Source organism: Vitis vinifera, chromosome 17 (assembly GCF_030704535.1).
Source record: "Vitis vinifera cultivar Pinot Noir 40024 chromosome 17, ASM3070453v1".
Taxonomy (NCBI): Eukaryota; Viridiplantae; Streptophyta; class Magnoliopsida; order Vitales; family Vitaceae; genus Vitis; species Vitis vinifera.
In genome coordinates this window covers 13,155,743-13,227,831 of record NC_081821.1, presented here as the reverse complement: position 1 = coordinate 13,227,831, position 72,089 = coordinate 13,155,743, and the positions used below count along the sequence as shown (strand labels likewise).

At 34.2% G+C, this 72,089-nt stretch overlaps 2 protein-coding genes across 2 annotated transcripts; both read right to left on the bottom strand.

Annotated features, from left to right (window-relative positions):
• Window positions 1–27,433: 27,433 nt before the first annotated feature.
• Window positions 27,434–32,654, bottom strand: LOC100233024 (glyceraldehyde-3-phosphate dehydrogenase, cytosolic). The gene is made up of 12 exons (XM_002263109.4): window positions 32,232–32,654; window positions 32,084–32,107; window positions 31,774–31,874; window positions 31,231–31,346; window positions 31,042–31,141; window positions 30,173–30,319; window positions 30,022–30,082; window positions 29,834–29,931; window positions 28,865–29,007; window positions 28,517–28,600; window positions 28,021–28,110; window positions 27,434–27,738 (listed from the first exon to the last, which is right to left on the bottom strand). The coding sequence occupies exons 1-12, from the start codon at window positions 32,233–32,235 to the stop codon at window positions 27,693–27,695; spliced, it is 1,014 nt and encodes a 337-aa protein (XP_002263145.2). The 5' UTR covers window positions 32,236–32,654; the 3' UTR covers window positions 27,434–27,692.
• A 517-nt stretch (window positions 32,655–33,171) lies between these two features.
• LOC100265024 (trihelix transcription factor GT-1) lies at window positions 33,172–43,019 on the bottom strand. Its single transcript, XM_010664728.3, is given in 5 exon segments — window positions 33,172–33,555; window positions 33,557–33,687; window positions 33,776–34,003; window positions 34,712–34,843; window positions 42,154–43,019. Coding segments are annotated over 5 exon segments (1,098 nt in total). The 5' UTR covers window positions 42,674–43,019; the 3' UTR covers window positions 33,172–33,468.
• Window positions 43,020–72,089: the final 29,070 nt, after the last annotated feature.

Sequence of the window (72,089 nt, the reverse complement as noted above, 5' to 3'; positions counted from 1 at the left end):
TTATGGTCGTGAAAACATCATTGTACAACAAATAAAACCAACAATTAATAATTAATATAAATTAAAACAATAAATAAAAATTAATATATGAATAATCTTACTCATGAAATGCTCGTGGATCCCTTAAAACATTAATAAGCAATCTGAAATCATTAGTTTGATTCATTTCGAGCCCATAACAGTAATTCAAAAAGTCGTGCAAGACACGTGCAATATTATTATGGATAAACTGAAGATCTAGTCCCATATTGTCATCACTTAACCTTGTGATTTTCTCTCTACCGTTCACCACTAGTACATTATCCATACCAAGTCCATCTTCCAGCTTCTTCGATGAAACCAAGTATTGAATAGCTTCAAACATGTCACCCGATAGGAAATCTTAACTAAATAAAAATATATAAAATAAAAAAGCATTAAGAAGTAAATAAAATATTTATTACAAAAATACCGTAGAATTGATATAAATTCTAGCTTAAGCCTATGTCCGATTACAAGTTTGTGTTGTCGTATCCAATCTTGTAGGCTGATGTGGAGTTAAAAAATAATTATATATTGTCCAGATTTTACAAAACTCTGATAGCCAGCTAACACATACTACTTATCCAAAGTTCTCACAATATCATACGAACGAAATTCTCTATCGTTTGGATGCACTGTTTTCAAAGTCACCAACCTAAACTAGTTTGCTTTTGTTTTTGCTTCATATATATTGTGTTTAATATGTCAAGCATTATAGTAGCTCATAGTGCTACAGACGTTGAACCTGTCATTTATAGCAATCATTTGTAAAAAAATATATACTAATTTTTTTCACAATCTATCCACTACACACTGAGACTCTCAATGTGTTAGAAAAGTTAATAAAAAAAAATGGCATAAGTATGTCGAAGGCAACACTTTCTATTAATCTAATTTATGTGAAATGATAGTACCATCCCAAAAAAACCAAGCAAAAGAAGGTTTAACTCTTCGTCTCAAACTTGAGCATTTCCCTACTTTACATAAACTCATATATCTTTTAGATTTATAAATAAAAAAAAATGTATAAACAAAACAAAAATAAATTAGACTTGCCACGGCATCATGAGCTACAAGATTTCCCATGAAAACTTAAAATGACCAAGGGTAATGTGAATAATGAGCACTTGGCCATGCCAAAACCCTTTTCATTTCTTGGCTATAATATGGTCTATTTTTATTTTTAACCCATTGGGTCCATGAAAAACTAATACATGGATATCCTACAGAAATATTTGTCAAAGTCCTCCTAAATGCAAACACGTTTGATGATCTGCTATATTTAAGTAGAGATACGTGGGCGAGCAAACGAAAAGTAGTACGACAAGAAGGGGTCATAAATAAGGGATGCTTATGTATGGTCGTGAAAACATCATTGTACAACAAATAAAACAACACAATTAATAATTAATATAAATTAAAATAATAAATAAAAATTAATATATGAATAATCTTGCTCGTGGATCCCTTAAAACATCAATAAGCAATCTGAAATCATTAGTTTGATTCATTTCGAGCCCATAGCAATCGTTCAAAAAGTCGTGCAAGACACATGCAATATTATTATGGATAAACTGAAGATCTAGCCCCATATGGTCATCAAATGACCTTGTGATTTTCCCTTTACCGTTCACCATTGCTATATTATCCATACCAAATCCATCTTCCAGCTTCTTTGTTAATGCCAAGTATTGAATAGCTTCAAACATGTCACCGGATAGGAAATCTTAACTAAAGAAAAATATATAAAATACAAAAACATTAAAAAGTAAATAAAATATTTATTACAAAAATACCAGAGAATTGATATCAATTCTAGCTAAAGTCTATGTCCGATTACAAGTTTGTGTTGTCGTATCCAATCTTGTAGGCTGATGTGGAGTTAAAAAACAATTATATATTGTCCAAATTTTACAAAACAATGATAGCCAGCTAACACATACTGCTTATTCAAAGTTCGCGCAATATCATAGAAACTAAATTCTCTGTAGTTTGGATGCACTGTTTTCAAAGTCACCAACCTAAAATAGTTTCCTTTTGCTTCTGCTTCATATATATTGTCTTTAATAAGTCTGACATTATAGTAGCTGATAGTGCTATAGACGTTAAACTTGTCATTAGTATCAATCATTCGTAAAAAAATATATACTAATTTTTTTTTCATAATCTATCCACTACACAATGAGACTCTCAAGGTGTTAGAAAAATTAATTAAAAAAAATGGAATAAGTATGTTGAATGCAACACTTTCTATTAATCAAATTTATGTGAAATGATAGTACCATATGGAAAACCATCCCAAAAAAACCAAGCAAAAGAAGGTTTAACTCTTCGTCTAAAACTTGAGCATTTCCCTACATTACATAAACACATATATCTTTTAGATTTATAAAAAAAAAAAAAATAATAATAATGCATAAATAAAACAAAAATAAATTAAACTTGCCACAACATCATCAGTTACAAGATTTCCCATGAAAACAAAAAATGACCAAGGGTAATTTGAATAATGAGAACTTGGCCATGCCAAAACCCTTTTCAATTCTTGACTATAATATGGTATATTATTATTTTTAACCCAATAGGTCCATGAAAATTTAATACATGGATATCCTGCAGAATTATTTGCCAAAGTCCTTCCAAAGGCGAACACAATTGATGATCTGCCATATTAAAGTAGAGATACGTGGGCGAGCAAACGACAAGTAGTATGACAAGAAGGGGTCATAAATAAGGGATGCTTATATATGGTCGTGAAAACATCATTGTACAACAAATAAAACCAACAATTAATAATTAATATAAATTAAAAAAATAAATAAAAAATAATATATGAATAATCTTACTCATGAAATGCTTGTGGATCCCTTAAAACATCAACAATTATGCCAATAGTAGTCGTTCAAAAAGTCGTGCAAGACACGTGCAATATTATTATGGTTAAACTGAAGATCTAGTCCCATATTGTCATAACATGACTGTAGACCCCCATTTAGGCATGGATCACCTTTCCTTTGTCATTTCTGCAGATCCCATTTTTTTTAGCCAGATGCCACTACCCCCAACGAACCACGTGTCACATCCTAAGTGGCCATAAGAGAATCAGCCTTGCCTTTTGGGAGGCAAATACGAGGGTGACACGTGGAGGAACATTCTGGAAGGTGGTCCTGCAGGCCGTTATCAGGAGCGGATGAGAGAGAAAAGGGAGGTTGCAGAGTAGTGGTGCTGGAAGGTGGGTGTTTCTGCAGATATGGTTAGGGGGGCAAATCTGGAAGAGATGGGAGAAAGTATTCGCTATTAGAGGGGTTTTTGATTTGAGAAAAGGTAGAGAGAAAGGGAGAGAAGATATTCTGGCAGAGGTGAGGTGTTTTTCGAGGGTGGGTTGCTTTTTTAGGAGATCGGCGGTGATATTTTGAGAATGAGCTTTCTTTCTGAAGGGGAAGCTAGGAAAAATAGGAAAAGGAGAAACGGAGTAAGCCTGCTGGGTAACAGGGGTTGGAAAGATATTGGTAGGGGGTTACAAAGAGGTTTTTGGGAGTTGAAGAAAATAAGAGGAGGTTCTGGAACTTGAGGAGGGGTATTTCTTTAGCTTTGGAGGGCAAGAACTTGGGAAAGAGTATCTTCTAGTACGTTTGGGACAACTTATTGAACTATGCTTACTCACCCCCCCTGTTTTCCTTCTATCTTATGTCTTCTCTAATCGTCTTTGTTTTTCTTCTGATCATTGGTTGATTGTTTGGGTATGAATGTGATGCTACATTACTCTCCTCTCGTATTTGTTTATTTGAATATGGTTTACTCCCATTTTGATATTTGTTTTAAACTCTCCTGATGCACTACTAGTCTGAGAACCCCTGGATTCCAATGTGAAAGGGGATCTCACATGAAACTTTGCTCACTCTGTTTACCCTATTCAGGGTACGCTATCTTATTTTTTTTCCCTTTATTTCTGATATCTCAATCTATATCCCTGTTTTGGCTCCTATTTCTGGATTTTCTTTGGACTATTGGTTCGACGTTTTGACCCGCGCTTGAGGAGAGAAACATTTCTTATGATATTTTGGAGGGCAAGAACTTTGAAAGAGCATCTCTAAGGTTATTTTTAGTGTATTCAGAGACGATCTGGAGAAGTCGTTGCACCTTCCTTTCTGAAGCTTCACTTGCTATTCCTGGGTTTATCAGTTTCGTCTCTCTGTTCTCTTCAATGGCAAATTTGACCCACTAGGCAACGTCAATTCCTCCCTTGTCGTTGCTGAAATGCTGGGAGGGGAGTTTCCCAGTAATGATTTCAAGAATGACGATTCCCAGACAGTAGATGTCACGCTTGGAGGGAAAACATGTTGGTTTTGAACCTTGTATTCGAACATGGCTTGTAGTCTTCATTGAGAAAAATGTTGTTGGAATTTAAAGCGTAGAAAGCCTATATTTCGCAAAGGAGCTCATGGTGTTGTATTTGCCTAAGGACTCAAGTCATCGTGTTATGCATTGAGATTTAAAATCTAGCAGCATCTTGTTTGAAAATGGCTTTACAACTGAAGTTCTGATTTCGGGTTGGTAAGAATAACACTTGATAGAAAGAACAAACATATACTAGCATGCGTGGGGAAAATTTCTTGTTACTCGGCATCAGAATCCGCATGCATGGCCTCCTTGGCGCACGTGCCGCTAGCTTTGGCTAGTTCCTCGCCTTCACACCATTACTTGCATCATCTGTGAAGGAACTCTATTCCATGATAATCAGGCCGACGTGAACTGCAAATCTACATGCTAGGAATGAAGGTCCCAAAAGTTCTTCCTCATCGAAGTGGTGGCTTCATGGGAGTCCAGGCCATAGCACAAAAGGGTTAAACATTTTTTTTTGGCCTTGAGAATGTTCTTCAGTAGCTAGCTGTATGTGATGATCACTATTTAGCCCAAAGCAAGATGCATGGGACTGAAATGGACTGACATGAAATCCTCCAAGTACAACAAGCAGTTCCCTGGGTCCACGCCGCAGTGGCTACCAATTTGTCATCCTTCAGTGTATTTAGTCTACGTTAGTCCTTGAAGAACTAAGGCAAACGCTAAGTAGCTCGGAGCAGCAGGCTGTGTTTAGAGAAGACAAGTTCCGCAGAGACATTGAGGATCTTCAAAAGCGTTATCAAGCCCACTCTCTCTCATCACTTTCCCTATGTCACATGCATGAACCTTGCATGCATTGTTACCCACCGGACCCTATGCATGGCCATTTCTATTCCTCACCACCCTACCTTTATTATTTCATACCCAGTTCCCTCATCAATTTCACCCGCTGCACTCATACCCATTTCCTATCTTTCATAACCATCTCCATTTCTATTCTTCATGCCCCTATTCACTTCCATTTTCTAAAAATCCACTTGAGAGACAAGCTTCACGTGCATGGCACATTCTTCCCCACAAAATCTCTATCATTACTTAATATGGGATTGATCCGAGTTTGAAGACGAGCTTCAGAAAACGCTGGCAGAAGCGAATGCACTTCGTCCAGCTCAGAGCACTGTGCGTCATACCCTTACCATTCGGTATAGCCATACACCCTGGACACCAAACTGGTACTCTTACATTCATCAAGCACGAGCCAAATGCTCCCTCATGAACCCTTCAGAAATGCACTGTCAGTCCGAGAATAAATTGTCTGGGTTAATCTTGAAGAATAAATGGTTTTCTTTTTCCACACTCAATCCTCATAGGGATGGAAGTTTATCTTGTGCTCAGTGGGGGTCCATGTGTTTCTTTGTTGTGATCATTAGGAATGATGCCATTGAAGATGAGATTTGTCTTCATAGCCTTGGTATTACCTTTGTCTTCATTCTCGTGCACAGTTTGATTCGTAAGGAGAAAGATGCAGAAAATGCCAATTGTGGTGATTCTGATAATAAAAATAGTGGGATTCCCTGGGTTCTTCTGGGTGGTTGCCCTACGTCACTTCATCATGAGGAAGAAGACACCAAAACATAGCTACTCGGCTTGAGACTCATGCTAATTATCATCCATCTAGTGGGTCACTTGAGATGATGGGTCAATCTCCTCCTCATAGCCCTAGGGCTACCTAGTCACCCCTGATGTTCACTCCTCATATTCCATTCATTTTGCTACAAAAACCTGATGAGATGCTCCTCACAAACCATTCGTTGATGCAAGCTTCTTCAGGATATGAAGACATGTGCAACGAGCAAGGATTCCCGACTGTGTTTACATGGACCTATAGTGACAAGGAAATAGCTTTGGAGGGATCATGGGATAATTGGAATACAAGAAAACCTTTGCAGAGGTTAGGGAAAAAGTTCACCATTATGAGAGTGCTCCTCTCGGGTGTCTATCAGTACAGATTTATTGTTGATGGACAATGGAGGATTCTGTCCCTGAAGACTTGAAAGCATTTCTGGTTTTGAATCTTCACAGTCTGCCAGAGAGGCGAGCATGTATAAGTGTGTGCAGTCAGAGTGTATAAGAAGACTAGAGAGAAGCGGTCTTGATATCTCATGTCAATCCTGTAGCAGACAATTGATTATCTTCTGAATTTGCTATATGAGCCTCATGATGACAGGTTCCTTGGCATGCCCCCTTTGGGCCATGCGTCACCTCTTATTTCTTCCTTTTGGGTTTTGAGAATAACTTTCTAAATCCCTTTCTTTAAATAATTTTCAAGATTCTAACTTTTTTTTTTTAAATGATCTCAACTCCAAAATTTTCATCCTTAGAGTTTTAGGTACCAAAAATCCCATTTTTAATAAAACTTTGCCGCTATTTTCTTTTCTAGCGAGCAATACTCACGTCTCCTCTGTTTTTTAAAATGATTTTAAATAAGCATGAATTAAATTCTGTAATTCCGAGTGATGGAATTTACGGAATTAATTCATGCAAAAATAAACGGGCTTTGGTGGGGGCCCTACATAAGTAATTTTATGATTGATTGATTGATTGATTGATTTGATTATCACACATGATTGATTCATTCTCCTCTATGACATGCTTGAGATTATTCTTTAATTGTGCACTAACCCCCTCTCTTGATAGCGCATGATGGCTCGTTGCCCAAGTACGCACTCATTCTTATTATGGTCTCGCTATATGCATGTTTTGATACTCATATGTGCATGATTGATTTGAGTATTCATTGATTTTCTCATCAATTGTCATGACCACTTCATCTTATTAGTAGAGATCCGACTTTAGGGACTTAGAGGGGTGCTACGGTCTTTACTGTACCTTCCCGATAAGTAACCTGACCCCCGAACCCGATCCGGTTTTTCATAGACCACCTTTTCCAAAATAAGGAGTCACACTTAGGGCTTTCTTTCTTATTTTGTTTACCCTTTAAAAATAAAACAAAAATAAGTGGCGACTCCAAGTCATTTTCTTAATCAATAAATTTATATTTCAAATAAAAATCGAGTTCGCCATCGAGTGGGAAACTCATGAGCCGAAATGCGGGGTTCATAATGACCTTGTCATTTTCCCCCTACCATTTACCACTGCTATATTATCCATACCAAATCCATCTTCCAGCTTCTTTGATGATACCAACTATTGAATAGCTTCAAACATGTCACCGGATAGGAAATCTTAACTAAAGAAAAATATATAAAATAAAAAAACATTAAAAAGTAAATAAAATATTTATTACAAAAATACCAGAGAATTGATATCAATTCTAGCTAAAGTCTATGTCCGATTACAAGTTTGTGTTGTTGTATCCAATCTTGTAAGCTGATGTGGAGTTAAAAAACAATTATATATTGTCCAAATTTTACAAAACAATGATAGTCAGCTAACACATATTGCTTATTCAAAGTTCGCGCAATATCATAGAAACTAAATTCTCTGTCGTTTGGATGCACTGTTTTCAAAGTCACCAACCTAAAATAGTTTCATTTTGCTTCTGCTTCACATGTATATTGTCTTTAATATGCCTAGCATTATAGTACCTGATAGTGCTACAGACGTTGAACATGTCATTAATATCAATCATTCATAAAAAAATATATTCTAATTTTTTTCACAATCTATCCATTGCACATTGATACTGTCTAGGTGTTAGAAAAGTCAATAAAAAAATGGCATAAGTATGTTGAATGCAACACTTTCTATTAATCAAATTTATGTGAAATGATAGTACCATATGGAATACCATTCCAAAAAAACCTTGCAAAAGAAGGTTTCACTCTTTGTCTAAAACTTGAGCATTTCCCTACATTACATAAAAATATATATCTTTTAGATTTATAAAAAAAAATGTATAAATAAAACAGAAATAAATTAAACTTGCCACGCCATCATGGGCTACAAGATTTCGCATGAAAACAAAAAATGACCAAGGGTAATTTGAATAATGAGAACTTGGCCATGCCAAAACCCTTTTCAATTCTTGGCTATAATATGATCTATTATTATTTTTATCCCATTGGGTCCATGAAAAAAAAATACATGGATATCCTGCAGAAATATTTGCCAAAGTCCTCCTAAAGGCCAACACGTTTAATGATCTACTATACATGAGACATCGAGTACATTATGGATGGTAATATACCTTACCCTAAACCAAAGAAAGGTGTTACATCATCCTCATCATAATGATACCTTTAGCACACTTAAATTGTATTTTTTTGTAAATGAGTGATGTCTTATTTTTCAAGGGTTATGTCAACAGTTGTTATTATGCTAAAACTTGCACGCATTTCACATTTGGTGTTGAGCATATAATGGGCAGTAACATACCTTACCTTAAACCAAAGAAGGGTGGTGCATCCTTCCCACCATAATGATACTTTTAGCACACACTAATAGTATTTGTTTCATAAAGGAGTGGTACCCTTTAAATAAGCAATGATTCACAATTTGAATATAGAAGGGGAGTGCATTTTAAGTTGGTATGGTGCACAATTTGAGTAGTATGCAACTTCTAAGGTGTGTAATAAAGAGTCTTTAAGCCATTACTTTGATTTGCACTTAATGTTAAGAAAATTTGGATCACCCCTAGATCATTTTAAGGTGCATGATACTAGTCCTATGGCTCTATAGGTCTAATCACAATGAAAAACCATGGTAATAAAAAACCATAAACAATATAGATCTAGGGAAAATAAAAGTGCCATACCTCATATCTAAATGTTCCCATATCAATTCTAATAGGTCTTATGTACTGAAAATGAAATGAATCTCATAAGCACAATAGCCTTTTGCCCAATGGCTTATTTTTGGATCTTAATTCGAAGAGGATGGAATCCTTTGGGAGGGTTGGTGACTAGTGTTATTTTCTTTATGGAGAATGAATAACTATATGACATAAGTCTAAAACCCTAACCCCCAAAGGAGTTTATATAGACTTCCCATTGGCTTAAGTAACTTGAGTCCATCATGGGCTTAAGTTACTTGATCTAAACTACTTAGACCCCAATTGATTAATTAACTATATTGGAATTTAATTCATCAATTAGCCTAATATAAAGAAACCATTCACAAGCTCTTATGCAACCTTGCATTCTTACCAAAACGCCTTTATGCGCACAAATGAATAAATAACATAACCAAACCTCATAAATTGTGTCTTCATGAATACTAAGTTCGAACATAGACCAGTAGGACCTATAGGAAAATATTAACTCTTTTATAATCCAATTTTGAAGTTGACTTAACATTTCACTACAAAGAATCAATTGCGCTCTAGTATCCTATATATATATATATATATATATATATATATATATATATATATATATATATATATATATATATATATATATATATATATATTGTAGCAAAATACAAGAACTCGAGTTTGTAACCCTATTATTAATCGTATGCAGACTCCCCATGAACTAATGTTCATAATCTAATGAGGTTTGTGCTATCATCCTCTCAAGATTACCCCTCAAATCCTTAAATTACAAATTCTTCAGTTATGTGATCAACTAACATACTTTAACTCACAAAGAGCATATGTGAAATTCCTCTAAAGGAATTACTATAGCCACAAATTTCATAATCACATGTCCTTATAATCACCAAAGAAGACACTTTATCTCAATGCTATGAAATATCATGATGCATATCTTAAGTATACTTATTGTCATCAACCTCTGTCAACAATGAACCAATCTATAGGGAATATTTGACCACCATAGAGAAGAATCCATAGGTCAAAGTCACTTATGACTTTAGCAGAAACTCAATATCCTCTTAAGGTTGAGAATCTATATAATATAATAGTTTTGTGAGGTCATGAAAACCCAATAACTAATGTTATGACCCACCCATAAGTTATGTCCAATGTGTAACCATATACATTAGTACACTTTTTGTGGAAACCCTATCCCGATGACCAAGACCGGTAATCCATTCAATTAAGAGGTAGTGTAGTACAACCTCAAATGGATTACTTTAGTCCATGAAACAGTTGTGAACAAATCATCTACTTGTAAAAACCTTATGATTTTGATATTTTATGCAACTCATAATACATGCAAATCATATACAATGCAAGAGATGTCAGACCTAAATGCTAAAAATATATAATGCATAATAAAGAAATGAGAAACAAAATAATTCATTTATTGTAATATCATATTATGTTTTTAAGGGCTCTATCTCAACACTTAGTACATTAGTAGAATGCATTATTTTTTCCTAACGCACTTGAGAGTGATATTTTTACCTAGAAAAAAAAGTTAAACATAAGCAAGCGTTTGACTTTGATTTTAATATAAAAATTAAAGATATTTTTTAAATATAAATGATAAAATAATATGAGAAAAAATATTTTTATTTAATCTCTATATGATAATATTTATAAATAAATAAATATTTTATTTAGCATGAATATATAAAATTTTGTTTCCTAGACCTCTAAATTTGTTCATTATGTATTTATTTTTACATTAATTTTTTCTCATTAATTATTTATTATGTATTTTTATTTTGTATTTAAAGTGTCTATAAATAATTAAAATTAATTAATATGAAATAATACATTTTTATTTATATTTTATTTTATAAATAAAAATTAAAATCATAGTCAAATTAGAATTATAAGCAAAAAACTAAAACTGTAATAATTGATTTTGAGTTTCACATGAAAATTATAAATTTAAATAATATGACAAAGATAGTTTTATTTAATCTATATTTGATAAGATTTATGATTTATGACAACCCATACTCAACCATATAAATGTTGTTTGCTTTGAATACAAAGAGGCCCTAACGGCTTTAAAACGTGTCTACATAGTTAAGAAAGGCTCATATTTATATAACGTTAAGAACTTTCTCCTCTATTTGATGTGAGACATCATAATAAATATTTTATTTTAACAAGAATATAAAAAATGTATGTTCTAAATTTTTAAATTTGTTCATTATATATTTATGTTTATATCAAATTTGCTCTTATTAATTGTTTATTATATATTATTATTATTTTGTGTCTAAAGTACTCATAAATAATTAAAATCAATAAATATGAAAATATAAAAGAGTGAAAAAAATGAAATAAAAAAAAATCCTAAGATAAATGTGTTGAAATTATAATAATGTTATTATTGGAGTGTACGTGGATAATATTATATTGTGGACCCCGCATTTCGCACGATGCGTTACTAATCAATGGCACAATTCGCTTTTTATTTATTTGGTGAAATTTTGATTTTTCTTCTTTTTTTTTTTTGGAGTTGCCATTTATTTTTGTTTTATTTTTAAAGGGAAAAACAAAATATGAAAGAAAAACCCTAAGTGTGACTCCTGAAGGAAAAACAAGTCTGTGAAAAACCAAGTCTGGGTCCGGGGGTCAGGTTACCTATTAGGAATGTACAGTGGTGAGCCATAGCACCCCTCTAAGCCCTGTAATAAGGTCTCTACTAAATAAGATAAAGCAAGTGTGTCAATTGATAAGGAAATCAATGGATACCAGTGAAATGATCAAATAATAAAATGAATCATGCATAAAAATAAGCAAAGTGAGAGTGAGATCGCACCTTAGCAACAAGTAATAGTGCGCTATCATGGAAAAAAGGTTAGCTCAAATATAAAATTATCATATGCATATCAAAGAGCAAGACAAAGAGCAAACAATATTCATTGAGCATAACAATCGACAATTAGAAGAGAAAAACTCATATGTAGGGCCCTTACCAAAGCCCAATTGATTTTGCATGAATTAATCACACAAATTCCATTGTTTTGGAATTATGAAAATTGCTTTCATGCTTATTTAAAAATCAAGAGAAATAGAAAATTATTTAAAAAAAAAAAAAAACTGGAGTGGAATTAAAATTAATCGAGAATTTGAAGTTTTGAAAATCAAATTTGAAAATTGGAGTTTCGAAAGTTATTTGAAAATTGAAGTTTTGAAAATTAAATTTGAGAATTTGAATTTTGAAAAATTATTCGAGAATGGAATTTTTAAGAATTATATTTGAAAATTGGAATTTTGGAAAATTATTTGAGAATTGGAGTTTTGAAAATTAAATTTAAGAATTAGAGTTTTGAAAATTGGAATTAAATTTGAAAGAAATTGGAATTTTGAAAATTATTTGAGAACTGGAGTTTTGTAAATCAAATTTAAGAATTGGAGTTTTGAAAATTAATTTTGAAAGAAATCGAAATTTTGAAAATTGGAATTAAATTTTAAAAAAATATATTGGAATTTTGGAAATTAAATTTGAAAGAAATTGGAATTTTGAAAATGATTCGAGAATTGGAGTTTTGAAAATTAAATTTAAAAATTGGAGTTTTGGAAATTAAATTTGAAATAAATTGGAATTTTGAAAATGATTTAAGAATTAGAGTTTTGAACATTAAATTTAAGAATTGGAGTTTTGGAAATTAAAATTGAAAATTGAAAATTTCAAAAATTATACTTTGATATCAAAATACGAAGAAATAATAAAAATAAATAAATGAGGTGTGGTGGTTGGGATTGCAAGCCAAAGGTGTGGCCATGCAAAAGGGGGCTCGGGGTGCCAGGTGAAGGTAATAGAAAGGCTGGACATTAGTGGTGTTGAGGCCCATACTGTATTCTGAGAACGAAGTCCACGTGGAGTCTTAACATAAGCCACCACTCCAACAATGACCATAGGAGAAGTCTCAATAATTGTAACAGCTTCACATGTTCTTTATGTAATGTCCCAGAACTGGAGTCAGACCATCTTGAATATTGGTGTAAAAGAAGCATAATCCAGGAACCCTTTGGACACTTGGGTCAGATAAAAGTTGTTCAAGTTTGTCCAAGCTTATCTTACGGGTCAACTCGTATTCTATTTTTCTTTGCCTCCCATAGAACCACCCAAACATTATGAAGGCAAGTATTAAGGAAATGGCAAAAGGAACCCATCCTCTCTCTAGAAATTTTGTAAAGACAACACTCACATAAACACCTTCCATCACAAAAAAATGAAGTAGAGGGCAACCAGGACTGGTGGAGTTCTCCATATCATGATCATGACCAATGTGAGTAATATAGCGGTGATCAACATCACTAAACTAATAACAACACCAAAAGCATTTCCGATATCTTTTCCATCCCCAAAAATTAGTATCACAAGAACATAGAGAATCATCAGGATATAGTTTATTTTTAAGGAGTAAACATCACCTTCTTTGCTAGGGGCGACGACAAGTGAAGAGGAGGGCGCCACCGGTGATCACGAGCTTAAGCTTGGGGATGGGTTGTCGACGTCGACAGTGCTATCCTCATCCAGGAGGTTATCATCCTCTAGCTCGAAGTCGATGGCTTCAACATCTTCTTTTTCATTTTTGAACTTGGCATGGCCACACTAACAGGTGTCGGTGTCGACATGGATCCAAGTACTAGAGTCGGCGTGGTGGCCAGAGTATATGCCCGAGAAATTTTTGACCATGTAAGCTGATCGACGATGGAAGTGCGAGGCGTTCTTATTGGTGTTGTTTTCTCCATTCTCTATGGCTTTGGCTACCGTGTGGGGGAGGGGGGCATGGTAATGAGATTCCGACATGGAGTTTTCTAGTTTGAGGTTTGGATTTTTCGAAATAAGGATTTTGATGGAGGCTTTACCAAGGCTTTGGGTGGCCATGCATGGATCGAAGTAGCCATGCATGCGGGAAAGAACGTTAAGGGATTTATGAGAAATGGGTGGTAGAATCAGTGGTAATGAGATATGGTGGTGAGTATGGTATCTGAGATGAGCTGAACTGGTGAGTGAGTGTGGTGATCAGGTTATGACAAGATGATGGGTGTGATGGGTATGAATTCGGTTGTGCTGCTACCCCCTTCCTCTTGCTCCCTCTCTATTTTTTTCCCAAATATTTTTTCTTCCCCTTTTTCTCATCCTTCAACTTTCTGAAAAGCTCACTCTAAACCTCCCTTCTCCCTCAAGTTTGCAGCTCCCTCTCTGTTTCTCTTCCCCGATATCTTTTCTCTTAAGCCCTCCCCAAAATCTCCTTACTCACCGGTACCCACTCCATTCTTGCTTCTCTCACTCACCCTACTCTCACCCATTTTTCTACTCACCCCACTCATCTATCATCTGTTCAGAATATCCCATTATGAGCATAGAGGTAGGTGGTCCTCCATGAATAGATGTGATCCTATGCAACCCTTCAGCACTTGAAGAAACTGGCCCCCACTCTAAAACATGCTGCCAACAAAGTGCTCCAAAAATAATATAAAAAACACTAGACCAAAAAATTAGGGTGTACAAATATGTCCCTCTTCGGTAGAGATCACGAGTGTAATGAATGGAATGAAGTGAACTGTACCGAAGAATAGAAAAGATCTCGAATTTTGTTCTAAACACATAACACAATAAGCTTAAGATCAAAGGCACATACTAGGGAGGTGAGACTCTAGAGAAAGAAATGTGGACGATGCGATGAGTGTATACTCAATGAACAACACTAGACCATGATACAATGAATGGCTCAATGATAAGCAAGATAAGGAATGATCAATCTTCAGAAAGAATGAACCCAAAGAAAGAGATGTGATTCAAGATCGAACAAGACTCAACTAGGCAGGCGTGACTCGAAGACGAACAAAAGTCAACTCAACTGACAAGACAATGACCAATCGATATAGGTGTGGTCCCGAAAAACTGAACTGACAAGATGAATGATCGATCAATATAGGTGCGGTCTGAAAAACTGAACTGGCAAAAAGAATGACCGATCAATATAGGTGTGGTCCCGAAAACTGAACTAACAAGAAGAATGGATTATCAATATAGGTGCGGTCCTGAAAACTGAACTGACATGGAAATGACCGATCAATATAGGTGTAGTCCTAAAAACTCAAACTGACATGGAAAATGACCTATCAATATAGGTGTGGTCCCTAAAACGGAACTGACAAGATGAATGATCGATCAATATAGGTGCGGTTCAGAAAACTGAACTGACAAGAAGAATGATTGATCAATATAGGTGTGGTCCTGAAAACTCAAACTGAACTCAAACTGACATAGAAGATGACTGATCAATATAGGTGTGGTCCTGAAAACTCAAACTGAACTCAAATTGACTAGACAAATGATTGATTGATATAGGTGCGACCCTAAAACCCAAACTCAAACTGATAAGATGATGACCGATCAATATAGGTGTGGTCCCAGAATTTGAAATGACAAGATGAATGACCGCTCGATATAGGTGTGGTCCTAAAAACCCAAACTCAAAATGATAAGATGATGACCGATCGATATAGGTATGGTCCTAAAAACTGAAATCTAACACAAGATGATAGGAAGATGGTTGATCGATATGGGTGTGGCCACAAAAACCTAAACTCAAACTGACAAGACGATGACCGTTTGATATAGGTGTGGTCCTAGAAACTGAATTAACAAGATGAATGACCGATTGATATAGGTGCAGTCCCAACTCGAACTAAACAAAAATTGATAGGAAGATGACCGATTGATATAAGTGTGACCCTGACCTAAACTAACATGATAATGAGATGGCCGATCGATATAGGTGTGACCCCAAACTCTAACTGATAAGACGATGACCGATCGATATAGGTGCAGTCATATAAACTGAAATGACAAGATGAATGACTGATCAATATAGGTGTAGTCCCAACTCAAATTGAACACAAACTGATAGGAAGATGACCGATTGATATAGGTGTGACCCTGAAACTATAGCTGACACGGAACTGACATGAAGATGACCGATTGATATAGGTGCGGTCCTAAAAACCTAAACTCAAACTGATAAGACAATGATCGATCGATATAGGTGCGGTCCTAAAAACTGAAATCTAACACAAGATGATAAGAAGATGGTCGATCGATATAGGTGCGGCCCTAGAAACTGAACTGACAAGATGAATGACCCATCGATATAGGTGTGGTCCCAACTCAAATTGAACACAAACTGATAAGAAGATGACTGATTGATATAGGTGCAGCCTTGACTCAAACTGACATGACAATGAGATGGTTGATCGATATAGGTGCGACACCAAACTCTAACTAATAAGACAATGACCGATCGATATAGGTGTGGTCCCAACTCAAACTGAACACAAATTGATAAAAAGATGACTAATTGATATAGGTGCTGCCCTGACTCAAAACTGACATGACAATGAGATGGTCGATCGATATAGGTGCGACCCCAAACTTTAACTAATAAGACGATGACCGATCGATATAGATGCGGCCCTAAAAACTGAAATCTAACACAAGATGATAGGAAGATGGCTGATCAATATGGGTACGACCCTAAAAACCCAAACTCAAATTGAAAAGACGATGACCAATCGATATAGGTGCAGTCCCAGAAACTGAACTGACAAAATGAATGACCGATCGATACAGGTACGGTCCCAACTCAAACTGAACTCAAACTGGCAGAAAGATGGTTGATTGATATAGGTGCGGCCCTAAAAACTGAAACTCAATCCGACAAGATGATGACCGATCGATATAGGTGCAGTCCCAAAAACTGAATTCAAATTGATAGGAAGATGGTCGATCGATATAGGTGTGGCCTCAAAAACTCAAACTCAAACCGACAAGATAATGACCAATCAAGTGGCCCAAGGCCAAAGGATAACTAGGATAACGATGTAAGCAAACTCGACAGGAGGGGATATGCCCCAGTATGACAACTCATAAGGATCGACAACTAGGTCAAAAAATAAGGAAGCCTATGAAAGGTCTAATGATCCCAAGAAGGGAGGGTATGCCCCAGTATGCAACTCGCATGGGTCAACAACTAGACCAAAAGGTGAAAGAAAGTCTGCCGAAAAGTCTGGTGCTCTCGGAGAATGGGGTATGCCCCAACATGTAATGATGAATAAGTTGAGATACAAAATGCCTCAAAACTATTGTGCTCTGAAATATGTTCATCCATCATGTAATGAAAATGTCCAACCTCAAATAGGTAATGCCAAACAGGACCATGCATCGTGATACCATGATAACAAAACAAAACTAACTAATGAATAAAAACAATAATGACTAGCTCAAAATGCAAAGAGTAAGCAAATCAACACTCAACATGCCAATTGCCAAAATGAAAGCATCATCACTAATAAATCAACAATCTATCAAGCCTTTCCATCATGGAAGATGTTGAACCTAAAGTCCAAAAGATGTATGAAAGCATAATCAAAGAAATCGAGGACTGATCTACATCTTCTCCTAATCGAGAGAAATGTGTGAGGTCATGTGTCATGGTGAGATGTGTGGGATAAAAGAAGGTAATGATCAAGCTCTTGTAAGATAGAAAACATGAAAGTATCAAGGGTGAAATGTTTGAGTACGAATTGAAAGGTAGGTAGGTATCCGAGATCATCCAAGTATGCCAAGAAGACTAAACCCAAGGTGTTAATAGCTCCATAATCCATCAAAAATAGCAATCATAAACAGAAAGTCAAGTCTTGATGCCAAAACATCTAACAAGGTGGCTATGCCCAAGTATGTAATGAGGACAACACGAAATAATCCAATAATCTCCATATCACCCATCAGATGCTCCAATGTAAAGAATCAATCTGATATCTCTCCAAAATATGGATTTGCCCCAATGTAAAGGATCTGATAGGGTGGCTATGCTCCAATGAAAAATGCTCTCCATCCTAGCTATGCCCCAATATAAAGTAGTGTATCCAAGTCAACAACTACTGAGGGACCATGCCTAGTGTACGTTAACAAATCAATCAATCTCAATTCCCACTACTGAAAATGAAAATATCTCAACATGATCCATGGACTCAAAATCCCCATGCTCTATGAATGTGAATGAAGCGGCTATGCCCCAGTATAAACCATCTAAAGTGACTATACTCCAAGATAAATCAAAGTCCATCGCCAATGAGAGGGCTACGTCTCAATATGTGTCATTAGAACAAGGTCAATCTCATCACTCAATGCTAAAAATGAATATACCAATATAATCTCAACAAACCCTAATCACCCTTTGCTCCACAAGAAACAACAGAGTGGCTATGTCTACCATGCACAATCTCTAAAACAATTGTGTCTCAAAATAAACCATCATCTCAAAATCAACCATCGATGAGTGGATTGTGTCACAATGCAGAATATTGAGTAGAGTGACCGTATCTCCAATAAAAGTGCTCTCTGAAATGGCTATGCCCTAGTGTAAGGTCATCCCTCAACTCCTAATCCATTCATAATCCAAGTGAAGAAGCAAACTGACTATGCCTTAGTGTAAGGCATCATCCCAAAAGAAAATGGCATCAATGAGCAAGGTATGCCCCAGTGTAGATCATATCACCTCTGAAAATCCATCATTGATAAAAGGGGTATGCTCTAGTGTAATCCATCACCTCAACTCCCCATCCATCATGCTCCAAGAAATAATCTCCAACCAATCTCAAGTATTGCCCATGTGTGAGTCGTCAAGCACAATGTGTGAAGTCATGACCTTAGGGTGGTCTTAAAACACGTGACGTAACATAAGCTAAGGTAATAGGGTGAAAGAAACGAAAGGAAACTAAGCTTAATAATCCCAATAATATAATCCCATACCCCTCATGCATGAGATGCAATGCGTAGAAAAAATCATGAGTCGCGGACCTAAGGATCCCCACACGAAAAGTGATGATAAAGGAATGGACATATCGAATAAGCAAGAATAAAGTTTGGATGTTAAACCCAAGTCAAACATCATGCAGGATGAGAAAAGAAAGAAATCAAATGAAGTAGAGTGAAATGGAGTAATAAAATAAAGATAGAAGAAGACAAAAAAAATAGGAAAGTGAGTGATGGTCATGGAGGTAAGTCACATAAAAATGGATGTAATGACGAATAGAGCAAGGATCCAGAAATCCTAAAGAAAGATCGCTCGCCTCTCTCACAAAAAGAAATGAAAAAAAAAATGACTCATACTCTCGCTCAAAATATACATCAAGATGAATCTCAGAAAGAAATGGAGGGTCATTGTGACCTCTCATACGAACTCTCTCTAACACATGAACCCAATGAAGCAAACTAGCACATCCATACATGTGCTCGATGGAAAATGATACAACGAAGAATGTGTTTTTTTTTTTTTTTTTGCACATACTCTAATCAATAATGAATGAACTCCCATGAAAATACATACCCAAATGATCAAACCCTCTCCACATACGAATGTAACACGAATCCTCACTAACAAGACAACCTCTCAAATTGAGATCTCTGATGGGCCCATGGGGTGAACGGGGAGAAAGAATGTGACAATCCTCCATGCAGTGACCTGTGAAAAACCACCACTCAAGGTGAAACAAGGATAATGTTAAGTAAGCAATGATGAGAGAAAAGACAGAGAACGAATATCACAAGTGGTGATATGTGATACTGGAAAAAGTAATGAGATGATGTCAAGTGGAAAATAACACCATGAAGAGTGAGGGATGACACCTGAATATGTATGTCATGTCTAGAACTCATGATGTATCTAATCAAAGCATGCAAACATTATAGGGTTCCCAACCCGGTGTAATAGGTAAATGAGGTGATGAAAGAAAAGACTATGGTGCTTGTGTGAGGCTCAAAGGGCTAGCAATAGGCAACTCCATATGTAAGGGTGATAAGGTAAATAGGCTCATGAAATGATGGCCACCCATCCTTTGACCACAACCTCGAACATCGTGCTTTCAAGATCTCACATGGTTAATACTAAAGACTGACATCTGTCAAACACAGCCATGTCAACTCCTTTGAAATCGTGTGAAAGCTCCCAATGATGCTCTATGATAATCATCAAAGCCCTCTAACAATCACTTCACTTTATCATCATAAGTCACTCACCATTGTCTCATAAAATCACCATCTCTAGTCATCCCGACTCTCTGAAGTCATGTGCAATGGCTCAAATCTGGATGCTCCATGATAACCCTTCTGCCTTAGCAATATCATCAAGCAGTCAAACCACTCATCATGATCCATCTATCATCATGCAAAGCTCACCTTAGGTCTAACCATCTCGGACTCTACTTGGTTAGATCAAAGAAAATGATGGAAGGAATAGGCAATGGCACTATAGTATGCTAAGGCGAACAAAAGTAGTAAGGTCGTATAATGGTACCCAGGTGTAGTGTCATGTCAGGCTTAAAATGGGTAGGTCACCAAGTCTACAAAGTCAGGATATGGACATAGATATGGTACTGCTCTTATCAAAAGGTGAAATGGGTCACAATCTCAAACTCCTTAAGTCAAATCTCTGGTCCTAGGCTAATAAGCTCAATATCCTCCATGATAGGTCAAACCTCAAAACCATAATGTGCAAATGAATAGATGCCTCAAGTCAAAAAGTACAACACATCATATGATCTATGGTCTATGATGGCAATCTAAAACTGGATAAATGACAAAAACTCTAAGGTCTTAAAGGTGTTCACTGTGAGATGGCTACAAATGTGACTAAAGAATTTTTATCAATAATCCAAAAAATGAATGAGACGTGAAAAACAACACTGTCATGAGATCAATACTCCATCTATAACAAAATATCTCTGATTCACTTTCAAGCTCAATAAAGAAAAATGATAAGGTGATAAAGGCGAACCTCTCAAAAATGGTGTGAATGTGAAAACATGTCTTTCACTTTCCTGTAATGAAAATATCGGGTTGAAAATAGAAATAGGCAAATCAACCAAAAAATGAAGTACCAAGCCCATGACACGTTAAGAATGTAAAAATGTGAGCATAATCAATGAGCATATCCCACAACATTAAGCAAAAAGTGGCAACAAACCGAAAGAATGTGTCAACCCAAGAAAAGAAGACTATCTAAAGTCCTAGGGAGAAAGTGTGCTAAACTCAATGAGCGATAAGAAGAAACCAAAACCATACAGCAAGGGGTGGTCCAATTGATACTCAAACTTGCACTGATCTCTCAGCACTCTCAACTAGAGACCAAATGAAGAAGTACTAGATCCGAACTGTAACTAAAGAGGCTTTGAAGGCCCTTAGATGCACCCACCTGTAGGAAAGAAAATCATAATCGAGGGATCTAAGGCTCAACCTACAAGGTCAAGGTGGCTCTAAAAAGAAGAATGGTGGACTTTCAAGGGTCCCTAAAAGAAGCAATCATACCCTCCGACGGTACACAACCCTCTGCACGCCTCTGAAAAAACAGGACACTTCCATGCAAGGTGGTTATCACCTCCACACATGCACTACCTCTACATCCTAAGGGATTTCCTATGGTGAAAGCTCTCATAATTCTCAGCACTCAGTGGTAATCTAAGGTGCACAGTGAGTGGTGTGGGTGCATCCGAAAATCCTATGAAACTAAAAAGAAAACACACTGATCACACAAATATCCTAAAATCTAGCTCTGTGTTATACAAGTCTTCAAAGTTCGGACTCCAATCAGCATCAACGTGTCGGCCACCTCCAAAGTGCTCCCAAACATAGATATAGTCCATCGTTAGACCCTACTCCTAATCACTAGCTCGGTCGGAGAACAAACAAAGCAACAAGTTTCATATCGAATATGAGATCAAGGAAAACAAGATCGATCGAGACTAGGGATTTGGAGACAAGGGGATAGGTGTGTGTCCCACATAGACAAGCAACTCATGTAATCACATGGAGGGAGAGAAGTCATGCAACAGACAATCAAACAAAGCTCAGGTATATCATCCAAACTTACACACAAGCTAAGCAAGAAATATGATAATCGAGATGAATATCTAGCAAGGATAGCATTCTCCATGATAATCAAGTTAATATACAACCAAGAGAATAGAACATGTTAAGATGAATGAGATAAGCAGCAAGAAGAATGTACATGTCAAGGTGAATAGAGTAGTCATACAGCAAGAAAAGTCAATATGTGAGGATAGCCGAAATGATCAATCAATATAATCAACATGCCAATGCCTCAAACGAATATAATAACCAAGCATGCATCAAGGATAATGATATCAAGAATTCTCAATGTGTAATCAACAGTCAAGCAAACCGAAGCACAAAGAGAGGTAAGTACCCACTGATCGACCAATCAAAGACCACAATTGCCTCATCTTAAGTTCAAGCTTGATCCTCTAGTGATCCCCAAAGGAGTCACCATTGTGTGGACCCCGCATTTCACACAATGCGTTCCCACTCGATGGCGCAACTCGTTTTTTATTTATTTGGTGAAAATTTGATTTTTTTTTTATTTTATTTTTTTTGAGTCGTCACTTTTTTTTTGTTTTTAAAGGGAAAAACAAAATAAGAAAGAAAAACCCTAAGTGTGACTCCTAAAGGAAAAACAAGTCTGTGAAAAACTGAGTCTGGGTTCAGGGGTTAGGTTACCTATTGGAAAGGTACGGTGGTGAGCCATAGCACCCCTCTAAGCCTTGTAATAAGGTCTTTACTAAATAGGTGAAGCAAATGTGACAATTGATAAGGAAATCAATGGATACCAATGAAATGATTAAATAATAAAACGAATCATGCATAAAAATAAGCAAAGTGGGAGTGAGATCGCACCTTAGCAGCAAGTAATAGTACACTATCATGCAAACAAGGTTAGCTCAAGTATAAAATTATCATATGCATATCAAAAAGCAAGACAAAGATCAAACAATATTCATTAAGTCTAACAGTCGACAATCAGAAGAGAAAAACTCATATGTAGGGCCCCTACCAAAGCCCAATTGATTTTGCATTAATTAATCTCACAAATTCCGTTGTTTTGGAATTATGAAAATTGTCTTCATGTTTATTTAAAAATCAAGAGAAATAGAAAATTATTTTTAAAAAAAAAAATTGGAGTGGCATTAAAATTATTTGAACATTTGAAGTTTTGAAAATCAAATTTGAAAATTGGAGTTTCGAAAGTTATTTGAAAATTGAAGTTTTGAAAATTAAATTTGAGAATTGGAATTTTGAAAAATTCTTTGAGAATGGAATTTTTAAAAATTATATTTGAAAATTGGAATTTTGGAAAATTATTTGAGAATTGGAGTTTTGAAAATTAAATTTAAGAATTGGAGTTTTGAAAATTGGAATTAAATTTGAAAGAAATTGGAATTTTGAAAATTATTTAAGAATTGGAGTTTTAAAAATCAAATTTAAGAATTGGAGTTTTGAAATTTTATTTTGAAAGAAATCGGAATTTTGAAAATTGGAATTAAATTTGAAAGAAATTTTGAATTTTGGAAATTAAATTTGAAAGAAATTAAAATTTTGAAAATTATTTGAGAATTGGAGTTTTGAAAATTAAATTTAAGAATTGGAATTTTGAAAATTAAATTTAAAAAATTAAACTTTGATATCAAAATACGAAGAAATAATAAAAATAAATAAATGAGGTGTGGTGGTTGGGATTGCAAGCCAAAGGTGTGGCCATGCAAAAGGGGGCCTGGGATGCCAAGTGAAGGTAGTAGAAAGGTTGGAAACTGGTGGTGCTGAGGCCCATACTGTATTCAGAGAACGAAGGCCACGTGGTTTCTTAACATAAGCCACCATTCCAACAATGACCATAGGAGAAGTCTCAATAATTGTAACAGCTTCACATGTTCTTTATGTAATGTCCCAGAACTGGAGTCAGACCATCTTGAATATTGGTGTAAAAGAAGCACAATCCAGGAACCCTCTGGACACTTGGGTCAAATAAAAGCTGTTCAAGTATGTCCAAGCTTATCTTATGGGTCAACTCGTATTCTATTTTTCTCTGCCTCCCATAGAACCACCCAAACATTATGAAGGCAAGTATTAAGGAAATGGCAAAAGGAACCCATCCTCCCTCCCTCTATAAATTTTGTGAAGACAACACTCACATAAACACCTTCCATCACAAAAAAACGAAGAAGTAGAGGGCAACCAGGACTGTTGGAGTTCTTCATATCATGATCATGACCAATGTGAGCAATATAGTGGTGATCAGCATCACTAAACTAACAACAATTCCAAAAGCATTTCCAATATCTTTTCCATCCCCAAAAATTAGTATCACAAGAACACAAAGAATCATCAGGATACAGTTTACTTCTGGGGAGTAAACCTCACCTTCTTTGCTAGGGGCGACGACAAGTGAAAAGGAGGGCGCCATCAGTGATCGCGGGCTTGAGCTTGGGGATGGGTTGTCGACGTCGACGGCGCCGTCCTCGTCCATGAGGTTATCATCCTCCAGCTCGAAGTCGACGCCTTCCACATCTTCTTCTTCATTTCTGAATTTGGCATGGCCACACTAACAGGTGTCGGTGTCGATGCGGATCCAAGTGCTGGAGCCAGCATGGTGGCCGGAGTATCTGCCGGAGGAAGTTCTGACCACGTAAGCTAATCGACGGTGGAAGTGTGAGGTGTTCTTACCGGTGTTGCTTTCTCCATTCTCTATGGCTTCAGCTACCCTTGGGGGGAGGGGGGGACACGGGTAATGAGGTTCCGGCATGGAGTTTTCCAATTTGAGTCTTGGACTTTCCTAAATAAGGATTTTGATGGAGGCTTTACCAAGGCTTTGGGTGGCCATGCATGGATCGAAGTAGCCAAGCATGCGGGAAAGAACGTGAAGGGATTTATGAGAAATGGGTGGTGGAATTAGTGGCAATGAGAAATGGTGGTGAGTATGGTATCTAAGATGAGTTGAATCGGTGAGTGTGGTATGGTGATCGGGTTATGACAGGATGATGGGTATGAATTCGGTTGTGCTACTACCCCCTTCCTTCTGCTCCCTCTCTATTTTTTTCCCATATATTTTTTCTTCCCGCTTTTCTCATCCTTCGGCTTTCTGAAAAGCTCACTCTAAACCTCCCTTCTCCCTCAAGCTTGCAGCTCCCTCTCTATTTTTCTTCCCCGATATCTTTTCTCTCAAGCCCTCCCCAAAATCTCCTTACTCATCGGTACCCACTCCATTCTTGTTTCTCTCACTCACCCAGCTCTCACCCATTTTTCTGCTCACCCCACTCCTCTGTCCTCTATTCAAAATATCTCATCATGAGCGTAGAGGTTGGCGGTCCTCCATGAATAGATGTGATCCCATGCAGCCCGCACTTGGAGAAACCGGCCCCCACTCTAAAACATGCTGCCATCAAAGTGCTCCAAAAATAATATAAAAAAAACTAGACCAAAAAAATGAGGGTCTACATATATTCTCCAACTTACATTTGTTTTAAAAATCAAAATAAAAAATTAAAGTTCTCAAAAAATTTACTAGTGTATGGTTACATGATTTTTCCATCATTCATAAACAAATAGTTATAGACCGTGATAGATTTTACATCATTTAGTTTTAATTAATTTAGAGTTCGTTTGATAGTGATTTTAGAAAAAGTTTTTAATCTTTTTTAACACTTGAAATTTTTTATCATTTAAAGTGTTAGAAACACTAAAAATGTTTTATAAAATCACTCCCAAACACACTCATAATATCATATCAACCACTGAAAATAATTTCATGATTAAAACAAGAGTAAACATCTATGGAATATATTTTATTTTTTATTTTATATAAATAAAAAATTTAAAATCTTAACTAGACCAAAATTTTATTTGGTATAAAAAAAATTAAACATTTAAAAAATTTTAATACAACGGTCAATTAAAATCATGAGCAAAAAATTAAAATCATGATGATTAACTCTAAATTTTCAAAAAAAATTTATAAATTTATAATAATACAATAATATGAAAAAGATACTTTTATTTGATCGATATTTGATACAATTTATGAAATAAATAATATTTTATTTTAACATGAATTTTAAAAAAAAAAATTATATCCTAAACTTCTAAATTTTGTTTATTACATATTTACGTCCATATTAAATCTAAACTTCTAAATTTGTTTATTACATATTTACGTCCATATTAAATCTATTCTCATTACTTATTTATTATACATTATTATTTTGTGTGTAAAATGTTGATAAATGATTAAAATCAATAAATATGAAAATATGAAAGAGTGAAAAATATTGAAATTAAAAAAAAAATATGAGAAAACATTTAGCCAACATATTAAAAACAAAGTTTAAAGGCAGTAATACTGAGGAGTAAAAATCAAAGAAAAAAGAAAAATGTAAAATCACGTGACATGACTAGTATGCCATATTTTCAAGTTCATTGTTTTTTTTTTTTTTTTAAGTTGATAAATGTAATGTACTCTCTTGATTTGTTATGTCAAAGTTCTAAAATAACAGTTCAAAAAAATATAAGTGAATTTTAATTTGGATAATGTCATATAGCTCCAACTTGTATGTGTTTTAAAAATAAAAAATTAAAGGTTTGCTTAATTATGTCTTTCAATGCTTGTTTAAAGAATCATTTTTAAGTTAAAAGAACAACAAAATAAAAAATAAAAAACTGTTTTTTAATAATAATAATAATAAAAATTGTTTGGGTGAACTTTTAAGAATCATTTTTTCATTTTGATTTGATAAAAACATTGTAAGTTCAATTTATATAATATTGATTTATTAAAAATAAACATAGTTTTATAATTGTAAGTAAATTTAAAAGTAAATAACTTTTAGTCTAAAAAGAATAATAATCATAAATTATATTTTTTTTAATAAAAAACACTAGTTTAGCATATGTAAGAAAAACATGAATATAAACACATTAGTGAAAGCGTTGATAAATTTTTTTATTTAAAAGTATATAATAATCATCATTATTGATAATATTTTTATTAAATTGATTTTTAAATATTCTTAAAAATGACTAAACTCAATAAGTCCAACGCATTATGCCTTCTAAGATTTGAAGTTTATTTACCTCATATCACAAATGGTTCAAAATCTACTATGATGACGTGGCAACATCTAGTAGCTGGTAGGGGCCATGAGGTACAAGTGAGCCAGCCCCCAAGCTATGAAATTTCGCTAATTGATTTTAATTGAAGGGAAAAATCTTGACTGGTTTGGTGGGTGGGGGGGGGGGGGGGGGGGGCCGTGTTGTGGGTAGTCGGGCAGAGCAAGTTTCAAAGTTCCTACTTGATTTTAATTAATCAAAGAAGGTTGGGAGAAGCAACAAAACACCTCAAGATTTCTATATTATGGAAAATATGAAACAGCTCAAGGTAGAATCCGATTTTCACCTCTTGAAAATAAAATTATGGGAAAACTCATACTCAACTGAAACATAACACTAAACGGGAAAAAACCCAAACAGTCGAGAAATCCAGGGAAAACCCCAATTTTATTGATGGGACTCTAACCCTATATATGCCCAAACGAGCATATGAAAGCGTCATAAAAGCTCTGCCCTTGGAAATATCTCCACTTATTTGCAGGATGCCATGTGGACAATCAAGTCGATCACACGGGAGCTGCAACACAACATAAAAAAAACATATAAGCATCAAGCAAAAGAGAGCTTAAGAGGAGGGAGGGGGGGGGGGGGGGTGGTCAGTCAGAACTCTGGAAGAGAGTTGCAGATCGAAGAGAGATGAAGTAAAAAAAAAAAAAAACAAGAGTTAATCCTGGAGGATAGTCGGTAGCAATAAATCATCAATGTGCGCAGCAAATAAGTTTGTTTTTGATTTTTTGACAAATATAAGTGGAAAAATAAGGGGAAAAGAAGAAGAAAGTATATGGTAAAGGTACGTCACCTGTAACCCCATTCATTGTCATACCAAGCGACAATCTTCAAGAACTTCTCGTTGAGTGCTATTCCAGCCTTGGCATCAAAGATGCTGGACCTGCAAATTGAATAATAATGGAATTACATGTCAGGTGGTGTGGCTGTGGCAGAGTTATCTTGGAGTTCACATATCAATCTGCATGGAAAAAGGTGATCCATGTGCTAGTGACCAAAAATAAAAGATAAGATGATTAAGGCCAAATGGTTGTGACCCATCATCATCAATCATATTATACTTTTTCCTAGATGCCATACTTTCTCAGATATCATGACAAAAAGTAGGGTCACCAATCCATATACTCGTTACTGATTAAAACATTTGAATGGATTGTTGTGGATTGTGAAAGCATGAGCAACACAAGAGGTTGCACATCCAAGTCAGCTCATATTCAGAATGTGAATAAACCACCAAGAAAAAGCAGACAAGGAAAACAAAACCAAGCACAAAAAAGAGCCATCCATACCTGTTGTCACCGATGAAGTCTGTGGAAACAACATCATCTTCAGTGTAACCCAAGATTCCCTTCATTTTTCCCTCTGACTCCTCCCTGAAAGCCACATAAAAACAATATATAATATGATATTATTAAAAGACTAAAAGTACAACCACCCCACCATCACCATATATAGTTAAGTGGAAAGCCTAAGCAACTTATAATGGTCAAAACAGTAATCAAGGTGTCTATGACTGGTTTGAAGCTTAAAAAGGCAACAGCAAATACTATTAAATCATACAAGTCATATTCCCTGCTTGAGATATACAAAAGAGAATCTATGGTTGTTTACATAGGATTCATAAGTCTAATCCTTACTTGATGGCAGCTTTAACTTGCTCATAGGTAGCAGCCTTCTCCAGCCTGACAGTGAGGTCAACCACCGACACATCAACAGTAGGAACACGGAAAGCCATTCCAGTCAATTTCCCATTCAATGAAGGCAACACTTTGCCAACAGCCTTAAAAGAACAAAATTCAGATAAATTAGTTGAAAAGCTGAATACATATATACACACAAATACAAATTAAAATGCTCTAAGTAGTAAAAATGGAGTCAACCTATCCTCATTCTGTTTATGAAAAATTACTTTGAAAGCCCTGGTGGCAAAGCTAAGAAACTTTGAATAAGAATTAGAACTACTTTGGAATAAATAATTGAAAAAATTTGGAAGTACGACCCCACCTTAATTTTTTATTTAGTATAAGTTGCAGAAAAATATTTTGTTTGTATAAAAAACTACAGATTGCTGATTCCACATGCCACCTTTAACCCCTATATCTCTATAATATCACCACACATTTATAAAACAACCTTCACCTTGCTTTAAAATAAATAGTTGAAAGACTGAAAAGCATGACACCACTTTTGCATAGGTTGCGTAAAAGAATCTATTCTTTTAGCATAGGTTGCATAAAAATATTTTGTTTGTATAAAAATCTACATATAGTTGATTCCACATGCCACCTTTAACCCCTATATCTCTATAAAATCACCACACGTTTATAAAACAACCTTCAGCTTGCTTTAAAACAAATAGTTGAAAGATTGAAAAGCATGACACCACTTTGAGTTGCATAGGTTGTGTAAAAGCATCTATTCTTATAGCACTACTCATTATTAATTCCACATGCCACCATCTTTAACTTATCTCAATTAAGAATAAGTCATATTTATAGAACCACCACCATCAAACATTTACCAAACAAGATGCTGCCAGTACATACCAAGAACATAAGAATAATGACATAATTACTATATTCAACCTCTTTTAAGTTCTTAAATACCTTGGCAGCTCCAGTGCTGCTAGGAATGATGTTGAATGAAGCAGCTCTTCCACCTCTCCAGTCCTTCATTGAAGGGCCATCAACAGTCTTTTGGGTGGCTGATTCAGAGTGTTAAAAAGAAGCAAATTAATATACAGAGTAGACCCTTGAAATGATAGGCACCAAGGACAACAGCTTGAAAGACCTACCAGTAATCGAGTGAACAGTTGTCATAAGACCCTCCACAATGCCAAATCGGTCATTAATAACCTGCATAGTCAATGAAGTTAAAACCACCTCACAATTTTGGCTCAAGTTAACCTGATCATAACATTATCGAGAAGTGATAAAAGGTAGAACCTTCGCAAGAGGAGCAAGGCAGTTTGTAGTGCAACTAGCATTGGAAACAATGTGGAGTTCTGGCTTGTATTCCTTCTCGTTAACTCCAACAACGAACATAGGAGCATCTTTGCTTGGGGCTGAGATGACAACCTTCTTAGCACCACCCTAACACCCAATCAAAAAAACCAAGTTAATTGCGGATACACTACAGCTTGGATTGTCCATTCAGAAGATCAGTAAAGCGTATAACCTGATCACAATATTTTTGGGCTCATGCTACACAGAATTCACGTAATGCAGCATGTAGTAAAGAAATTGTTTCTTAACAAACTTAACCACTGTAAAAAAGAGGATAGAATCCATGTATATACAGTTACCCAGTGGAGAAATAATACATGATTGGGTAGGGTGTGATTGGAAATTGGCTGTTCTAACACAACCTTCTTTGTGGTTCTCCCCATCGAGTAGACTAATATTTCAAGACAATTGAGATAGAAGCACCATACACTGAACAATATTACCAACAAAATCATGCATGAAAAACCATTCAAGCTAGTAATTTGATGTAATCTTCAGCCTGAAAACTTCAAATTGCATTCATAACATCATCTTTGAGAATGGATAATAGTGAAAGAACAAATCTTAACAGCAAATCAATATCAAACCCATGAACCCATGAAATAGACCGCAATGAAGCAAACACCCATTAATTCAAGAAATGTATCCTTCAGACTTCGTAGCAAGGAGGATTGGATGACATAACAGTCGCAAAGAAGATATATAAAAAAATTGTATCAACCACCGTATATTTTGATGGATGACATCTGCAGCATAACAATTCAATGAATAAGCAACAAAACATACTAATACGAAATATCAGGACAAACCTTCAAATGGGCAGCAGCCTTGTCCTTGTCAGTGAACACACCAGTTGACTCAACAACAAATTCAGCTCCGGTCTCACCCCATGGAATCTCCTCTGGGTTCCTGAAAAATGGATACAGCATGATCTTAACAAATCTGGAAGTCACTAAATAATAATAATAATATCCCACTTGGGAAATTGAGAATAATACCTAATACCAAAGACGGTGACTGGCTTCTCACCAAAGAGAAGGGTGTTAGAGTCCTTGACCTTGAGTTCATGATGCTTCCACTGACCGTGAACACTGTCGTACTTAAACATGTAGGTCTGCGAATACAGCATACAAAAGCATTGTAAAATATTGTAATCCTATTGATCTGATGGCAGCCAAAAACATGCAAAATGAGAATAAAAACACATTTTTTAATATTTTGTTTCTTCCTTAATTGCAATAAACGTAAACCCCCATCCAACCGAGTCCACAAAATTACTATTTTTTTTTAAAAAAAAAACTCATTTTACTGTTATAATCTTCAGTTAGTAACCCAGCTGGTACTAAATATTAAGCCGAAAAGATCATATAATTTATTTCAGTAATTAAGTAAGATAGATCACATATGAAAAAAGCCAAAACAAACAATTTCTGCGCATCAGATGGCTAGAAAAGTCTGATCAACTACGCTCTACATCCAAATCCAGTTCCAAATACATCATCACAACAAGAACATACTAAAATCATGAGATGACACTATACCATGTAATCAGTGGTGATGAATGGATCGTTGACTGCAACCAACTCAACATCGTCTCTCTGCAGTGCCACTCTGGCCACCAATCGGCCGATCCTTCCAAATCCTAAGGTCATTTCATATATTCAGCACGAAAAAAAAACAAAAAAAAAAAAAAAAGAAGCAGCAAAAATAAAAAGAAAAAAAATCACATAAAACAAAACATAAGAAAAAGAGCTATCAGATCTAGATCAACAAGAACCAAAAAAAAAAAAAACCACAAGAAAACTAGGGAAAAAAAACATCTGCACACTGTAGATTCGGTAGATCTAGTACCATTAATTCCGATCTTGATCTTCCCTGTAATAGATCCCAAAAAACAAAAAAAAAAACACCAAAAAAACCCAAAACTTTAGACAATAATACCAAAAAATAAAAAATAAAAAGGAAACTTTGAAACAGCGACTAAAACTAGAACACTTACCCATGATCTAGGAGGCGAGAAAGTAGAGCGAGAAAGTAGACTGATAAAGCAGAGAGAGAAACAAGCTAAAGAGTGGCTAGACGAAGTGAGAAATAGTACTGGAGGGTTTGCATATAAAGAAAGGCCGAGAAGGGTGACCGGTGGAGCCGGTGGATACTGGGGCGGAAATCTCGACGTACGCCGCGCAACTTAACTTAATATCACGCTACGGCTAATCCACGCAGTCCGATTCGATGATCACGATCTGGGCGACGCCGGCTTGCGCGCTGGGCCGTTGATTTCCATCAGCGATCGGTCGCTGTACATGGGACCGTTAGATGGTTGTCGTAAGTAGACAGTCAACTTGATTGAAAAAGTTAGAGGTGGGTGGATGCGGCACGTCAGGGTTTGTGGTGGACACCAATGTTTATTTTGGCGTGACAAGTGCCTCTTTTCTCGAAGGAATAATCTAGAAATGAGGGTTGGTGACAAGCCCATGAACACATTGGGCCGGGCCCATATGCGTAAACCCAAAATGGCTTGCTCTACAATTACTATTTTTTTTTCTTTTTTCTTTTTTTTTTTTTGTGAAAATCATACTAAAAATTATGGTGTGATTTATTTCATAAATTTGGTAACACCTAACACTCATTATCTCCATGACTGCTTTCTTTTGGCAGTGGACATCTCACCATATACATGTGAACTTTCTCCAAAGCCTTTCAACTCCCCAACCAACAATGCCAGAGTCTTCATGTTGTTTACCCTCTGGTAGTTTTAGTGGTTGTGAGTGTGATTTTCTACATCATGTTGGTGGATCTCATCTAACAGTCTTCCTGGCCCCTGGGAAAGAGGAGGGTCAAGCAATTTATTATCAAAAGAAGAGGAAAAAATAGCAGAGGATTTCCAAACAGCAGTATGTGATGAACATTGGCTCTCTTCTCACCAAACCAACATGATAGATACAGTGAAGATGAAGGGATTTGCATTGGAATGGTGCCCATATAAGGTAAACTAAGACAAAGAGCTATATACAAATACAACATTATTTACTACATAAAAGCAACTAACTACAGACATGAAAAACAGAAGGCCTCTTCAGAGAGGGTAGTCTTCCTAGTTCTCTGCATAAAACCTAGCAAGAAACTACAGCCTCAAAACAGAAAGCCTCGCCAGAGAGGTTCATCTTTCAAGTGCTATACAAAGCCATATTATAGAGGATACTGTTCTAAGTTTTGCATAAGTTCAACTAGTGAATTCAGTTACTGGGCAATCTCAGTCCTTGGTACATTTCACTGGGACGGAGATCTTCCAACTTCTCAACAACTTTATAGCAGCTTAAATCTTCTTAGACCCATCCAGCCACGGTGGTGGAGAAAATCGCGAAGATCATCTTCACAGTAAAACGTTTTCTCCTCAGTACGAACTGGTAGTAGCTGGCATGGCTGGTCATAAAGACAGATTTTTATAGTCAATCCTGGAAAAAAAAAAAAAGTCCCAATTTAATGCCCTGAAAAGATTTAAATTGTTTGTAATTAGATGGAGTGTATGCTATATGAAGGTGCCTGCATCAAGACAAAGAGTATAAGTTGTCAATGGCATGTCTCTGTCAAGACTTCGCACTATCTCATTTTCATCCTCCAACCAAAATGCCCGATTGGTTCTTAGGCCAAAAGAAGACCTGATTGCCTCCTTGATTGAATCTGAGGAGCCATCAATGCCAATCCTCTTAGTGCATTCCCCATAATTCACCCATATAACCCTCCCTGTATATGCAGACTCATTCTCCGTGCCTGAAAAAAACAGAAGAATTGGAGAGATTCTGTTCATGAGTTCTGGATTGAAGAAAAAATAATTGATCCCTTGATTTTGTTACTAAAACCAGCAACAAATTTCAATTTGATGATTCGCATGATTTACAAATGACAATGACATGATAATTCTTCCAAATCATATATAATGCAATTCAAATGGCAGCTATAAATGCAGTGTGTTGGGTAGCTACTTTTGAAGCAATGTCACAAAATGATATATAATTTAAGAATATTAGCTTGAGTATTTCTATGAAGAAAGTGACTGATTGGTGTTAAGATGCAAAGCCAAAATGGAACAGTGGCTACATTCAATGCTACTTGGCATTGTATAAGCTTTTAGGGCAAGAAAAATGCACCTCTTCTTTAAGAGATTAGAAATCATGTAGCAAGGACGTAGACAAATATAGTGATGTTCGACATGGACACAAGATTTCCAACTAATCATCTTCCTTAAAACTGAACCTTAATGTAAATATGGGCACTGACATTGATGTCTATTCTGACACAGTTAGAAGGTGTCTGATGGATAAGAATTGGAGTAGTTTGAGTCCAACTGTTTCAGAGTTTAGAAAGTCCTGAGAAAAATGAGTTCCATTAATGAAGTGAACACATTTTATAATTATTTCATTACGATGAAAGTTGTAAAAAATGTGTCCAAAAGCCACTTGAAGAATCCAAGACTTTTACCACTTCCAGGGGTTTCTTTCCGATTCCAGGGGGGAAGTCCATTGGCTGCAACAACTTCAGCTTCACTAATGCCAAGACTGTGTTGGTCATAATCCATAACCTTTTCAGAATTAAATCGTGCCTTGCGACCATCTGTAAACCAAGTGAAATGTTTCATCAGCTTGTACAAAATTTAGTACAAAGGTAAAGTATGCAGGTGATGATAACATTTGGAGCGGTGGAGCATATCAAATGTCAAGGAAATAACTTTGAGCATGTCAAAATTCAACACTAACTACAGAACCTTAGAATTGTAGTATATCCTGCCATACTAATTTGGTTTTGAGCAAGTTTCATAACAGCTGAATAAGACTTCAAATGCTGAGATGGTTCCTGAAAACTGAAGTAGCTATGATAATCCAACCAAAAAATTTTAGAGGTTGATGGGTAAGATGCTATGAATCCATTGATCATGTCAGGTTTCGCTAGATCAGAATTCAATGTCACACAACATGCAGGGCAACGTAAGTAATGGATATACAGTTCTTTCAATACATTAAAACGAAAAAAAAGAAATTGTTGCTCTATATGGAATTTATAGCCTGTTTCTACTGATGATTTGTTCGCAAATGTTAGAGAAAGTTTCTAAATCATCCTAAACATATCATAGCATTTGATCTAATAAAAAAGCACATCCCTCCAGATTATGTCTGCAAGGAACACATGCAATAAATTAGAACCCGATGCATTTAACCAAGTTTTTTATGAGACATGTTTCCATTCCAAACACAGACAAGATCACTTATTAGCTTCTGAGAAACGACAAGAGGGGCACTTATTAGCTTTAAAGATGAAAGCACATTCAAAGGCATGATAGATGTGAATAACACACTCCACATCATTTGGAAATTCCCATAACGCTAGAAAATTTTCTGACTAACAATGAATATCCCAGGTCCCAACAGCGATAAGTAAAACATCACTAACAAGATCAACTGCTGAAGGTGTCAACCAGTCTGCTGGTAAAGTATCTAGGGAGCTGCACTAAAGACCTCAGATCAAACCCACATTCATCAAGGCAGTTGGTTATGGTATGGAAAAAGCTAACCCTGCTGTGCAGTGTATTGTCATCTTTGGAGCAAAAAAGGAGAAAAGATAGGATCAGTTGCTGGATATATGACAGTCCAACATGTCATCTACCATCTAGAGTGCTTGTCAGTGATAGACAATTACTTGAGCTTAGCACCAGTTGCCAGATTGGAGCACACACACACAGAGGAGCAATAGCAACCAAACATTACACAAGACATGACAAAAACTGTTACCTATGTCAGCAGATATATACTACCAATACTAGAATCAGCTATACCAGTGTATTACTTACACCATATCAGCAGCACCCTCAAATCAGCGGGTGCTCAGCAGCAACAAACTGTTGTGAAGAATGAATTAAACAAAGTTTATCTTAAAGCTTGAAACATTTATACTTCATGGAAAAACTTGGTTTCTCCAGCAATCAGGATACAATATAGATATTAAAATGGAGATGTTACACTAATAACAATTGCCAGCTTTAAATAAGAATCCTTCTTAAAAAGATAAATTTATTATTTTTGCTAAATGGTGGGAAGAAAAGAAGTAACCATTCCAATACTGGAAGGTCTTAAACTTCAATAAATGTCTTCAAACTAATTACCCATATAAAACTTCTAGGAAAGGGACATATTTGGATATGTTAAAAAACAATAAGGAATTGTGCAAGAAATGGATATAAAAAGGAGAGGAAAACAATGTGGAGGCATCCAATAAAGGAACAAGAAATAAGTAGGAAATGGTATTGGAAATGACTCAACATAAGCAGTAAGAAATCATAATATTGGAATGTTCAGCAAAACTATTTTATGCAAGGCACTTCCCCCTGTGAGTGGTTAGCCTGTTGGATGCCTGCCTATGGAACATTCATGAAGACACATCCATATCCCTTTCGAAACTGACAAAAATCTTCATATTCTACTCTACTTATGCAAAAGTAAAGTTTATTATTTTTCTATATTATTTGGTATTTTGGGATGCATTGCTTCCAATGATATGTTCACTGGAAACATGCTTGAGAAATGACCATAGATGATTTCTCGAAATGGAACTACACATGAGGAAATGATTTAGAAACAAGTATGGAACGATGTTGAACTATCTAATATGGATAAGAAATCTGGAAATTACAGTGAAAAAGCTAACTCTTTTATTTTGCTATCTTTTTAGCTAGGTTGTGGTTTAGTCTCATGCTTCAGGAAGAGTGTTCAGTTAATTTGCAGCCAATATTTACTTAGATAAGCTTCCTTTTTTGTTACACAATGAGGATTCGGTTTAGGGAAACTTTAAGAATACAGGGTTCAAGAGTGTTGTGACTAACAAATTAAGTGTTCTTTGTTTACAGGACCAAGATAGTGAGTTGAGAGGGTTATAGAAGAGTCTTCTGATTTGATTTGGGGATGAAGTGTTGAATTTAAATGGTTTTCTGCTGGTACCACTATTATTATTTTTTCCTCAAAAAAGGAGAAGAAGAAGACAGGATTACTCCTTGAAGGTGGAAATTTTTTTACCAAACCACATAAATCTCGGGGTTTGTTTCAGCAATAATTCAATAATATTGTTTTCATTCCTTTTTATTTGTACATTACCACTCAAAATTCTAGGCTTTTGTGGACAGGCTTAGAATAATTGAGAACATAAAAAATAAAGCTAAGAAATGCAAATGATAGGTTGTTTGAAAGCGTTGAAGCCCATTTGCTCAGCTGTGTGCCTTTAGAGGAATTAGAAAGCGAAATTTTTTTAGGGAACTGATTCAAAAAGGAAGCTAACAAAAATTCCATTCCACTCTTTGTATTCAGAGACCAAGAGAACATGGAGGGCAAAAGGTGCTCTCTTTACGGACTAGATTGATTGCTTGAGCAAAGGAGTGAGAGGGTTGTACTATTTTTTCCTTCTTTAATTCTTTGTTTCACTTTAGGTGATTTGTGTGTATTCTCCCTATATTTGGGTTTCCACACTCCCAAGAGCCTTTCTATGATGCTTATTTTGCCTATGAAAGAAAAGAACAAGCTAAGAAGCATAGTGTGTGGAACACTCCTTCCGAATGATGACTCATAAAAATGTGTTTTTTATTTGCTTTTAATGAGTAAAAGGATGCATTGATTATTTATAATGTAGGATCTATTGCAAACGTAATCAATTTCATAATTATTTAATAATTAAATTTTTCCAAGGAAACATTTTATTTCTTGACACCATTGCATGTATGGTCTTTTTACGTCATGATAGAAAAGACCAGTGATCACATTAATACATGTATCATAAATTGTTTCATTCATTCTCTCAAACGTTTTTAAAATAACTTGTTTCCCCCATAATTGACTCCATTCCTTTTTCCTATAGTAAGAAGGGGTTAACCTTGAGGGTACTTATTGTGTGTTTTAGTTTCTTATATTATTCCTATTATTCAATTCTCTCTGGAACTATTTGTAATGAGTTATTAGGTGGATGAGGCATGTTAACTAGATAATGAGTTGCTATAAGGGGCTTCACTTTTAGGAGAAGCACAATGACTTGAAAGGAAAGACAAGGGAAGATTATGAAACAATCTTGAAAGTCTAATGATATCCTAAGGGAGCATAGGATTAAATTTGTTCAAGTGAGGCTCATGTACCTTACGCAAAGGTCTTGGTACATGTGAGCACCTTTTGAAGCACACCATGTAAGTATGTCCATAACTTGAAAAATCCAAGGTACTGGGCCAGTTGGCTCATAATAAGGAAATCTAGTTAGGGCCAGATAGAGTAGGTAAATTTGAGTTAATTTAGAAAAAAATAGACCCTATATGGGAAAATCATGCAATTAGAGTTCCCTTTCCTACATTAAGAGAGGGAAGGAGGAGAGGGGAGGGCACAAAGCATTGAGAAAGAGAATGTGCTATCACCATATGAAATGAATCAACAACTAGCATACGAAGATCAACCACTTGAGAATGCGAAGCCTTTCTTTCTTGATCATCTATCTTAATAGATGTGAATCAGTAAGGGTCCATCAGTGCAAGTCAATTAAACACCGTCATTAACAATGTCTATGTGGGTTAGGTGCACCTCTCACCCAATAAGAAGCAATGAGGCTATTCTCCCAACCCCCTCAACAAAGCAATGAGCCCCCTTCTCTCGTAAGCGCCTTCATTTAGATTAGATTTTTTCTATGTATTAACAAAATGGCAAATTTTTCTAAAAGCACCTCTAGAAAAACATATTTCATTGATTTAATTCAAGATGCACCTTGTCTTATTAGCTGGTAGGGCAGAGATTATAGCCAAAATTTGATAATGGGATCATATAAAAGAAAATTAACAAAAAGAAAGAGGATTTTTGTCTTTCTTCCAAAAGGATTTTTTGACATCCAAGGCGGGTTTGGGCATTGAGTTTTGTGTCAACCTGCCCCACCGCAAGTCACTTATGAATAGAAGTATAAAATTCCTCTTTACCACAATCATTTTTCCCAAATATTCCCTAGGAAAAATGAATATTGAAAATGTTAATTCCATCTGTCAACTTTCCTCATTCTCAAATCCCTAACTTTTAGTCTCATAGCACCTGTGCACCATTCTCCATTGCAAATCACTTCGTAGAGCAAAATGAAAGATCCTTAAACAGCCACTATAGGAAACCGACATAGCAACCCTTTGAGAAGAACCCCACTATTGCTTTACTCCAATACAACAATAGTGTTGTAGTTGTGCACATTGTTGCCCCTATCGCCATCACTGTCGACATCATAGTTGTTACTTGTGCTCCATTTCCCTTACTTTTTCTTATCTTGGCTAGTTAGCAATTTCATAATTTTTTCATTAAGAAACTCCATTTTGAAGTCTAAACATAGGAACAATAGAGTTTTTTTCACATGATAAAGCATCGGTTACTCTAAAGCCATCTTTAGTTTTATAAGCATGTATTAGTCATGTAGAATTTTATTTATTCTGTTCTAATTCTAAGAACCAAATGTTCTAAAGAATGCTTTTTGCATGATGAATATATAGGTATAATTTCCTTTCTTTTTGGTTGGGGGGTGGGTGGCTATTTTGTTGAAGGCTTACTTTCATGTTCAATGTTTTAGGAGAAGTCACTCAAAGCTGATGATGTGGAATGTGGATAAAGAAAGGCTAAGATTTGACCTCATCGGACCTCGTTTAATAACACAAATACCAAATGAGGTAGGGTGGAAATGGGAATCAATTATGCTTAGTCACCTTAACTAAAGTTTGGCTCAAGAATGGGAACTTCCTTTTACTGTAGGAGTTGGATCGGGATAAAGCATGATTTGTTCTAAACCCACCCCATTAACACTCCTACATTCAAGGCTTCAAGGTTATAGGCTTAGCAATTAAGGTGCATAGCTCATCATCAAATCAAGATCCTTAAGCCCTCTAGGTAACAATTGGATAAGTATGCAACCTAAGCTCCAAGTTTGAATAAAGCTACTTAGGCATTCCTTTTGACAGAAGCAAATGTCAAACACTAGGTAATTGTGCTCATGAGGCTTTTTGAACATATCTAAAAGCATAAAAACATCTCAATAATGCAACAAACCCTCATAGCAAGGTTCAACTCATTATAGGTGTAAAAATCTTCTCAAGTGTGAAGAGTTGATCGTGTAGCTCATCATTAATACAAATTGTTGCCTTTTGAGAGAAATAATAACCTTTGGTGAATAGGATTTCATATCACAACTACTAATATAGCCTGGTAAAATCATCATCACCAATTAGTGTGGCAATTGATAATTGTAGCCATTTGGGTGTTTTTGGATAACTACACATAAATCAATTAGATCATGTCATTAGATCATTTGCTTGGCAGGTTGATTGAACTTTACTATTGGATCATTCAAGAAGATACTTAATTTTAGTGGTTTCACCTATTAAAGTCTCAAAAAGCGAAGAGACCTTTTTCTTTTTCTTTCTGACCATACAAACAAACCGCATTTCTCTATGTAAGCTAAACAACAGGGGTAAAACAACCCTCCCCCCAGAACACACACAGAATCAATACCTCAACCTTGATGGAATTCAACCCCAACCCTTTAGTAAAACCTGTGAAAAATTTTACCAGCATAACTAGACAACACCATTGGCAACCAAAACTTTATTAATGAAATGGAATAAGGTAAGACTCAGTGACAGATATGCACTGAATATTTCATTTTGGGTAGGACCATTTCAGGAATGTTAATCACAAGTGGAGAATTAATTAACCCCTGTATAAACTTCATGTAGCATGACAAATAATCCAGAAATGAAAAAGGAAAGAAGTATCCCTCATAATTTCCCCATCTTTGAAATGGCATTGAGATATGGAACCACCAAATGCACCAAAATCAAGCATTCATATAGATCTGAGATGACTTTTGATTCTATTCAGATCTTAAAAACAATGAGGAAAACAAAAAAGGTTGGAGGAACTGCCAATATTTTTTTGTTCTTTTGTGATGGAAGGTAGCAAGAAAAATGAAATATGATGCAAATTAGGAGATAGTTATGCACTTTGAAACTCTCCGTTTTCTTATGCGTAAAGAAGTGATCAAAGCTGGGAAAAGAATGGAGGAAAATGCTGTGCCTTTCCCACCGCTTGCACTCTCTAAGAACTAAAAACAGAACTTTTAAGTGAACCACAGAAGCATAGGCTAACAGGTTTAAATGCATTTCAAAGATGTACTTGAAACCACAATATAAACTTCACGTAGCTTGAAAAATAATCCAGTGACTAGAAGAGAAAGAAGAATCCCTCACAAATTTCACAATCTTTTAAATGGTATTGAGACATGAGACACCAAGTGCACCAAATCAAGGAGCCCAATTGTTCATATATGCTCCAAGACAATTTTAGGCTCTGTTTGGATCTTAAAAACAGCAAGGAAAAGGAAAGGGACTGGCAGAAATGCCAAATATTTTTGTTTGTTTGTGATTGTCATGGGAAACAGGATGACATATGAAATATAGAAGAAAATAGGGAGAAAGATATGCACTCTGAAACTCCCAATTTTCTGTATAAGAAAAACTGGAAAAAGAGTGTAGGAAACCAGTGATACCTCTCCTTGAGCTTGCAGCCTCTGAGAAGCTAAAAACAGAGCTTCTTGACAAACAAACAAGACATTAGAGATACAAGGAGTATAAAAGTAATTGTAGTTTCAAGAATCCACGTTAAAAATCCTTCAAATAAAGCATAGGCCCACAGAAAAATCCATATCTATATCTATATCTTTATGCATGTATGCATATGTCTGAATGTAATTTCTTTCTCCTGCAATGGAACTGAAAGCTTTATCAAACTCAAAGGCTCAATACAAATTCCAAATTACTTATAATTTGTATTAACTAACAAAAAATGGGAACAAGAAGAATGAAGTGCCGTATTAGAATCATTCACCTTTTTCGGAAATGTGCATGAATGGAGCCCTAGAAGAAGTAATCTTCCTGTACGGATCATTTCTCTTCTTCTCCGCATAAAACTCTTCGAGCTCTTCGTAATACATCTTCCCGCTTCCTCCATCACGCTGCTGCGCCTTCTTGTAATCCTTCAGCAGGTTTCTCCACTTGTCAGTACACATGGCTGCGGTCCGATCATACCCCAGTTCGCTCATTCTAGCAGCAATTTGCTCCCAGAGATGCTTGTTGGATTTGGAAGTATTGAAGAACTCATCCAATTCTCTACGGAATGCGATGAGGCTATGAGTTTCATCATGGACCCATGTCTCGGCTCGCCTTCTGGGCACTTTGATTTCGATGTCCTCTCCACTGCTCTCAGTCAGAAGTATCTGCTGGAGGTGCTGACGCTGAGGATGGTGGCGGTGGGGGTCGTGCTGAGGAACGTGCTCGACATTGTTGCCATCGGCGTCCATCAGCATATCTTCATCTTCTTCCACAAAGAAGCTCATCGGACGCGGCATGGTGAGGAGTTTGTGTGAGTTGTTTCAACAAGCATTTGATGGGCAATTGAAGAAGCGAGAGAGGCAAGTGGGTTGGTTTTTGAAAGTGAAGATGGATGTTTCTTTCTGAGGAGGGAAAAGGAGAAGGAAAGTGAGGGAAAATGCGGTTTGTACGAAGGAAAAACACAGGAGAGAACACAGTTTTCGGGCTTCTCTGAGCTCCGGTTCTCGGTTCCTAAATGGGAACGTAAACCACCCACCCCGCACACAGAGAGAGTGGACTTCACTGTCTCTTCTGGCGCGTGGTGGCATCATACTGGAAGAAGCGGCGGATTTGTCTGGATTGTTAAGTGGCTCACTAAGGTGAGATATTGCCACGTCATGCCACGTAAGCATTTATACGTGGAATTAAACCCATCTGTGTGTGCTAAGTCAAACTCAACTAGAGACCACGTCTACCAAATATAGTCCATATGATATATCTCTACATTTTCAAAAATTAATATAATATTCAAAGAAGAATTTTATTTTCTATTGAAATTATTTCTTATTCATGTGATGTATTGAATTTCTGAAATTCATGAAGATATATTTTATCAAGAATTTATTCACTTCTTTTAAAAGAAAAATTCAGGTTTCACCCATGTTTTTACCATAATTGTTATTATCATACTAAGTGGAAGGTTATGATCAATTCCAAAAGTCTTTTGATTTATCACATTCCATCATTAATTTAAAAATTAATCCGTTGGATATGATGCCACATCAAAATATAGCATATTTCTCAAGTGAGTTAAATGAAGGGTATTCTTTTCTTTATTATTATTATTTTTTACATCTGAAAGTACAAGAAAGACATTAGTATTTACCTAAAAGAGTATTAGCAAGTTTGGGTTTTTTTTCTATTTTTTTTTATAGAAAAATCACTATTCTCTTATAGGTTTTTATGATGCCACGTCGTGAAATATTAGCATAGAAAAATTTATAAGGTTCGAATGTATTTTCTTTTTTTAAATATTTTTAAATTACATGTTAAATTCTTGCATGCATAGTAGACTAGACTAGATAAAATTCACTCATTGATGATTTTTCCTGCTATCAAAAATTGCTCAAACATACTCTAGAACCTCACTTTAATCAACACCATAAAAATATTGATGGATAGAGGTCATGTTTATTGACAACTAGTATGAAACTAGGCATGTGTTGGAAGGAAATGAAAGTGAGTGGATGCACGAGTATAGCCGCATGAGAACGAACGAGGAGATGACAAATGAGATGAGGAAGAGATGAAACTGAAAAACCTATGACATGTGTAAGGAGATTCTCTGTTTTTTTTTTTGGATTTTGTGAATAGGACGGTGATGACGGTTTCACTCGATTCTCGATAAAGAAACATCTGAAAAAGCCAATCAAATTTGTTGTTTATTTGGCTACGGGTATGAATGGGTCCAAAAAAATCATTGTTTTCATTCTTAGAGGCGATTTGGTAGGAATGGGAAAGTTGAGGGCCTGTTTGTTTAGTGTTTTCAAGAACTGTTTTCTGTTCTTGAAAACAAAAAACACCAAAAACTCGTTTGATTGACAAGATCGTTTTTGTTTTTGTTGTTTCCCGTGTTCTCAAAATGGCACTGTTTAGAGAACAACAAAATGTTGTTTTCCTCGTTTTTTTACTGTTTACAGAACAAAATTAAACAAAAAAAAAACAACTTGTTCTCCGTGTTTTTTTTTTCTTCCCGTTCTCATCTCTTCTCCAGCACAGTCTCAGTCTTGATTCAAGGTTCGTGAAATTTAAATCCAATGGCACAATAGCAAAGAGACCCCTAAAACGGATCCAGAAAACACAGGGAGCAAAAGAACCATTTTTTTTGTTTTCCTTGGGGTTTTTGCTTGGATTTTCTCGGAAATCAAATGAGGATGAAATTTCCCGGAAATCGAATGGGGGATGGATTTTCTTGGTAATCAAACGGGGGTTGCAAAAAAAATAATAATAATAATAACATGATTAGATTAGTACCTGCGAGGATTGAGAGTGGCAGAGGAAAATAGGGCCTTTTAGGGATTCTCTTGGCTGGAGGGCAACTTCAGAAAAGGGCTTCTTGATGCCCGATGGAGGGCAACTTCAGAAAAGGGCTTTTTGATGCCCGAGAGAGAGAGGGAAGTGGGTGGCATTTTGGATTTAGTAGAGATAAAAAAAAAATTAATAAATCACGAGCACAATTTTATCTCAATTTAATAGAATATGTTATACCTTTTTAAGATTAAATAAAAAAATATTAATAAAAATAATTTTATTATGTTTGATTTATTTTAAAAAAATATAAAAAATATTTTTATTTTTAAATTAATAAAATAAATAATTTTTTTAATTTAAATGAACTATATATCTAAAAATTATTTATAAATTTATAATGTAAAATTACTTGAAGAAAATATTTTATTAATTAGAAAAGAAAAAAAAAACATCTTTCAAACGTGTTTTTTATTTTATTTGTTTAAATTTTTTTATTTTATTAACTCAACCAAACATGTTTTTTTGTTTTTGAGAACAAAAACTGTTTTTTAAAATTCAGTTCCCAAACACAATTTTTTTTTAAAAAACATCAAAAACTGTTCTTAAAAATTGTTCTCAAAAACTGTTTTCCAGAACAGTTTTCAAAAACTGTTTTCCAGAACAGTTTTCAAAAACAGCAACCAAACAGGCCCTGAATATTAAAAACACAAAAATTTTGTATTATTGATGTCTCCTTCATTTTCTTTCCATATTTATGTTAATTATATTGTTTATTAAATTATACTTTTTTTTCTATTTATATACTTTTTTTTTTTACCATTTTCATTATCAACAAATAGAGTTTTAATCACTTTTTGCTATTAAGATAAATACGGAAGTATTAAACATTTGCCATAAGATTAGATTATATTTGGTTAGTTGGATAGGATAAGTAAAATATAAATATGCTAACATATCATATATCATTAAATATATTGTTTGATTTATAGAATGAATAAAAAGAATAGAGTGTAAAAGACATTATATTCCATTGTTTGGTCATTTAAAAAAAAAATTATATTTCAATATTTGATATTAAAAAAATATGAAATCATTTTCATGTTTAGTATCATTTAGAAAAATTTCCATAATTTACATTTTGATCCATATTTGTTTATTTCTTTAATTATTCATAATTATTAGTAATTAAAATATTTTAAATTTTATAAGTAAAAATATCGCATTATGGTTTTGAATAATATTTATTGAATACATGGCATACTAAATATATAAAAGCATTTTGTATATATTAATATTTATATTAAATGAGACTATATATTTGTATTATTTTAGGTCGTATTGCACATTTAAAAAAAAAATTAATTTTGAATTAGAATTTTAAATTTTGTTTGAGATTTTTTTTTTTTGTTTTGAAATTGTGTAATATATAAAGAAAAGAAGAAAACAAAGGAGAGAAATGCATTTATATATATATATATATATATGAGATATGCATATTTTATATGCTAATTTGGGATTATTATATTCCATATAAATGACATATAAGAAAGAGGAAAAATAAATATTTCATCATTTATCTTATCTCATATTTAATTGAATATTGAATATAACAGATTATCTTTTATCGTATCTTATATTATATTCAACAAATTAGCCAGACTTTATTTACCTATACTATATATAAAAGTATGAGTTGTTTGTTAAACTTTATTTTCCAAAAATACCCTTTGGACTGTATCTTTGCCCAAGCCTATGTAAACCTATATAGCCTACCCCAAGCCTATATGTCATTCAAAATATTTTCATATAATATACCTTAGCCTAACCTCATATATCATTCAAATAGTTTCATATAACTCATAGCCAAGCCTCAAAAAGGATAATCCAACAACTTACTAGTTTAGCCAAAAAACAACTATGGCTAAAACCCATTTATGTTCCACCATCTTTAGCCATTGACATGCAAGTCTCAAAACATTCTTTGGTTACCGTCCTATGGGTGAGAGGATGGCGACGCTTTGAGAAGGCCATCTTGAGGTATGCATGGGTCCAAAAGTCAATGACTTCCCGCAATCTATAGTGTTAGTGATGTACTTCACCAACCCATAGTTGGGTGAGTTTCTAAGAGAAACCAAGTTCTAGAGGTGTACATGGGTCCTCCTACGAGCTCTGGTGTTGGTGGTATATGTTAACAACCCATTGGTGATTTTATGAGAAAAGCCAAATAGAAATATGGGTTTCAATACCCATTGTTTAAGGTTCACTATGATCTATTATGCTTCGGTCCATCTCCTCAATTATTTCTCTTCAATATTGTAAATGTATTCAAATTAAATTTCTATTTGTATTACCCATTTAATTTTCCAAGATATTCAAAATAATGAGAATAATTCATCATGTAATAGTTATGGTTTGCCTCCTCAATGATTAAGAAAATATATATAGTTTTTTTTTTTTTGAAGAGCTAGCAGTTAGAGGCTTAATATTTTCCCTTCTAACCTTTCCACCTTTTCCCCCGCTTACATTTACAATTTTCATTATTATGCCTATTATCTATTGGTTTTATTATCCTTTTGCATTATTTGCTCATTCTAGTGTTAATTTTCCAAGTATTACATTGTTATTTGTAAATTTGTTGAGATTTTCTTTACTTTGTTTGGATGTAATATAATGGATTAATTCATATTTTTCTACTTACTTCCATTTCAGTTTGTTGATTCTTATTTGAGTTACATTTAAGTTGTTGAATTTGATTCAACAGGAAACACCTTTGCCAACAATTGGAAGTAGTTTGATTTCCTATGATAAATTCTTAGTTTGATAATTGAAATGCATTTGTGAGTATTTTTTTTAGCAAAATTGAAAAACAAAATTACGGTCCAAACTTTATGATAAAAATTAATTATTTGACAAAAACTAAAAGTAATGGAAAAGAACTTGAAATTCTATTTGCAAAAGCATAAATCGATAGAGGAAACATACATTTCAAATAAAAGGTGATAAGCGCCTCATTGAGACATAACTTTGTTTCTTCCTTTATCTCTATACATGTTACTATTAGGATAGAGCCCTTAAAAAAGTATGACATGATGTAACAAATTTAGAAGTCATTATTCATTTAATGGTATTCCAATTTCTCTTTGATATATCCTTATTCTATGCATTATACTTTATGAGCATTCTAGTATGGCATCTATTGAATTGTACTTGATTTGGGTGTATTAAGAGTTGCTCACTTGCAAGTAGATGATTTATTCACAACCAAGTTATAAACTTAAGCAATCTATTTGAGGCTATAGTGCACTACCTCCTAATGATATAGATGACTGGTTTTGGCTAATGAATAAAACCTATGATGAGTTATGATATAAGTCTATAAAGTAGTCATGACTTCACCAAGCTACTGTATTGTGTTTTCTCTTAACCTTGATAAAATATTGAACTTGTGCCAAAGTTAGTAGTAGCTTTGACTTATAGGTGAGATAGTAATTTAATCATATATTCCCTATGGATTGTGTCACTATTGATGGAAGTCAGTAGCAATAGGTATTCTTAATAGAAACACCATGATATCTCATGGACTTCGAGACAGTGTGTCCCTTTAGGTGATCTTAAGGACACTTGATCATGAAATTTATGGGCTTGTAGTAATTCATTTAGTGAAATTTGACATATGCTCTTTATGAGTTAGAGTATGTCATTTGATAATATAATAAGAAGATTTATAACTCAAAGATAGTAAAGGTAGTCTTCAAATACTGATAACTTTTACCTTATTAAACTATGGATGACAAGTTCATGGGGACACTATATATAATGGATAACAGGTCACAAACCTGAGTACTTGGTGTCTTATTGTAATATACATAGGGTACTAAAGTGTAGTTGATTATCTATAGTGGGATGTTAAGTTAACTTTAGAATTTGATTTTGAGATAGCTAGGATTGTCTTATAGGTCCAGTGTTTCCTGCTCATGCTCATGTTCCTTGATGTCATGGTTTATGTGTTAGGATAAAGCCCTTAAAAGCTTGACATGATGTACCATGTTAGGACTTTGAGTTTTGTTTATATGTTGAAAATTTTGTTCTTTTTAAAGTTTGGCCATAGAAATCCTTTTAGATAAGTGACTTGCTTTCCATTGAAGATCAAATGTTGTTGTTCACCCAATTGGGAAGTCACAAGTACATTAAAAAAGGTTTGACATATGGCAAATTGGACTCCTTTGAGGTATAGAGAAAATCAATTTTGTTTTAAACTTAAAATGTTTTAAAATTGTTGTTTTGAAAAAGGTAGGACCGCTTAAGCGACTTAAAGCGCTCAAGCACTGAAGACCGCTCAAGCATTCCACATCGTTGAACCGCTCGAGGCACTTAAGTGGTGGCTCAACTAGCTCGAGTGGTTATGTTGATTTTTTCGAGATTTTTTCACGTAAATTCAATTTAGAACTCTTCCAAAATGGAAACTCTTCGGGTTAGTTGCCTATATATACCTCATTATAATCCCTTGAGGTTAAGAGATCACATATTCTTTAGAGAGGGTTTCTTAGAAAGAAAGCTTAACGTGTCATACCATTCTTGATCTTTCATTCAAGGATTCAGTATTTAAATCTTGGGTTGAAAACTTCCATCCCTTTAGCAAGGTTGAAGTGCACTCACTAGAGCAATCAGAGGTTGTTGTGTTGCCAACATGATCAAATTATAGGTACTGAAGAGTAAGTCTTTAAGATAAAGTGGTTAGGTAAATCTATGTAACTTGATCTCATATAGTGGATTTAGATTAGCGGTTTTAGACCTCATGATTTTTTATCTCAACAGTAAGGGTGGGGGTTTTCCATATAAAAATCTATATGTCTCATTATTTATATCTTTTGATTATCTAGCTTGTATTGCCTATCATTAATTGAATTGATATACCTTGACATCTTATATGATAAACATTAGGTATAATATTTAATCCTTATATTGTAATTTTTTAATGCACCCACGCACCCCTTCTCTAGGTGTTATGCAACTTGACTTTGAGGCTTTTTTAATTGGTATCAAAGAGGGATAAAAATTGTTTTTTTATCCTATAAGTTAAAAATCAAATTTTTATTAACCATATTGATTAAAAATCAAATTTTTATTGATCATATAGGATAAAAATCAAATTTTTATTAATCCTATAAGTCCAATATGGAACAATAAAATAAAAAAACACCTTTGAATAGTCTACCTTACTTCGATGAGAGTAACTATCCCCACTAGAAAGCCCAAATGAAGTTCTTTCTTCAAATGCAAGGTGAACGAGTATGGAATGCAGTGGAATATGTATGGGGACCACCATTGATTCTTGATGTCCATGGAAGATCAACTGGAGAACTCAACCTAAACAAGATTAGGGCAAAGTCGATAACAAATGGAGTAAATCCAATGCTAGGGCTTTATTTAGTATCCTTAATGGAGTTTGTCTATATGAGTTTCACAAGATTGCAAACTGTACTCGTGCTAAGGAAGCATGTGGTATTCTTCAAGTCACTCATGAAGGTACATCTGTATTTAAAGTTTCTAAATTGCAAATGCTTACTATTAATTTTGAGAATATTGGGATGCATGAAAATCAAAAGTTTTCTTCATTTTATTTTGAATTGAGTGATATAGTTAATTCCTCTTTTAAACTTGGAGAAATAATTCCAGATTCAAAGGTAATAAGAAAAATATTGAGATATTTTCCAGAGAGATTTAGACTTAAAGTTATTACCATACAGGAGAGTAGGGACATTGGATCTAATAAGAATTGATGAACTTGTTAGCTCCATATAGACATATGAGATAACCCTACCTAGTTCTCGAGAGCCTAAAGATTATGCTCTTAAGGCTTCTGAGAATAAGAAAAAAGATATTAAAATGCCATATAACATAAATAGGGATGAATTGACTTATATGGCTAAAAGAATATAAAAGGTCATGAAATTTAATAAAAAAATTTACAAAAATTAAGAATCTGGACAAGGAAAAATGCCTAATGAACAATTATTCAAAGAAAATGATAAAGGTTCCTCAAAGGGTAAGAAAGTTGAATGCTTTAACTATGGAGGTCTGGGACACTTTGCTATTGATTATCCTAGCCTCAAAGATATTAAGAAGTCTATGCAGGCTACTTGGAGTGATATTGACTCTGAAGAAAGTGGTTCCACAACTTCTAATGATGCAAGATATGATCCTAATGACTTTTTAACTTTTATTGCATCTATGGAATCTATGCATGATAGTGATTGTGATTGTGATAGTGATGATGAATTTATTGATGATAAAAAATCTACTTTCTTAAATAATGTTATTGTTGAGCATAAAAATTGATTAATAATTATTTAAAGGATCGTGATATACTTGAAGCTCATAAAACCATGATTGATATTCTAAATGAAGAGAAAACTAATTTACTTGAAAAAAAAAATTTAGATTTTTTGAGTCTGAACATCATTTTCTTCTTGAGAAAAATAATGCTCTCACTCAAGAGATAAAAAGTAATAAATCTTTTTCATCTGTGAATGAGATCTTTCATCTTGGAACTAAAATGTTAAATGAAATACTAGATAAATGCAAAACCTATGGTGAGGTATATTAATAAAGATGAAACTCCCTTTAGTGAAGAAACTATGTTTGTCAAAGGAAAAGATGAAACCTTTAACCAAGTAGCATCTCCTAAAAATCTGTCACTAAGCACACACTATAAGAAAACATGAGTAGGCTAATGAAGAACTTTAATTCATTTAAAAATAACATCTTGTCTAATGGAAAAAGGAATAAACCTAATCAAAAGCCTAGAAGTCAACCAAGCTCCTCTAAGTTAGCACTTAAGATTAAACCAGTTTGGATGAGAAATGATAGGGATAAGTGTTAAGTTGTCTTCACCACACTTAAAGCTAGATCCTCTAGTGAGTAGTGATTACTACTCAAAAAGTGTTATTTGATAGCTTGTAATTAACTCTTTTAAACACTTTTGAGTAGTAGTTATTGCCTTTTAACCCAATTGGCATGTTAAGAACCCTTGCAATCAATTCTAATCAATTTGTGTTAAGTTTTGGTGTTTTGATAGCTTTTTGATCACCAAAGCAATATGAGATTGAGGAGAGTTATTTGGAATCCATGGCAAAGCAATGGAAAGCTGGGAAACATGAAGAACCAAAGCTTTGAAGTCCTTTGCCATAAGCAAATAAGGAATGCAAGGAGGGGAAACAAAGAGAAATCTGCCATGAAGCATTCTTGATGACAATCATGTCAGCCACTTTTGGAGCACTTCCTGAAGTCCAATTTATGCATGCTATATGTCGTTTCGAAGCTCAGGAATTCAATAATCTAATGCTTCAAATGATGCACAATTCGGAGTTAAAATGAAGGAGTTACAGCCATTGCAAGCCGATTACTCCAAGCTAAAGGAAGAATTTTGCACAGCGCTGCGAAATCACCCTTTTGTTGCGAAATGATTTCGCAGCCTTTTTGTACAGTGCTGTGGATTTCCCCCTGAAGTTTCCCGTCACGTTAGAAGCCGAACACCGCAAGCTGAAAGACCACTTCACAGCGTTGGGAAATCAGCCGTTTGCTGCGAAGTTATTTCGCAGCCCTTTTTGTGCATCTGCGAAATCTCGCAGACCTCGTTTTCACCTGGGAAATGGTCCTTAGTGCTTGCCGATATTTGTGTACCGACTCTTTTAGATCTTTTCTTCAGATATTTTTGTATAAATTTCCATTTTCTCCTTGTATTCAGCCACTCATGTAATTCCTTAGCTAGGAAGTATCCAAGGAAGGGTAAATTACCTTCCTATATAAAATCTCTTGTAAACACTAAAAAGAGGACTCTCGAGGAGTTTGCATCATGTAATCCAACGAGAGATAGATAGATATATAAATATATAGAAGATACAGAGCCTTGCTCTGCTGTTTTTCCTTCTCTTTCATTTTCATTTCTTTTTATTTCTAGCCAACCAAACTCTGAGGATTTTTCCTCAGAGGATGAGAGGCTAGGCTCTTTGTCTCTTGGAGTGAAGAAAGCCGGGTAAGTTTCCGAATGCATAAATTGGAAGTTTTGTTGTTTTAGTTTTTAATGAAGAGAAAGTGTGACCAGTTAATGGTTTTTATCTTTTTAGTTAACTTAAAACGCCTTTAAATCACTTGGGCCAACACTTGGTAAGGCAAGTGATCTCCGTCCATGGAGATTCACTAGTTTATCTCTTGCGAGCCTTTGGGAGGTGACTTGAAGGTAGGATTTTCTAGAATAGCCAACACTTGGTAAGCTTTTGGACTCCAAGGAGACATCCATTAGTTATCTCTTGCAAGCTTTTGACGGGTAATCCAAGGTTAAAGATCACCTTGAATGGCAAATGCTAGGTGAGAGGCACGAGCCATTGCAAGATGCATCAGTGAGAGGGATTTAGTGTTTGAACCCATTAATGGGAAGCATCTGTACAACACCGGTTAGAGAATTAACTATATGTTAATTCTCTAATGCGAGGAAAAGAAACAAGTGACCGGAACTCTCCTTTTTGTATGAGGAACCTGAGCCTAGTAATCTAAACTCCAAGAAACACTTTTCTTTGTAAGTAAAATCAGTTACTATTTTTGGTTAGTTTAAACCAAAACTTTTTCATTCAAACATCTTTATGTTTTCTTTTAAAGCTAACCTTGAAATGAAAAGGCACCAATTCAGCTTTGAATTAATATCATTTGCAAAGTGAAAACCCATCCCAGTGAACGATCCTAGAGCCACTATGCTATAGTAGCTTTGTCTTTGCTACCCTAGTATATAGTGTAATAGGTTATAAATTTTGTTGATTACTCCCTCAATCAAGGAGCACCAGCTGGACATGAATCAGTTGATACACCAAGTGGGCACGAATCAAGTAGTACTTTGATAGTGGTTGCTCTAGGTACACATGACAGGAGACAAGTCCTTTTTCACTTCTCTTGAGGACTATAATGGTAGGACCGTTACCTTTGGGGATGGAAGGTTAGCTTGTGTGAAAGGCAAGGAAGTATATCAACCCCTGGGTGTCCTAAAGTAGATGGAGTTCTCTATTTAGATGGACTCAAGGCAAAATTCCTAAGTATTAGTTAGATTTGTGACAAAAATCATAGGGTGAATTTTTGCCAAGACTTATGCGAAGTAGTTAATAAAGATGGAAAAGTCATAATCAAAGGACATAGAACTATTGACAACTGTTATGCAGTAAATCTTAATTCTAAGACACCTCTAGTGTGTAGGGGTAAGCTAGATCTCACTAAACTCTAGTATAGAAGGATGGGTGACATAAAATATAAGGACTTTGTTCACTTATTGAATAGTGAAAAAGTTAGAGGTATTCCTAAATTAGTCGTCTTCTTGCTAGCTTGATGGCTGTGACGAAAGAGCAGGCCTTCGAGGAAGGTCTTAGTTTTGTTGTTTGTTGTCGCAGCTAGTTATGTCCCTACCGACTCTATTCGTTAGGGATTCTCGCCTTTTAAAATGCAGATTTGGACAAATCTCCCAAGCACGAGACCTGCTCTTCCATTTCGGTCAAAAAGGCGCAAACAACCGTCAAGGCGGCGAGAGAGACCACCTTGCCCGATCATTCCATTTCCTCGTGCGTCTTCTTATTCTAAGATATTCATTTTTTTTCTTTTTCGACTTTATAAATCAATAGCTTTCCTTAGTAGATCCAAATATGAGGGCGGAGGAGCAAAACAAGGTCATAACCCCTTACATACTTCTCCAAACCTACTCTTCGGGGGATTCGACCAATCGAATATAGAGAAGTGGATCAGGAATAAAAACCTCTTCTGGTTGGTCGAAAAGTACACTCCGCTTCTGTATAAGGGGCAGTAATTTGGCAATAGAGGTAATAGACGGAGATCATGGAATCTAAGTTGTATAGGAGTAAATAGGGTTTAACAACTCCTCTCCTCCCTTCCCCTCCCATCTCGTAGGTAGGGATGATGGATGCTGATTTCCAACTCTACTATATCGATTGTCTTTAGGGCCTACCTATCAAGGATGAATCTTGATAATAAGCAACAGGGAGAAATGGTGTTGATCCGCACCACCCCTGCTCCAGCTATCCTAGCCTCTGCATTGCATCATTTATTTCTGCAGGCGGATCTCCGATCAGGATAAACACCTAAATCAACGGCTTACAGGACTATGGAATACTGGGTGTCACTGCTATATGTTGTTTCTAAGAGCATTGCTGCTTCTTCAAGTGCTTTTGCCCTCATTGCCTCTCGTACTCACCCCCTTCCCACTACTGTAGCTTTTGGTGCTGCTAGCTCCGCCCGTTCAACTGACCGGATCTATTGAATCAACAGAGTCGACTAGATCAAGATCAACATTATGTTCCCTCTAACGATAAAAAAATAAGTGTTTTTTTAGGGGTCTAAGGGTGTGGGTGTAAGCGAGTATGAAGTCAAAGCCTTGAACCGGAAGTACTCTCCTTCTTAATGAGTATTCGATAAGGTAAAAAAAAAGTGGTTTGATTGGGATAAGATTCTTTTTAAAGGAGAATAATCGCTCTGGTATTTCACTTATATATGGAATACTACTATACTAAAAGGTTGCTTTCTCCAGCATTATATACAACTTCATTCTTATTTTGAGTCTATCAATATTCTTAAGCAATGAAAGACGAGATTCTTTTATATTCTTATGGCACTAAATAATTCCTCTTGTGACAATGGGACCTCACTATGGAATTTCGAGCCCATTTGTGGTGAGTACATGAAACGTAAGAAAACTAAAAGTTCACACAAAAAGGTTAGGAAAATTAGGGCCACTAGACCTTTAGACCTTCTACATATGGATCTTATGGGTCCCATGCATACTAAGACTAGAAGTGGTAAGAGATATTTCCTTCTTGTTGTGGATGATTTTTTGAGATACTCTTCTATAAGTTTTCTTAGGGAGAAATCTAAGACCATAGAGCACTTGAAGTATTTGTTCAATAGAATATAAGTGAAGACATGTCATTCAATTGTAAGGATTAAGAGTGATATGGGGAAAGAATATAACAATGTGTCTGTTGACCTCTTTTGCAAGTCAAAAGGTATTAAACATGAATTTTCAACCTTTAGAACTCCTCAAAAGAATGGAGTGGCTAAAAAAATAAAATAAAAATTATAATGTTATAAGAAATGGCTAGGGTGATGATTTATATGCATAATACCCCCATGCAATTTTGGGCTAAAGCTATTAATATATGTTATATAGCCAATAGGATTCTTCTTAGGCCTAAAGTAAAGAAGACATCTTATGAATTATGGAATGAGAGAGAACCTAACTTTAAGTACTTGAGGAATTTTGGTAGCTATATACTCAAGGATAGGGAGAACCTAGGGAAGTTTGATGCTAAATCTAATGTAGGTATCTTCCTAGTCTATTCTACTACTAGTAAAGCTTATGAGGTTTATAATCAAAATTCACAGATTATTTGAAAGTCCTATAATGTAGTTATAAATGATACTGGGTATGATTAGGATATAATTGAGAGTCAAATTTTAAACTAGAAATCAATGGGGGATAACCCTGAAAATATGGAGACCATAAAAAAGAAACCTAATAATATCCTTGAAAGTAATGTTGACCCCAACGAGGATGAAAATGTACCTTTAGAAGACACATCTGAAGAAACTAGGAATAAGTATAGGTTTAGAGAACCTAAGAACCACCCTATCTCAAATGTTATAGGTAATTTAAATGAACACATGGTTACTAGGAAACAATTAAGATTAAATGAGATGGGTCTTGTATGCGTGTCTCTCAATTGGTGCCAAAGAATATGGAGGAAGCTTTAAGAGATGAGTCTTGAACCATCGCACTCCAAGAAGAGTTAAATTAATTCATTAGGAATGATGTGTGATATTTTGTCCCTACGCCTAAGTATAAGCATGTCATAGGTACAAAATGGATTTTCAAAAACAAAGAAGATGAAAACGAGGTCACTGTGAAAAACAAAGGAAGATTAGTTACCCAAAGATACTAACAAATAAAGGGGATTAATTATGAAGAGACATTTGCACCTGTAGCCAAACTTGAATCAGTCAGGATACTTTTGGCAATAACATGCTCCTTGAGGATAAAACTTTAACAAATGATACTTGGATTACTACTTGAAGTCTCTTTCACAAAATAGTTTTTGTAGTACTTTTCATTTTTATGAGGCTTGTAACCTAATCCTTTATATCAAAAATAAATTTTTGACTTGCTAAGATCATATTAAAATTCTTTTCGCCATTTGAAATTTTTTCTGAGGAATATGTCTATTAATTTTTCACTTTTTTTTTTCAAAAAATATTTTTGTCATTTCACTATTTTCACATTTTTCTTTAAGATCATCAAACTCATTTTCAAGAGACGAGATCCTTTTCTTGAGAGAGACTTTCTTTAACCCAAGTAATTCAAGATCAATATCTAATTCTTAAAAATCATCTTGAAGTTCATTATAATTAGGGCTAGAATTTACCTTATCTTCATGATCTTCTAAAGCCATGAAACATATGTTGACAAGCTCACTTGTGAACGCTTCTTTCATGGAGTCTTCATTACTTTCATTCCATGGTGTCACCATTGTCTTCTTATTTTTAGCACCTCAGGACTTTTTCTTTGAATGAAGCCTTCTCCCTTTTATTTTCTGAAGTTTGACATATTTCATGAACTTCTTTGAGATGAGATCAAGGTCTTCATTTTCACTTTCCTCCTCTCCATCATCAATTGTTGAAATCTTGAATGATATGTCATTTTTCTTTTTCACTTCAACCTCTTGATGCTTGTTCATGTTGATCTCATGATTCAAAAGTGTAGATCTTTCCCAAAGCTTGAAGTTCATTTACACTCTCCATAAATCTAGTAAACATCTCACTAGTAGATTCAAAATTTTCATTAAAAATAATTCATAATTTTGCAAAAGAATAATTATCTTAAATTCTTTTACTTGATTTGAAGGGTTATCTTTAGACACCTCTAAATATATTTTGCCATTTCGTTTTGAGAGATCCTATTATATTCATTTCTATCTAATTCACAATGAAGATAATATATAACTTAGCATTTAGTTGTACATTTCTCTTTTCTAGCTCATTCCACTCATGGCTTAGCTTTGGAAAAGTCATTGCCTTTTCAACTTTTGTAAGAATATGGTAACCATTATGAATGACTTCCCACAAATCATAATCAATAGACTTAAAAAACTAAGTCATATTTGTTTTCCAATAAAAATAATCCTCAACCATAAAGAATGAGCGTCTATTGATGAAAAACCTTTTAGTGAGTGTTAACCAAGATTGGATAGTAATACCTCTAAGATAGTTAAGTTTTAAATTAGAGGCCAAGTTTTAATACCAATTATTAGGATTCAATCTAAGGTAATCATCCAAGAAGGCAAGTGAATAGGGTGATGATTACTTTTTGCAATTTTAACAATTATAAAATGCAAGCCATAATATAAGAAATAATATGATAAAATTGATATAAGAGAAATTGCAAATAATTAAAGAGATTAAGGAAGAGAAAAATGCAAATTCAAGATTTATAGTGGTTTGACTTAGATCTCTTCCCTCATCAATACAAGAAGTTTGGAGTTTTAAATAGGAATTAGAAGCCCAAACTAACCATTAGATACAATTTGAGGTCAATCAATTCACCACTCAACCAATCGGTGGAATTAATTACTAGTCATTGGATGACAAAAGGTACATAAAGTGATCATTAGGTCTTAGGGGCTCAATCAATCAATCACCAGTTTGACTAGTCAAGATTACACCTCAACCATTTGAGACAAGGTTTTGTCACTTTAGAAATTTTCTTGAATTGGTCAATCTCTTAGTCTGCCTAGTCTACCTCTTGGTTTATCTAATTGACCTCTTAGTTCAATTGATCGACCTCTTGGTTTAACCGGTTAACCTCTTGGTTCAAGAGATCGATAAATTGGTCTATCTAGTCGACCTATTGGTCAACCATTGGTCAAACAAGTAGAAAATGTGAGAAAATGAGTCATAAATGATTGTTAATGAATTAAATTATTTCAATATGAAGACTTAAAATTGAAAGACCTTTTTTAAGGATGAAATTCATCTTAAAACATGAGTTTTTATACTTGAAACAATTAATATCAATTTTTAGAAAAATTATTCAAAGATGCATAAATGAATTATATAGTTTTTTCAACTTTTGCATCTTTAACATACAATCTTTAGGAAAATTTAGCTAGATAAATCTTTGTCATTTTAAAAACCTTTTTAATTACAAATAACATTAAACAAAGGTGCTTTGCATTTAAAAAGGCTCTTCATCCAAATTATAAAAGAATAAAACCAATTTAGGCACTTAGATGATTTTTGGTACTTAAATAAAAATGTAATGCATAATCCTAATGCACCAACAACCTTACAAAGAGATCTTAGACAAATGGTCATGATTTATCTTTTCTTTGAGGTTGTTTTTGTTCTTCTTGATTATCCTTTGGTTTGATATATCTTTAATTACTTCTTTGGAAATCTTCCTGCCTAAACACAATTAGAATAAATTATTAATTTCAAACATTGTTTTTTTATTATCAAAACAAAGATTAATCAAAACTTTGTTTCACACAATGATACTAGAGTGTAGTTGACTTTTTATAGTGGGATGTTGAGTCAAATTCAAAATTGGATTATAAGAAAGTCAATATTTTCCTATGGGTCCCAATGGTCCTTGTTTGAAGTTCATATTCCATGGTAGCACAATTTGTAAGGGTTAGGTTCTTTGTTCACATGAGCGTACAAGGGCATTTTGATAAAAATGCAAGGTAGCACATGAGCTTATGAATGTTATCTCTAGACTAGGCTAATTGATTAATTGAAGCCCAATATGACTAATCAATCAATTAGGACTCAAATGGGTTGGATTAAGTTACCCAACTCCAAAATGGGCTCAAGCCAATTAAGCCCATTGGAAGCTTATAAATACCCTTTTTAAGTGGTTAAGGCTTCACTTTTGACAGTTTATTCTTTCTATTCATTTCAGAGAAAGAAAAGCCTTAGCCACCATCCCTCTATGAGGATTTCATCCTCTTGCGTGCTATGATCCGAAAATACAACCATATGGTGAAAGACTTTTGGTTTTTTAAATCTACGATGCCTATAAAACTACTTCATTGAATTAGATTTAATTTGGGAACATCCAGATCACAAGTATGATCTTTCTCTCTATATCTAAAGTTTTCATTGCAATTGTTTCCATTGTACTTAGATTTGTTAGGGTAGAGCCCTAAAAAGCATGATGTGATGTAACTAATTTTAGATTCATTAATAAATTTATTTATTTATGATTTTGATTCGCTTTATTATCCCCTTTGCACTAATTCTTTATGTAAGCATTAACACTCATATTAATTGCATTGTACATGACTTGGGTGCATTAAGAGTTGCAAGAAAGATCCAAGTCATGGGTTCCTTCTAAGGTGATAAGTGGTTCACAATTGATTCATAGTTTTGGACAATCTAGTAGAGATTGTAGTACACTACCTCCTAATTGGAGGGATGACTTATCTTGGTTATCAAAATGATTTTCCCATGGTGAGTGCACTAATGTGTATGGTTACACATTGGACAGGACCTATGATGAATCGTGACATTAACTATTGGGTAGTCATGATTCACTATGCTACTATATTGTGTGAACTCTCAACCTCGAGAGGATATTGAGTTTATACTAAAATCAACAGGAGACTTTGACTTATGGGTGTGACCACAAGATGGTCACTTATTTCCTACGAATTTAGTCATTATGGATGGAGACTGATGATAATAGATATCCTTAATAGAGGTACCTTGATATCTTATGAAGTTAAGATATCATGTCCACTTAAGTGATCCTAAAGACATGTGATTAGGAAAATTATGGTCATAGTAATTCCTTTCATGGAATTTGACATATATTTTTTATGAGTTAGAATATGTTAATTAATCACATAATATGGGGATATATAACTCAAGAATTGGAGAATTAATCTTGAGATGTTGATAGCATTACCTTGTTAGATTATGGACACCAATTCATAGGGAGTTTACATGCGGTGGATAGTAAGCCATGGACTCGAGCTTTACCTTGTTGTAATTTCATAAGATATTAGAGTGTAACTGAGTTTTTTTAGTGGAATGATGAGTTAACTTCATAATTGGATTCTGAGGGAGCCATTATTTTGCTATGACTCCTAATGGTCTCTACTTAAGCTCCTATTTCATGATGACACTTTAGTTTGAGGGATTTTGAATTTATAGTTCATAAGTATGCATAAGGGCATTTTGATAAAAATGTAGGATTGCACTAGATCTCATGAATGAACTTTTTTTATTTGACTAATATATTAATTTGATCCTAATAGTGTTAATTAATTAATTAAGAACCAAGTAGCCTAGATTAGATGACTCAAGCCTAAGTTGGGCTTAAGTCACTTAAGACACATAGGAGCCTATAAATACCTCGTTAGGAGTTAAGACTTCAAATTTTTAACATTATCTTCCAAAAAGAGTAAGTGAAGCCCTAGCCATCCTCAAAAGAGAAAAGTCCACCCTTTTTTTTATGCTAAGTTATGTGAAGGGAAAGATCTAGTGAAATATCGTTGGGTAGATGATATCTACGACTACTATCACAAATTTTACATTTTCTTTGGATTGGATTCAATTTAGGAATATTCAGATTGCAAGTATTGTTTTTCTAATCTTTAGATCTACTTTTTATAATTGTTTTTATTTTCATTGTTTTTTGATGTGATAGATCTAGAGGTACCTAGGATTGGATTGTACGCACCCTACATGATCTAGGGTTAATAATCTAGGATTCCTAATAACTGGAATCAAAGCCTTAGGTTAGGTTCTTGCTTGCTAGATTTGTTTTAGGGTGCATTACCTCTGTTTTGCAAGGTTATATTATTCATCTCATGACCCAGAGATGAATGTGGTTGATTCCTAATATGATGTTTATATTTGTGATTGTGATTGATTACTATGTAGATCAGATTGTAACTCTGTAACTCTCTTGCCAAAATTAGGTAGCATTTTTCAAGAAATATACCTACAAAGGTTGAAATTTTCCAAACTAGTCAATATGTCTAGAAAAGGCTAACCAATCAAACATGTCTTAGGAGGGATTAGCAACAAAGGCTAAGAAAATACTTCACCATAAGTCCACTGTAAAGTAAAAGTTGATTACTGGATAATAATTATTGATACTATAAAAATAGTTGTTAGTAGGTATATAGGTAATGCCTCATTTATTATTGTAGAATCTATGGCTTTAAGAGATGGCATGTTAGCTGCCAAGAACAATAGATCTTAAACCTAGAGATTGAGGGTGACTTGAGAATAGTTATAGATTGTAATAATAAAAAAGTAATATTTCTAGTTCTATTATGTTATTAATGGAGGATATTTGAAAGTTATCTTAGGATCTAAATATTACGATTGTCATCATATTTAGAAAGAAACAAATAGGATAATAGATTGTTTAACCAACAGGTTATTTGTAATTTAGAATCAATTATTTGATGGTCAAATTTTTCTAAAGATGTTATAAAGTTTAGTTTCGAAGATTATTGTGGTTCATCTTTCAATCAAATTTGTAGGTATTCTACTTCATAGTTGCCTTTCATAATAATAATAATAATAATAATAATAATAATTATTATTATTATTATTATTATTATTGTGGTTCATCTTTCAATCAAATTTGTAGGTATTCTACTTCATAGTTGCCTTTAATAATAATAATAATAATAATAATAATTATTATTATTATTATTATTATTATTATTACTGGAGAAAAATCATAATACAAGCCAAGACCATAACATTTATGAAAAAAGATAGCAACAAAGGTTAAACTGTTTGAAACGATTTTCTATTTTAAGAAAAATAAAATAAAATAAAAGTTTTTAAATTAGTGGCCAATTTTAAAATATTATTTTCCCTAAAAATAAATGAAACATGGGGATACATCTCTTATGGAGTAACTACCCATATCTATAGACGTCAAACATTTTTTCTTGGTGTGATAACTACCCTTAGTCTTCTTTGATGGTAAGAAAAGAAAAAAAATAGAGATATGCTGCATTAATTATAAAGAGATAAGGGTCTCTAGTTTATAAGAATAGGTTTGTGAGTTCTATCAGTGTATGGACATAAGGTCTTAGAAAGACTAGCCAACAAATCCCTATTTTGTATGAATTTGATTGTCATGGCTAGAGATACGATCTTGGACTTTTATTTTATTGCTTGCAATTTAGGTGATTTTTTTTTCTAACATTTGGCATCAAAGCAAGGTTCGTTGGTTAGGCTTTAGATTCAGTATTTATTATCTTAAAAGAATTAAGTTTTATTTTCATATTTGATGAGAGAAAATTATTTCCATACTCATTAGGTATTTCTGATTTAATCCATATGGAGAAAATTCATTAGACATTTCTCATACGGGATGTAATGCTTTTCTGGAATTGGCTATTATGTTTTTTTGGAGTTGGTTATCTCATATTATCTAGTTATTTGGCAATGATATGTATAAGAGTTATGTATTGGAGATATATCTGGTTATTCTATTAAAGATATATCTGGTTATTGGTTATCTCTTTAGTTCTCATATTTATCTATTGAAATTGTTAAAAAAAAAAAAAAAAATTCCTACAACTAACAGAATGAGGGATTCAACTCGTGATTATGTGTTGCCCCTATTGAACTAGGATAATGCCTGAATTGGACTAAGGCCCATGATTTGTTAAAAGTTGTCTCCTCTAAACTAAAATGTTGGCTCCATCATTGTGAACATGTATAGATAAAAATTTTATAAGTAGTATTTAGAAACATTACTTATATTTGTTTAACATTAATTTTGGTAATTTTTTATGTCATGCTAGAGTAACATTTGATTAATTAAGTAATAACCACAACATTCTTGATTATGATAATGTTAAGTGACAAAGGAAAGTTTATTTTTATCATATAAAATTAATGACATCAATATTTGTAAATAACCATAAAAATGATAATTTAACCCCACAGGGTAATTATTATGTTTTGTGTTTATTTAGGATGGGATGGTAAAAAAAAAAAACATTGTTGCCTAGAGGCCTAAAATTACCAGTCCCATTATAAAGTAATTAAAAAGTAATAATAATTTGTGTGTCATATTCTATTCCCATAGGAAAGTTTATGATCACGTGTTGATTTTTGTTGATTGGATTAATTTACAAGACTAAATTTTAATATTTGCTTCATTGCATATTAGTAAGATTTGTCATTTATTTTGCAGTTTAATCTATATTTATTCCAAATTTTGATTCATCTTGTATACCTTCCTTGAATGGTGATAATTATGTTGATTGGAATGAGAAAATTCTCTTTACATTAGGGTGCATGGACCTTTAGCACTTCATGTGGATGAGCCATTGGTTCCTATGAAATCAAGTACCCAAATTGAGAGAGCATCATATGAACGTTGGGAGCGATCTAATCACTTAGGTTTGATGTTTGTCAAGTCTAATATTGGGAAAAGTATCTATGGTTCAATTCCTGAATGTGCTAAGGTGAAAGAATATCTCAAAGCTATTGAGCAACAGTTTGAGACTTCTGGTAAGGTTGTGGCTAACTCCCTAATGACAAAGATGTGTTCAATGAAGTTCAATGACACCAAAGGAGTGCGTGACCACATAATGGAAAAGAGGGATATTGCTACTTAACCGAAGTCATTGGAAATTGAGATGTTCAAGTCATTTTTTATTCACTTCATTCTTAATTCTCTTCCATCCAAGTATGGAACTTTTAAGATTTCATACAACATACATAAGGAAAAATGGTCTATCGATGAACTTTTGACCATATGTGTACAAGAGGAAGAGAGACTAAATCAAGAAAGGATTGAAAGTGCTCATTTGGTAAGAAAGGTAAAGGATAGCAAAAGACACCTCTTAATTATGTTAATAAGGGCAGCATCAAGTGCTTCTTTTGTAAGAAGAAGGGACACATCAAGAATAGTTGTCCTAAATTTAAGGCTTGGTTTGAAAGAAAGGTAATCTCATCTCTTTAGTGTGTTATGAATCTAATATGGTTTATATTTCTTACAACTCTTGGTGGATTGATTCTGGTACTACAATCCATGTTGCCAATACCATGTAAGACTTCTAAAACCAAAGGAAACCAAGGAAAGTGAACGCTCTATTTATTTAGAAAATCAGATAAGTTCACATGTTGAAGTGGTTAGGACCTACAAACTTGTTCTTAGATCTAGCTTTGTTTTAGACCTTGAAAGAACCTTTTTTTTGTTTCATCATTTTCTAGGAATCTTAGTTTTAGTTTTGAGACTTTTACCATATGGTTTTAGTTTTAAATTTGTTGGTATTTCAATTAATTTGGTCAAAGACAATGTTGTTGTTGGTGATAGTATTTAGGATATTGGTTTATTCAAACTCTATTTAAATCATAGTTTTAATCATAGCCTTACAACTATGCATGGAAATGTTGGCATTAAGCATGGTGTTATAAATGAGAAATCCTCCATATTGTGGCACAAGAGATTAAGTCATATCTTTATTAAAGGAATTAAAAGATTGGTAAATGATGGAGTCCTTAAGGCTTTTGATTTTACTAATTTTGATATGTGTGTGGATTGCATTAAGGGAAAGTATACCAATAGGACTAAGAAGTAGAATGCCAAGAGGACTTCTGATGTTTCAGAGATCATACACACTAGCATTAGTAGTCCTTATGATATGTACTCAAATGGTCAAAGATATTTTATCACTTTTATCGATGACTACGCATGACACATGTATCTCTTTTTGCTTTATGATAAGTGTGAAGCACTAGAAGCTTTCAAAATCTATAAAGCAAAGGTAGAGAAACAATTCGATAAACAAATTAAGATGTGAAGTCAGATAGAGGTGGTGAATATTATGGTAGATATATGTTGGGATTGAGCCACTAAAAGCAAGACATGATGTAACAAAGTTAGATTTAACTATCCCTTTGCTATTCCCTTGGTGTATTGACATTGATTTGAGCATTCAATCCATGTCTCTTATATTGTACATGACTTGGTTGCATTAGGAGTTGTACAAAAGATACAAGTCATGGATTCCTTGTAAGTAGATAAGTTGTCCATAGTCGATTCATAGATTTGGGCAATCTAGTAGTGCACCACCTTCTAATTAGAGGGATGGTTTTCCTTGGTCATCGGGATAAAATTCTCATGGTGAGTGCACTAGTGTATGTGATGCATATTGGACAAGACCTACTATGAATCATGACACAAGTCTATCGATTATCATGATTCACTAGGCCACCATAATACATGGACTCTCAACCTTGAGAGCATATTGAGCCTGTGTCAAAATCAATAAAAGGATTTGACCTATGGGTGAGACCCTAAAGTGATCATATATCCCTATGGATTTGGTTACTATTGATGGAAATTGGTGGCAATAGGTATTCTCAATAGAGGCACCATGATATCTAATGGGATTGAGACAAAGTGTCTCATTGGGTGATCCAAAGGACATGTGATCATGAAATCTATGGCCACGGTAATTCCTTTAGTGGAATTTGACATACGCTCTTTGGAGTTAGAGTATGTCAATTGATCATATAATAAGTGGGATTTGTCACTCAAGGATTTGAGAGGTAATCTTGATAGGTGATAGCACTACCTTGTTAGATTACAGATACTAGTTCATGGGGAGTTTGCATGCTATAGATGATAGGTCACAGACCTAAGCACTTGGTGTCTCATTATAATATATATATACATATAGTACTAGAGTGTAGTTTACTCTTTGTAATGGGATGTTGAGTCAATTTCAAAATTTGATTATAAGGGAACCAATACTCTTATAAGTTCCAATGGTCTCTGCTCTGAGCTCATATTCCTTGTTGACATGGCTTATGATGGTTGGATTTAGTTCACTTTTGTGCATAAGAGCGTTTTGGTAATTACACAAAGTTGCACAGGGATAAGTGAGTAGTATCTCTGGACTGGGCTAATTGATTATTTAGGCCTTGTATTGTTAATTTATCAATTAGAAACCTTTTTGGGTTAGATTAAGTTACCAAGCCTATGGTGGGCTTAAGTCACTTAAGCCTAGTAGGAAGCTTACAAATACCCCTTTAAGGGTTAAGGTTTCCAAGTTTTGCTATTCTCCACTTCAGTCTAAAGAGAGAACCCTAGCCTCCACCCTTGAGATCTCCATCATCTCAGTGCCTAGACACAAGGAAGACTCATCGGGTGGTCGATCATGGTGTTTACGAGATCCATTATGACTTTGGAGTTATCTATATCGATTGAAATTGATCCAGGAACATTCAGATCAAAGATATGTGGCTTTGTTCTCTATATCCATGTTTTTTATGATATCCATATCATTTTTTAATACTTGTTTATATATTATGATAGATTTATAGAGTTTAGGATAGATTTGCATGCACCTTACATGATCCAAGGCATGAGAAAAGAGTAATCCAAGGTTCCCAACTATACACTGAAAAATGACAATTATCTAGTCCATTTTACAAGGTTTCTATAGGAACACGACATTGTTGCCCAATACACAATGCCTGGCTCACCATCCCAAAATGGTGTGGCTAAAAAAATGAAATCGAACCATAAAGGACATGGTTAGGAGTATGGTTAGTAACTTCAATCTCCCATTATTCTTGTGAAGTGAAGCCATAAAGACAACAACATATTTACTAAATCGGGTTCCAACCAAGGCAATTCCTAAAATGCCTTTTGAGTTATGGAAAAGTTGGAAACCCAGTGTAAGACATGTACATGTATGGGGTTGCCTCGCTAAAGTTAGAGTTTATAATCCACAAGAGAAGAAATTAGACTCAAGAATAGTTAGTAGATATTTCATTGGCTATGTAGAAAAGTCTAAGGAATACAAATTTTATTATCTTTCTTATACTATGAAAATTATAGAAACTCATAATGTAAGGTTTTTGGAGAATGATGTGATTAGTTGGAGAAATGAACCTACTCTTGAGTCTTTAAGTAGAATGATTGTTTTCCCAAATAGTCATCAGGATTCAATAATCTAGGAGACACCAATTGTTAATGAACCACATCATGGGGATATTATGATGGATTCAATTATTCAACATCCTCAATAAGTGAATGTTGATATAACATTAAGAAGATTTACTAAAGAAAGAATACTTGACATTTCTTCTGATTATGTTGTGTACCTACATGTATATGACATTAATATTGGTGTTAAAGATGACCTTATTACGTTTTCACAAGCCATGGGTGGAAGTGAATCCACATTATGGTATAATACCTTGATAAATGAGATGAATTCAATGGATAATAATCAAGTCTAGGATCTTGTTAAGTTACCTAAAGGTGCAAAGGCCATTAATTGTAAATGGGTTTTTAAAACTAAAAGAGACTCTTTGAGCAATATTGAAATATATAAGGCAAGACTTGTAACTAAAGGATTCAATCAACAAGAAGGAATTGATTATCATGATACCTTCTCTCTTGTTTCAAACAAGGATTCATTTCAAATAATCATAGCATTAATGGCTAATTTTGATATGGAGCTACATTAGATGGAAGTGAAAACAACCTTCCTTAATGGAGATTTAGAGGAAGCGGTTTACATGAAACAACCAAAAGGGTTCATCTCAAATGGAAATGATCACATGGTTTACAAGTTTAAGAAATCTATATATGGATTAAAACAAGCATCCCATCAATGGTATTCAAAGTTCCATGATGTTATTTCTTCATTCGGTTTTACGGAAAATGTTATGGATCAATGTATATACCATAAGGTTAGTGAGAGCAAAATAATTCTTAATCCTATATATGGATGGGATTTTTCTTGCTTCAAATGATTTGGGCTTGCTTCATGAGGTGAAGTGATTTCTCTCGCAACAATTTGATATGAAAGATATGGTTGAAACTTCTTATGTCATTGGCATAAAGATTGTGAGAGATAGATCCGAATGGATATTATGACTATCTCAAGAAACCTATATCAATAAAGTGCTTGAGAGATTTTGTATGAAGGATTGTTTACATGGTATTGCACTGATCGTCAAATGTGACAAATTTAGTTTGAACTAGTGCCCAAGTAATGATTTAGAGAAGAAAAAGATGAAAAAGATTCCTTATGCTTCTGTAGTTGGGAGCTTAATATATGCTAAGGTACATACATGGCTTGAAATTTCTTATCCAATAAGAATGTTAGACAAATATCAAAGTAATCTAGGTCTGGAACATTGGAGAGCAACAAAGAAAGTCATGTGATAACTTAAAGGGACTAGGGACTAAAAGCTTACATACAAGCGATCTAGTTCTTTGGATGTGGTTGGATATTCAGATTCTGACTTTTTGGTTGCCTTGATTCTAGAAAGTTGACATCTAGATATGTCTTCTTATTAGCTGGAGGGGCCATTTCATGGAGAAGTGCAAAGCAAACATTGGTTGCTACTTCAACCATAGAAGTAAAATTTTTATAATGTTTTTATGGTCCCACATTTTTCACATGCATTCCCACTTGATGGCGAGACTCATTTTTTTATTTGTGAAAAACTAATTTATAAATATCGGAGTCACGACTTATTATTATTTTAAGGGAAAACAAAATAAGAAATAAAACCCTAAAAAATTACTCTTGATTTTGGAAAAGCATGTCTTTGAAAACCCAAGTCTAAGTCTGGGGATTAGGTTACCTATCGGGTAGGTATCATAATGGTGGCACCCTTCCAAGCCCTAAAATTGGTCTCTATAAAGTAAGTTGAAGCAATTATGGAAATTAATAGGTAAATCAGATCAAAGTATATATCAAAACATACACACTCAATAAGCAAAAATCATAGAAAATGAAGAACATACATTTATAGCTTGTTAAGTGCTTCCATAAAACAAAAGAATTAGTTCACAAGTAACAATATCATAACATATACAATATGCATTCCACCCAAGATCAATAAGCAAGGACATATCAACATAAAGATCAAACAAAGCAAAACCCACTAATAACACGAAGTAAGCATACATGCTAATGTACACAAAGAAGTAAGGGAAGGAAGCGTGCCTTGGTAGCATTTAAAAGTGATTTAAAAAAAAATAAAGATTAAGTAACGCATAATAAATATCAAATTGCACTATAAGCATTACATACTGATAGAATTTCAACACATCAAACAAGAAATTGTAGACAAAGTTCACCTATAGACCTTAATTTAAATAAAAATGTAAGGGGAAAGTTTGCATACCTAGTTTAGCAAGCATAACATTTCTTCCAAGGGCAATACTTAATTTATAAAATACAATAACATTGACTTTAAAAGGAAGACTTAAATCTAACCAATTACATACATACTAATAAGAAATTAAATATGATTATAGAAACATGATCAAATTCGGAATCTTACGAAATCAAAATGTAATTTTAGGTCACTTTGTATGATTAATTACTCCTCCACTCCATAATTCCTAATATTGTGAAGAATTGAAATATCCCCTAAATGATTTATGCTTTGATTTAAGAATTCGTTATTTAAGTAGATGGAAATCAGATAGGAGAAACAAAATTCATTTTTAAAGTCATTTGATAGGTTGGGATTTGTTAAGTTCCATTTTGATCTTCACAAATTTATCCACAAGTCCCCATTAATTGGAGTCATGAAATTCAATTCATGTTTATTATTTTTAAAACATTTTTAAAACATGATTACCAAATGAAATTAGGTAAAATTCATTTATAGAAAATAGGAGTTTAATGGCCTAAAAGGGCTAGATTATTTTAAATGGAAAACTAAATGATTATAAAAGCATTCGAAACTAATTTTAAAACAATAGATTATTTAACATGTATAAAGTGTCATTTTGAAGTTCAATGATAAAAAACAAGGGTGAGAGAGTTTGCAAAACATTTAGGGACATTTTATGTCTTATATGAAAATAGGAAATCGGGTTTTTCTTAAATAAAGAGTTTTATTCCAAAGCCCAATGTTATGCAACCTTGTCCAAGAGCTTTCAAAAAATAGAATTTATTATTTCACAATCAGATTTTAAAGTTAATAAAATTTGATAAGTTTAGATTATGATGATCAAAAGCTATATGATGATATTTTATTTCTTTCCTATGTTTGTGTAGATGGTAATCTACTGGTTATCTAGATCAATCGCTTACAATCACTTGCATTAAAATATTGGTTTATTGAATTATATAATCAATTATTTCCTTTTCTTGCTTAAACTATAAAATCTGGATATCCTAACCTTCCTCAACCTTCTTTGCATCCGTCATTACTTCCTAGAATTATTGTTCATTCATTTGTTTCTTATCTATTCAACCATTTATGTAATGTCCCAAAAATCTATCCCAATATCACCAAAATCCATCACATAAAATTACAAGTGAATAGGATAATAACCATGCAAACATTTAAAGAAATAGAATTCGATCATTATTGACCTTCCAAGATACAATTAGAACAAAAAGAAAGAATTATGCTATGAACCTGAATTCTAAATATAATATTCAATCACTTTTAGAGTACACAATTCACACTAAATCATTCATTCAATTTCACATAATTGATGAAATCTAAAACCAATCCAACCAATTCTCACAATGACTAGGGGGATTTCAAACTTTAAAAAAAAAATAAAAATGGACAATTTACATTCTCAAGATAAATTAATCAATGCCAATCAACAAATACTTGGGAATATCATCAACTAAATTCATAATCAAAACATACCAGGGTAAGATTAAATTTGTATAAATCAATTTCTAGTATAATTAAATCAATTCAATTTAATAAAGGTGCATTTAAATCTCAATCTAATTAGACCAGTCTAGGTTAGTGAAGACATGATATGAATTTCAATTAGATTTAATCAATTCAAATAAATAGACACGTGACATGAATTTCAACTTGATCAAATTAACTCATTTTAACAAATGTAAATCCTAGGTTCCTAAATTGAATTTAATCAATACCAAACAATTGGGTAAATCCTAATTTCTAATGGGAATAGATTGATTTAACATAGCAAAGGCAAAAATCCGAGTCTCTAATTTAATTCACCCAACATAGATCAACATAAACAAACCTAAATTTTTAATTGATTTCAACTAATTCAGGCTAACAAAGAATGAAAATCTGGATCTTCAAATTCAATATGGTTAATACAAAATAACAAAAATAAATATGGATTTATAGTGTAATTAAATTAATCTAAGCTAATAGTGGTAGAATTTAGATTTCTATTTGAATTTAATTAAAACAAAATTAACAGGATCAAACTCATATTTCTAATTAATTTAAGTCAATTCACATTAACAAAGGTGAAAAACCTGGATCTCTAGTTTTATTGAGTTGATATAAATCAGAAAAAATAAATCTAATTTCCTAATTAAACTAAATTAA

Bases quoted from the DNA above. Each gene is read 5' to 3' on its own strand.
- LOC100233024 (XM_002263109.4), bottom strand. The intron at 31,347-31,773 runs GTATAGTGTCAT...CTGTATTCGCAG, and splicing joins TCATCACCACTGATTACATG to ACCTACATGTTTAAGTACGA. The intron at 30,083-30,172 runs GTTCTACCTTTT...TTGACTATGCAG, and splicing joins GCCTTGCTCCTCTTGCGAAG to GTTATTAATGACCGATTTGG.